General features: G+C 41.5%; 1 long non-coding RNA gene across 1 annotated transcript; it reads left to right on the top strand.

Moving 5' to 3' along the window:
• Positions 1–13999: 13999 nt before the first annotated feature.
• On the top strand, positions 14000–45531 carry LOC125019145. The gene is made up of 3 exons (XR_007114034.1): positions 14000–14316; positions 28593–28714; positions 45175–45531. It is a non-coding gene; the product is annotated as an uncharacterized LOC125019145 (long non-coding RNA).
• The last annotated feature ends 26558 nt before the right edge of the window (positions 45532–72089 follow it).

Raw genomic sequence — 72089 nt, 5'->3', positions numbered from 1 at the left:
CTACTGAAGGCTGACAGTATTGAATAAGATGCATTCTGCAAAATCAATGTCAATAAAATTAAAACTGTTGCCCTTCATTTAAATAACAACCCTTTTGGTTAAGAGTTGATTGTATTATATCGTTCTTTTAATTTTAGAAACAGCCACACTCACCACAGTAAATACAGATGTGTTAGAGGGGGTCAATTTGTCCCTAATTCAAACCACACTGCACTCCCCCTCTCACAGAGACCCTGAGTATCACAAAACATTCATCAGCTCTGACTCCCTGACCTCTCTGCATCCCCATGCAGGCCCCCCCGTCCAATCAGAATCAAACCAGACAGCGTCTCTCTGTCTGTAGCTTTTGTACATAAAAGCCTTCTTTCCCTTCAAGATTGCTCACACCCCCCACCAAAAAACAAAAAAAACAACAACACTGGCATCGCCCTGCTCCCTAATGACCCCCCAAACACACATACAGCCCTCAGACTGGCCTCTTCCTCCCGCCACCCCCTTATCACAACACCCCATATCCAGGTGATAAATGAGCTCGCCCCAGTGTGTGGTATTAGGTCAAAGGCCGGCCTAACAGTTTTTGTGGGGTTCTGGGAGCAAATGGGAGTCACTGGAATATGGTTTACCAGTCTGGTCAAACCGCTGTATTGGTTCCCAGCATGATCACCACAACTCTACGTCTTTGTTCCAGCAGAGGGAGACAGACGCTCACGTTCTTGTTCCCACAAACTTGCAGACTGTAAAAGACTTGATTATATATCTACTTTAAACAGAAGATTTTTTAACTACTGCATTTGTTATCATAATCCCTACAAACCGAATTGTGACAATTAAAGAGGAAATAAGAGAACGCTTCCCTGCAAAAGTTGACCATGTGACTTTTTTCTTGGTGTTTAGAATTAACTAGAAATTCTAAGTTGCCCGTAGAACGGTCAAGATCGTCGGGACTCTTTCCCAAACTTTCTTGCTCTAGCCCCACCATATCCTCCTAAAGGAAAAGAGAATGTAAGTAATAGACAGATGGACAAATGTACTTTACAGTCTGATTTTTTTAGAGGTTGATTTTTTGCTTGTCTTTATGAGAGCTACTGACTGATTCACTGACTGGCTGATTGACGAGAATATTAATCAGGAACTATTCTGATATCTTATTTTGTAATCACCCAAATGGGGCAGACAACTGGTTGCATTGTTGCCTTTCTTTATCTTGCAAAACTTTATATATCTGCAAATTAAAGGATAAAATGTGTTCTTCAAGAAAATGGAGCGTTTGTGGCAGATTGCTTTGGTTAAAATGAACAGTGAAATGAACAATGAATTTTTTTTATTTATTTATTTTTTTCTGTACCATTAACCATGACATAGTTGGTTTATCCTAACCAAGTTGGGAAGTTGGGAGTGTGTGCATGTGAGTGTGTGTGTGTGTGTGTCTAAGGTCAGCAGTGGGGTCATCAGTGTTTAGTCTGTGGGTTTCTCTGGAGTGGCGACTTCAGCTTTCTGTTCATGTTGCGGATTTACAGCTATACCTTCTCAGCGTTGGACTTTGGCAGTGATGCATGTAAGCGTCAACACACGGTCAATATTACTGACACCATTATGTTTAAAATATACAAAAGCTTTAAACACAGACGTATTCATTTTTGATTAATTTTCTTGCTCAGTGAGATTAGGGCAGGATGTAGGACATTTTATATAAGGCTGAGACAGAAAAATGCAAAGCTTATAAAAAAATTATTTGATTTTATGGATTCAAAAAACTGTTGTGTCATCATGCAGCAATAGCTTTAACAAACTGATAGCTTGGATTTTATGGAATAAAAAAATAACCTCATCACCCAATCACCCAAAGTGTGCCACGCTTAGCTCTCCAAAAAAATGCAGCAATAAGAAACACGCACACTCAGACACACAGCTTGGCCTCCACGGCTCCAGCAGGCACGGTGATGGTTCTGGGAGCCAGACTCCGTTTCCAGACTCCGGCACCAGCCCCTGTGTGTGTGTGTGTGTGTGTGTGTGTGTGTGTGTGTCTGTGTGTGTGTGTGTGTGTGTGTGTGTGTGTGTGACAGCAATTTCCTTAAGAATCCCCTGCAAGCGCAACACTTTTTATTTTCACAAAAACACCACTGAACCCCCACCACACACACATACACACACAGAATCGCAGAGCAGTCACTGGCAATTACAACTCATCCGCTAGTATGATATACAGTCCTGTCATATAGCTAGCAGGCCTACGGGGGAAACAGTGGGTCATGTTTTTTTTTTTTCTAACACTCTCAGTCTGTCTGTCTCAGACGTCTTTTAGGCCTGTTGTTCTAAATCAGCACCTTCGGAGACCTGTAAGTTCATTTTCTCCTCTGCATCTGTCAGAGTAGTCATATTAAAAGATTGGACTGTCTAAATAGTATTAAAATCATTTTCAGAAATGATAAACAATTGGTGATTGCTTATCTATGTTTATGGAAAGCCCCATCGCAAGCAGGATATCGTGTTACACACATCAGAAGGCCCAAACATTTGCAATTATTCATGACAGACCTGACATAAACAGCTTATCATCTCTGTCTAAAGCCAGCTGTAAACAAATCCACTGGTGATCAGCCAACCTAACTTAATCTCCCACTTAGATTTCCAAACAGCCCTTGTGCCGCTTGCAGACCTGCTCATAGACGACACAACGCTTCACAGATCTCGGGTCTGTCACCAGAGAACAAGCAGCAGTTTATGAGATTAGACATTTGGCATCAGCTATCAAAGCGAGCAACAACAGAGACACTGTTCCTTAAAAGGGATCTGTGTGTTTCTCAGTATGTGTGTGTGTTGTGTGTCAAAAGGTTAGTTTGTGTGTGTGGCCGCAAATGAAAAAAAAAAAAAAAAAAAAGCCAACTGCCCCTTTGTTGGCAAGTTGCGCTGGGAGAGCGTGTTGATGGAACAGCATCGATGTTCGGATTAGGGCACGCCTCCGTGATCAAGTGCTCAAACACTAGATAAGAGTGTCAGAAACACCCTTTAATCCTGGCTAACCCTTCACTAAATAGGATAGGTTCACTGGAGGGGAGGGGTTTAACTTCGCTCTGGTGTGGATACAACTGCAATGATTTATCCTGAATAGCAGAAAGACGTCTGAGTACATAAATAAATTGAATTGCAGATCGAGTGTTTGTAAACTCTTATCTGGACTGGATCCATACAGTGTTCTTATAATGGTAGTACAAGCTATGTATGTTCTCATTTCATAAGCATAAGGGTTTCTGATTGTCTGCGTAATTTGTTGTTCTGCCAAGGAGCAAATAAACTTACAATGAACTGAAAATGAATTAATGTGTCACTCCCAACATGTGTAATACAGAAATGAAGCGAGGAGAAATTTGTCAAAGACTCCAGACTGACGGCTGTCAGATGATGAGCTGAAAAATGCTGGTGGAGATGATGCTTTTGACTGCTATCAAAGGCCGACCAAAGATGTTGCGAGAATCAGACTAATAAACTACATGCAAAAATGTGGAGCTTGCACATTACACACAAGATAAATGGCGCCTAGTGCGGAATGGTTTTTGAAGTGTGTTTTTTTTTTCTCTCACTAAGAGTTATGTGAGATGATTGACACCATTTTCATTTCTGTGGAAACATTTTACTCTGTCCTGTTCTTCTGCAAATGTGAGGTTGTATGATGGATTAAATATTGACACTGAACTGTAGAGGTGCTGGTACGCAGATTTCATTGACTCTCGACTGTGACATAAAAATAAAATAGAACAAAAAAAAAAGAAATATAATATATATATGTTTTTTTACTATCACAGGTCTCTACAATCATACGAGCAGTCAGGCTTCGTGGTTCTGCCGGTGTGTCTGTTCATCAGAGAACACCGGAAGATGAGATTTTAACCACAGTTGTATGCTAGCTACCTCAAAACTAGAATGTTTATGGTTATTTCAAGCTTAATTTACAGTCCTCTGTCAGAAGTGCATTTCCTTTACATGTCTCAGCAGCCGGACATGAGCAGAAAGTCCTCTCTTGCTCAGACTCCATCTTACTTAGATGTCTTCTATTTTCTGCAGTGATTTCAGTGATGGACGCCATGACACCTCCTCAAGTGAAGCCAAAGCATGTGGCACTCCCCCTAGTGGCTGACTGCAGTATAGGTCATAAGCCATTTTCTTAGTCCACATTCATTAGTTTCAACTCCTGCATGAGGACCAAGTGAATTTCAACACAGTTGACCAGTTGCTGCCGAAAAATTTAGTGGCATAATGGAAGCTTAATGCTGTTGCATATGCTACCACATATGTATAAATGCTTTCACCTGTGTAGCAACCTGTGGTGTAGGCTCCATGTGGATTGGTTGCAGGAGTATGAATCGTGCTTTAGTCTGAACCCAGCATAAGTAAATCAGTGTTTAATGTAGGAGAATATACTCCTGAATGCAAGGTGATGTTGAGGAGGGGCTTTACGTAGCATCAGGAACAAGTGAGATGATATGACGCTCCTGTTGAATGAACAAATAACTGCATTAAAGGCTTAATCCGATTCCTGAACAGTGCAAGTGTTTGTAACACAGAAATACAGACTTGACAGCAACTCGAGGCATTTTAAAGGTATCAGTGAGTTTTTACTTCATACGGACAACAACGAGAGAAAAACCTCCATTCTCAAGTTAAGACCCCTCTTTGTCTCTCTCTGTCTTTTCATTTTCACCCCTAGTTTTGCACAACTGTGCCACAAAACTGTTGAAATCGGATGTTAAAATACCTTTGCTTTAGCAACCTGTCATCTTCGGGCTGACGTGTGAAAAGGTAATACAAGCTAGGCTTTTACGCTCACTGAGAAACACCCCCCGATTCCCCATCAGCACCCACTGCTACAATAACCGCACCGCATTCACACTATCTTTCTCCAAACCATCTGAAACCAAGGAAGACCGCAACCCAAGTGTTTTAACACTTCATTAGAAAAGAAAAAAAAAATCCCCAGCAATTTTCATTGATGGCACTCAAGTAATGTGATTCTGGTTCCCCTATCTGCAGAACAGGGACTGAAAAATATTAAATGTGATAAATTTATTTCCCACTAGCATCACGTCTGCTGACAGGAATCTGCTGGGACAAAATAACACCTACAACGTTACTCAGTGAAATAACCCTGTAATAAATGTTTAAGGCTGTTGGTTGGTGAAGCTAGTAATTTGCAACCATTATGATAATAGATAATGATGGTGGAAATTGGCATGACGGTGAATGTAAAGTTTAAGTTAACCCACCCACCTGACCTCAGCTCGAGTGGCCGTCAGATCAGATTTGCATGTGAAAGGGATTCCATAAATGCTGTCTAACAATGCACAGTTTAAAAATATTATGTCTTTATTAACATGTTTTGGCAAAATCTTGAGGCGAACTTCTTATCTTACCTGTAACTGTGCTGGAAACTGCTCGAATGTAACATTTTTTTCCCTGCTAAACTCATCGACTAGAAATACTTAATTAGGATGACGTGAGCGTCTGATAAGAAAAACGACAAGCCATTACATGGCAGACAGCAACCCCTGAGTGCCGTCACAAACAAAGATTGTTAATTCCTGTGTCTAGATTAAAAACACCTGTTGGTAAACAAGACAATTATTCTGCTCAGTCCAATGGGGATCAGTGCGTTAATCATACATGCATCCTCCCGTGTTAAAAGGCAACCTGATATTCCCCCACTGAATTCTCACTGATTAACTTGATACTCCTGACTGTTTAAAATTCATCCCACCAATGAACAAGAAACCGATCTCGGTGTGTGTGTGTGTGTGTGTGCGTATGTGTGTGTGTGTGTGTGTGTATACACAATTGTGCTATTTCCCCTAGATCCTGGAAAGTGTATGCATAAAATATCTCGGTCCCTGGCGTCAGCACAATTAGCTGTTAAATAAAATGCCTACTCCTTGATGCTTTTGCAACATTTTAATTAGACAAACCAGCTGAAGTGAGGGCCCGTTTTAGTAAAATAAACAGCCCTGTTTGCCAAGAAAAGGCTCCCTGGAGGGAAAGGCACTAAGTGAGGTTGCTCTGGGCAGGAAATGGAAAGATAGCAGCAGTTTACCCAAGAAATTTAAAGTGGCAATCCTTAGGATATAAATGAATGGCTGTTAAGTCAATGTTGGTTGCTGAAAGAGGTAACACAATGTTGACTATGCCTATGGCCCACTGACTAAAGTATTACAATGTTTATGTATTTTCATTATGATTACCTGTCTTTAAGTTTCTGCTAATATAGCCTCTATAAACATACTACCGTTGCAGCTTCCAGTTAAAAACATTTCACTTCTCAAAACACAAGTTGACTTGAATCATCACAACTTAGTGCTATTTTTCATCAAAAACGCATCTACAAAACAACGCTCATTTTCATTAATCTTTTAGTGAGCAACAGAACAAAAAGGGGCAGCCGCAGTGAGCTGTTAGATGAAGCGCTACACACCTCTAACTCCTCACTGAGGAAACTTTCACTTCAGTTTAAATTTGTCTCAGAGAGACAGAAAAAGGCCAGTTATTGCACGTTCTCCTTATTATAACACCACAAAGTTTCTTTTGCCTTTTTCTTTCTTTCACCACAAACAACTACAGGTGTCACCAGATCAACCGGGAACTAGATGTCCTGGATAATTTGTAATTTGAGATATAAAAATATTTGTTTGTTCGAAAATTTAAACCATGTTCTTAGGTCTCCTGTGTTTTGTTTGGTTAAGATCTCATTACAGGGTTGTGAGGAATAATACAGTTTCACTGCTAACGAATTTTTTTCACTAAGTGGTGAAACCTGTGTTGTGTGTTTAACGCTTTGATCAGTACTGGCTTGGAAGAATTAATTTTTTTTCTCCTTTCTTAGAGAAGGGGTGTTGCTACATGAACCGATAATTGCATTTAATTTCCGTGTCTTCGCTGTGTTTACACAGATTTTCTTCTCTTGACACTAAATTAAATTTGATGGTTTAATTGCTCAAGTTACTCTGAAATGTTGATACGCCTGAGCTTCAAGAGCAGAAATGGAGAGTAGTTCCTTATATCACTGTAGTGAAGTAGCTTTTTCATGTAAATGACGATTGTTTACTGTAGCACACTTTAAAAGCCTTTATTTTTGCTTTAACTGGAGTAGTTCATAACTATGTATCCTGAGCTTTACGACAGTTTGAGTTAGGATTAAGTGCAGGGTTAGACAGTAGGTGACCCTGTATTGAGATTACAGGGTGTTAAATAACACTCCAAAATCACAAAATGCTGATAGCGCCAACTTGACTTGGCTTGTTGCTGACATGCTGTTAGATGATACAGGGATGAACCTCCACTTGAGGAGTTACGGTTCAGATTTTTAAGCTGATGTCAACATTTTTATGCTGTTGTTTACAGACAAAATGCCAAATTGTCTGACTTCGCAATGTAATTAAAACATGTGTGCTCATGATAGGTAAAGTTAAAAAAAAAAATCTTATTTTGAGGTGGAGCCTTCAGTCCCTGTCACCGCCTGCACTCAACAGAACGCTGTGGTGTTAATGTAACTGATTGTAAAATGTCAAATGTCTGGGGTGGAGCAGCTCAGGTTGATGCTCTCCACCAGGAGTCATGTTCCTCTTCAGGTTACATTTCTCCTTTGTCAAAATCAACTAATTCCTCCTGAGCACAGATGGTACGAAGGCGAAAGAGAAAAGTAACACTAAACGCTTCAACCATTAATCTTTCATCATTTCTTTCATTCTTCAGTTCAGATAGATTTAAAATACTGGTAGAAGGGCAGAATAAGTAGAATAAGTTTCTCTTCATCATCTATCCTCCACAACTCTTGCACTTGCCATGTAAAGCATTTCACATCTCTGTTCTCCTTCTCTGTTCAACTATTCTCACACCTCTGCTCCACGGAGAGGGTCTTGTGTTTCTCTTTCTCTCTCTTGCATTCCTTTCTCTCCCTTATCCTTGAAGTGACAGCTGCCATGCTGTCATATATATAATCACACTGTCAGGCCATTTTCAAACATTGTCAATCGCTAAGTTCCATAGAGGCTTTAAGGTGGGAAATCTGTTGGAGCTCAAAGAATCCAACGAGAGTAATGTCAACACATATGTAAAAGAAAAACTTGCAGCGTTGTGGGGTATTTGTTTTGGACTGAAGTGTGATACAGAAATGCAGTTTATCTGTTTAAATATTTGTTTGTTTCTGTTTTGCTGTTGTAATTTCTTGACATCCAGGCACTGGCTTTGGGTTCCTTCAGACATCCACAGTGTATTTATATATGACTGTTGCTTGTTTATATGCAAAAATAGTTAATAGGAAACATGCAATTACTGCATTTTCATTTATAGCTTCAGTTTCACTCGAACTTCAGACTAAAAATTATCTAAACTTATGCATGTGGACGCCTCTGCAGAAGTTTTGGTTTGCATCCTGTCCACTGGGGGGCAGTGTAGCCTTAGCAGTCAGCCACTATTGAGCCAAAAAGAGCTCCTGTGAATATCCTTAGGTTCAGTGCTGCCCTCTGAGGGACAAAAAAGAGGGGAAAGCCACTTATACCCAACCCTGAACAATACATAGTCCAATAACTAATTGTTTTCTAAACTAATCAATAAGCAAAGAATTAAACTTGAAAGTTTTATTAATTCTGCAAGATAAAAATGTTTATTTAATGAAAGTTATTACAGCCATCCAGTTCAAAATCTAGCCTGCGTCTACTTCACTGTTAGTTAGATTAAATCCTTTTTTATGGCTCGTATGACATTTTTATAACAAGAAAGATGTGAGTTACTTATTATAAAGCATATTCACATAGAAGATCAGACTTGCTGTGCTACAAAGATGCAGCACTGATATACCATTAAAAGTTAATGCTTTTTTCTGTTCGTTGCAAAAAATGAATAATCTATTTTGCTTGTTGATTTTCATATCCTTTTATGCAATACATTTCTCTATTTTGACCCTTTCCTACTGTCTTAGCTCTTACCTAGTGTGCCTTCAGTCTTTGCCGCAGCTATTTACAGTCACATAATACTAGCTAGATAAACTCTTTTGATGTGCCGCAATCTCAGATCTCTTCTCTCTGTCTTTGATGGGAATAGGTTTAGACATGGCAATCAAGACGTATTCACGTGAAGGGCAGTGATTGATTCTTAGATTATCTTTCAATGCAAAGTTTGGATTTCTTTCTTTTAAAAGGGTTTGTTTTCAACATGGTTGCAATCAGCCAAAATAGTTTCCGTGATGGGAATTAGCTACACAGATGGAGCTCAGACGAAAGTGAGTTAGGAGCTGCCCAAAGAAGGTTTTATGGCTTTTTTGGCCCTTTTAAAATGTCGTAAGAAGATTTGGTTTGTGTGTTTTTTTACTTCTCTTTTATTCAAAGTAATCATGTTGGAGAGATTTAGTGACCAAGAAGATTAATTGTACATTTGGTGACAGCGATGCATAGGCAGTGCACAGACCACACTCATCCATACTATATTGATGAACCAGGACTATGCATAGAGGCCAGGACAATACAATAGACATATCATGCTGCAAGTGAGGGTTCAGCATCCAGTGACAGATATTGTTTTTCAATACTGTGTTCTTGTGAGAGTGAGAGCGGGAGAGATAGGGGTGTGTGATAGTTCGTCAGTCCAAACAGAGTCATAAAGTGCTGCATGGTTAAGCCTGATGAATTAATAACAGGGAGGCAGATGGGTCCCAGGGGCACTGTGGGAGCAGAGCAGCATGGAGAGCAGAGAGTACGCACGTTGATATCACACATGCACACACACACTTTTCTATGTCTGCATGCATCCACATAAACAGCCGGATACTCATTTGCATTCACATAAAGTGTAGGACAGAGAGACACACATATGCATGGACAGAATACAGACACGTGAAGGTTAAAGTGAATCAAACGTTTTCTTCATGTCTCTCCTTTGTAGGTCTGACCCTCTCCTTTGTTTAATATAAGTAACGGCTTTCAAAGTGTTGATCCCTGCATCTTATCTGCTAATGCCTCAGACCTAATGGAGGGCGGCGGAGGTCAAATTATTGAATAAACCCATCGAAGAGCATCAAGGTAGCAGGTTTATTTTTCACACTAATTGTTTTGTGTTTTGCGTCAAGCTCAGCGTTTCAGTTTTCTATATGAGAGTACTTATACGCTTTATTACCGAACTTGCAAAGCCCTTCATATTGGAGAATGAGCGTGTGTAGCTGGTACTTCAGCGTAATGATCAGCATCTGAATCTCTTTAATTGCCGAGTCCAATTAGAGCTGCTTGGGGTTACAATTTATTGCTGTTAAGATGCACCCGTCTTATCGGACTGAACTATAAAAGTGGGGCTCCTGTTACGCTCTTGTTTTCTCATTATTTTCGCTTTTCCTTTGTGACCTGGAAGCTGTCGTTTGAATTCCTGAGAGCAATAGTTTTTTTCTGTCTTCCAAAACTGTGGATACGTACGTTCACATAGATTGCATGGTGTACGTGGTGTAAAACGTACAGTGGTCTGTATTTTGTTGTAATTCAGCAAGGTGCTGATGGGAGTGGGTGTGAGCTGATAACAAACCAGAATGAGGTGTCAGTGGAGGCTGTGTGGAAATTTACAGTGGGCAGAAAGGTCAAGGTTACCGTGTAGTCGTCCCTCTGATTGAGAGTATTAAGTGTGCATGTGTTGTAAGAGGGTCCTAGTACATACAGTGGTGTGACAAAGCACTGGCCCCTTCCTGATTTCTTTTTTTTTTTTGCATGTTTGTGGCACTTACATTTCTTAGATCATCAAACAAATTTGAGCAGTAATCAAAGATAACACAAGTAAACATAAAATGCAGTGTTAAATTCATTATTAAGGGAAAATGAAATCCAAACCTACATGGCCCTGTGTGAAAAAGTGATTGCCCCCTAAAACTGATAACTGGTTGGGCCACCCTTAGCAACAGCAACTGCAATCAAGCATTTGCAATAAGTCTTTTCCACCCCTGTGGAGGAAGTGTGACCCACTCATCTTTGCAGAATTCAGCCACATTGGAGGGTTTTCCAGCATGAACCGCCCTTTTAAGGTCATGCCACAGCATCTCAATAGGATTCAGGTCAGGACTAGTTTAACTAGTCCATTCCAAAGTCTTCATTTAGTTTTTCTTCAGCCATTCGGAGGTGGACTTGCTGGTGTGTTTTGGATCATTGTCCTGGTGCAGAACCCAAGTTCTCTTCAGCTTGAGGTCATGAACAGATGGCTGGACAACAGAATGCATGGTTCCATTCATCACAGCAAGTCTTCCAGGTCCTGAATCAGCAAAACAGCCCCAGACCATCACACTGCCACTGTTGGTATGATGTTATTTTTCTGAAATGCAGTGTTACTTTTACACCAGATGGAATGGGGCACATACCTTCCAAAAAGTTCAACTTTTGTATTTTCCAAAAGTCTTGGGGATCATCAAGATGTTTTCTGTCAAAATGAGTGAGACGAGTTTTTATGTTCCTTTTGCTCAGCAGTGGTTTTTGTCTTTGAACTCTCCCATGTAGGCCATTCTAGCCCAGTCTCCTTCTTATGGCGGAGTTGTGAACGCTGACATTAACTGAGGAAAGTGAGGCCTGAAGTTCTTTGAATGTTATTGTGGGCTCTTTCGTGACCTCTTGGATGAGTCGCAGCTCTTCTCTTGGGGTAATCTTGATTGGCCAGCCACCATTTGTAAATAATGGCTCTGACTGTAGTTTTCACAGAGCTTTAGAAATGGCTTTAGGTAGATCTCAGTTTCTTTCTTTGTCATCTGTTCCTGAATTTCTTTGGATCTCAGCATGATGTCTAGTAGGGCTGCACGATTCTGAATGACATAACACGCATACACTTCTTGGTCGGCTAGAACGGTGATATAGATGTGCACTTATTTGCGTTTTTGACGAAACTTACAAGAGGAGACAGCAAATGGCTAGCTTAACATTAGCATAGCATAGCTTAGCAACAGTCATGGCTGAAAAGGAAGAAAAGTTTTGTCCACAGGTAAAAAAACAAACAAAAACACCTTCACTTCTTCGGCTTAGTAATTAAAAAAATAATAATTTCTGCAATAAAGCCAAAGTGTAAACATGACAGGTAGTGGTTTTACAGATGTATTTACACTAACATAAGTTAAGTGGCTCTTGTTTGTATCATTATATATGGCAGACAGACATCTATGTCTCAGCAAGAACATGGAAATTTATCCTTTCAGAAAAGGACCAACATTGCTTTCTAGATTAATGAGGTTCATTATGTCTTATTTTAAATATATTATGGTTTTCTTATCTTCAGACATAATTATGAGGAGATGTTCGTGTTACCTGTTTGACAGTTTCAACTGTGACTCCAGTCTTCCTCAGAAGCGTCATCCGATGTATTGCTGATGTGTCATTTATCAGCTGGCCAGCCCACCAGACCTGTCAGAGTCTGTTGGGCCGGCCACTCACACGGACCAGTACCTCCTCTGGATATCAGAACATCCCACAGCACGCAAACTCTCATTCATCAGAACTCTCTATCAACAGGCCAGCATCATCATGGAAGATAAAGACAGACAGGAGGAGGAAAGATATATAGAACACGCACTCACACTTTGCCAATATCCGAAATGGGCCATAAACAAAGGAAAACAACAAGTCAAAAACAAAGACAATAAACAAAAAGAGAGAAGAAAGAAGCACAGTCAAAAAACAGAGGACCAATACAGAGACACCATATGCATACCATACATCCATGGGATAACTGAAACAATACAACACATCATGAGAAAACATCACATCAACACGGCAATAAAACCACACACGAAACTCCGTCAGCTCATAGTACACCCGAAAGTCAAAATAGAACCGGACAAAAAATGCAATGTCATCTATGAAATACCGTGCAAAACATGGCAAAAAACATACATCGGGGAAACAGGAAGATTATTCTACACACGGGAGACAGCGGGGAAATTCACAAGGACTCAAAAAGAAAAAGCAGAACAGGAAATTTAAAATCAGCAATCACAGATCATTAGAGAAGAAATAATCACATTGTGGACTGGGACAAGAGCAAAATCATCACATCAGAAACCAATAAATTCAAACGTTAGATAAAAGAGGCCATTGAGATAAGGAAGCAGGCAAGCAAGACCATCAACCGGGACGAGGTGGCATACACCCTTTCGCACACCTGGAATTCCCTTGGCTCCTGCTATAATGACTACGAGTGGGAGGTGATCATTAACTGTCGGGAACAAAGTCGAAATGGAAGTTCACATCCAGCTATTATTACTGGTTTGTAGAAGTAGTCGTCTGGTTACCTTTTTGTGAAGATTTTCACTGGTGTCTTTTTGTTTTAGCCCCATGATGGACTGGAGACCTGTCCACGGTGTACCCCTGTAGCCCAATGAGAAGGGGTGCCCAATATGTTGCATACATCACGTTTGACTAGTAGATTTCGAAGGTAGTGTGGGTGGATCGTGTTAAATTTTTATTGCAACATGCCCACACTTTAGTGGCATACATCCACAGTCATGCACAACATCAGCAACTCGACTATTATCGTCCTTAAAGGGACAGTGCTACTTTTCTAATGGTGCAGTCCATTTCTCTTCTTAGAATATTAAAAACAAAGATGGATAGAGCTTTAGACACTGTAGCAACAATGAATATGACTTAAGGTAGGGTATATAAAGTAGAATTATCAGGTAATGAAAAAAAAAGAGTTTCGAAGCAAGGTTATTATCGTTAGCGAAAACGAACGAAATAACGAAAACTAAAATTGAAAAAAACAATTTCGTTAACTAAAATTAATAAAAACAAAAATTAAAAGAATAACTAGATAACGAACTAAAACTGTTGCATAGATATAATTCCCTTCGTTTTCGTCTCTGTCAATTTCATTATAAGCTTCAATTGGCTGGATTCATATGATCGATTTATTCCGCTCTGGCAGTTTTACGCCAGCTCCAGTTGTCAACAGCAGAAACACCTTACTGCACCTCACGCTCCGTGACGTCACCAGGCAGCCCCATGGCGGTTGCAGCAAAAGTTGGGAGAAAGCGGCAAAGTCGGGACTTTTTTGAATATGACGAGGAGACAGATAAAAGCAAGTGTGTTGTAGTGGAAACAGACTGTGACAAAATATGTGGTTTGCTTCGCAAGGGGAGAAACCCCACGAACCTCAAAGTCCATTTAAGAAGCTCACACCAGGCGGCTAATGTCGAGTAGCTACCAAAACAAGCTAGCTCCTGAGAGGCCGCCGCCCCCCGAAAGAGAAGCGACATCCCGCCCAGGGTAGCACGGTGAAGGAGACAACTATAATGGACCGCTTTCACCGACGAGCGAATAACTGCTGGTTAGTAAATACGCAGGAACACTTGTTAACTTGTTTATTGAGGCTGTTATGCCGACACGACTGTGTGACTCGATTGTCTTCAAAAGGTTCAACACTTTACTCGAACCGTAATTCAAATCCCCCAGTGCTGCAAGAGTGAATAACCTTATCGGAGCTAAGATGGAAAAAGCAAAGCACAAATTAAAAGAGATCTTAATCCTTATCCTTTTGTAATATATGCACATTGTAGGTATTCATTAAAGGAATAGTTCACCCAAAAATAAAAATTCAGTCATTATTAACTCACCCTCATTTTTGAAACGTATCTTTTGTTGAATTTTCTAACCTTTTTGAATCCTGCACCTGACAATAACCCAAAGTGTGAAAAAACTAAAACTAATAAAAACTAAACATAAACTATATATACTATATTTTCAAACTATATTTGAAAATATAAAAACTAGCAAACCCACACTAAAAACTAGTTAAAACTAACTGGATTTGAGGGAAAAAAAAAGTCAAAATGAAATAAAACTAAACTAAAATGAAAAATACAAAACTATTATAACCTTGTTTCGAAGTAAGTAAGCTGTCCCTATGGCTGAAATGAAAGGACTGCCATATTTTACGTTTATGTTGACTAGTATATTTTTCTGATTCAAATTTCTGAAAATCAGCACAGTGGTGGGAGCAGCATGTTGATGGGAAGCTTGTTAGCAACAAGCCCTATATGGCTAAGAGTAAAACTGCTTTATTTTACCCCTTTTAAAAAAAAGTAATTATATTATTTTAAAATAATTCATAGTATTATGTGGAGATCTGTTCAGGACATTTTATTTATGTAATTATTGATTTCATAGACAGTGTAGATGGGTAGATCTCAGGATAGAATGGACTGAAGTCCTCCCAGCACTGATGATGTCACATTCTTTTAGAGACTCTCTGATGTCACAGTCCTATGGTACCTCAGCATTCCGAAGGTTAAACAAAAGCCCACAGATTCATTACTTTCAGGAGGACACTCCTCCGACTACAGTGGACACAATTCACCCCGTCATGGATTCTTTCTTCAGATGGATTGAACCCAGGCAGTGGGCACGTTTGCTCTCAGGAAACCCTGACGACGAAAGCAGGTACATGCTGGCGGAGCTCCTAACAGACATCATGGTGCTCTTTACAAAATCAACACTAGCAGAAGTCTCAAGGAGAGGAGTCAAGCCTTGGGATGGCCTGTTGTCCAGTTTGGAGGACGCACTACCTCAAGCTTTTTCTCAAGCTCTGGACGTTCCAGACGAGGTTTGCCGGGAGACCTCGAACTCTTTAAGGAGCACCATGTACAGAGAAATAGGAGCAATGTGTGTCAACTCCATTTACCGTAGCATTTATCCTGTGACTCCATATAGACCCACAGCCATCCTAACATTGAATGAAATGGTTGCTTGCACCATTAAAATGCTACAAAAGTGCACCGTGAAGAAGAATCTGATGCGCAGACATCAACCGCTGCAGCTGGAACTCAGCCTGGACAAAGACACAAGACACACTGAAGAAGACCAAGAAGAGTCTATCAAAAGTGATGTCTCAGACACTTTGGAAGAGAAAGCTGCTCCAGTAACATTATCTCTGACAAGCAGGACTAAGAGCTTCTTCAAGAAGCCACTTCGCACAGTGTCACCTCCTGCACCAGAACAGACGCCCTACGTTACAGAGGTTACTCCTGTGAGCATCTTTGTGCGTCTGGACACAACATTGGAAGAAATATTTGTGAGCAGCGTTGCAGAGAACCTGATTTCCTGGGCCCTTAAAAAGTCCAAGAGGACCTGCGCTGCAGATACCCTAGATACCATGCACCAGAGGCTGTTCAACAAACTCAGGGGTGAAGTCGAGAACCAAGGTTTTAACATTAACTTGGACAAGCTGAAGGCTATTTTGAAAGACATCTGCAAAAAGTTGCACTGCCCCTATTCAGCTTTGTGGACTCCTATGATCCATCCAGGTGTTGCATGTAAACTGGGACAAGACCACCTTCCAAAAGTTGAATTTTGAGCATAGCTTGATTAAGTTGTGCATGTAAACCCACTGACTGGTCCACAGTCCTTGAATCAGGTCTGATATTTCATTATATAAAAGGGCTCAGTCGATCTATCTATTGTGTTGTTTGCTAGTATGTAATCTTACCAAACATCACAAGCCTAGGCTTAGGCTTTTCAACCACACTGAACTTGTTTCAGATGTAACACAGATATAAATGCTGCTTTAGCAGGTGTTCAAGCTGAGTAGGAAACGTGGAAAAAACTATGAGCTTTCTCAAAAAAACAAACAGAGAAATTACATTATATTTACCAAAAAAGATATGATTGGCAGCATTGTGCTCAAATTAAAAGGTCATGGTACAACTGTAAACCTTCCTGGACTTGTAAAGAAGAATTCTTAGTAAGAAATGACTTAATGTCCAGAAACATGTCTGGCATTATACCCTTTCCATATGAGTCATTGTGGTGGGTGTGTCCTGTTGTAGTGTTTTGTATCTGCAGGAACTTGATCCCGTTACTAGCAGCATGGATTTATTGGATGTGTCCCCTCGGTGTGTAAATTGAATTTTATCATTCACTGTAATTTTGGGGGTTGAAGGAATCATTTCGCTTATAGGCCTTTTTTGAGGAAAATGTAATGTTCCTTTGGACTGTGAGTGCAACATTATGTTCTCAAAAATCACTCAAATATGCATTATTAAGCTCTCTGTTTACCAAAGCTTCAATAGAAAGTCTTCTGGGGTTTTAATAAGTTTGATTACACCTCTGCTGTTATTATGATGCGAGAGCGGATATAATGTCACTCAGAAGCCTCACAATTGGTATTTTATAAAACCTATAATGAATCCTCGCTCAGCCTGACTTAAAGAGTCACCACTGCACCTAAATTAAATTTAATTAGTTGAATTTTACTGGAGAACTTTAGTGTCCCATAATGAAATAATGGCATTTTCGAGGCTTCATAAAAATCTGATGAATCTGGCCGCAAAATGTCTACTCTTGTAATTAAATTTTACATGCCATGAGAATTTGGCTTGGAAAAGGTCAAATAAAAGGATCAAATGTGTTCTCCAGAAATATTGGTGTAACAAACCTTTATCAATCAAACTCAAGTGCTCTGTGTATTTTGTGAGTTTGAGTGTTCATCAGATAACATCTAGAGGTTTGCTGCCTTAGTCCCTCACTCACTAACCTCGATCTCTTGTTGTTGTTTAACATGAGTAGATCTCTGCCTTTGCAGATGCAACAACGTGGAAATGACAAATGAATCCTCTTGCAAACAAACCGTCTATATTTCATTAGGCAGTGGTAGGGGTCGTTTAGCATTGTCACAACAAGTTACATTTTAAAAGGTGTTGGCTCTGTCTTTGGCTTCTAAAACCGCCAAGTTGAATAATTGAAAATATTTTCAGTGACACTCAGGCCAGGCGATGTGGAGCCCAGGCACCAGATCTGAGAGTCTCTCAGCTTCTTGTCTCTTGTTTTGTTAAGCTCCGTCATGGCTCTGCTGCATGCCTCTGCGTCGGTGTGTGGGTGATTTCTCAGATGGGTTATACATGGCATGCGTGTGGGAATGTACTGAGGCTGCCGGGCTTTGGCTTAGCCAGCCAAATGTCTCCACACAGCCCTGGATAAATATGGGTAGGCAAATGAAAAGCATACAGATTAATAGTATGAAGCGGGCAAAGCAGGAAATGTAGTCTGGCACAGAGCAGTTGGATGTATAGAACAGCCTGTCACATGCACACACACACAAAACCTGCGTGTTTGTGAGTTATGTGATTGGGCTTTCATGCTGATGTCAATCATGCATGTATACATGTGTGTGTTGTTTACATACATGTGCCAGTTTCTCTGTGTGTGTTTGCATATGCGCGTGTGTGTGTGTGTGTGTTGGCTACCAAATGAAGAGAGCAGGAAGAGGAAGAGGCTAGATGGTTGGAGGGGGTGTTTATTTATTCATTACCCAGTGGCCTTGGCGGTTTCAGGGGGACATGGCAACACTTGTCCCGGGCTCTTTAGCACTGGTCTGTTTGTGGCCTGCTCTGGCCTTGCCAGATGCTTCCTCTCTGCCGTCCTCTGCTCTCCGTTCGCCTCTATTCCTTCTGTTTTTATTCTTTGTTCTTTGGATACCCATTTTTTCACTTTTGTTCTTTTTCTTTCAGCACTTTCATAACCTTAATAAAACAGTATTGGGCTGTTGTTATGTTTTGCTTTTTAACAAGACGTAGCATATGAATTCATGAGCCTTACCGATTATCGTTGGTCCAGTTCTGATGCTTAGTTAATGTAACTGGCTGCATGAGAGCGAGATCCATTTGTGAACTCAATTCATTATTTGTCTGATGGGGGGCTTGCATAATGGCTATTCCATAGGATGTGACAAATATAAACTGAGGAGTCAAATACAAATATTCTACTAAAGAGCAGCAATTACACGGGACTCCCAGCACACACTCTTTAAATCTAAATCTAGCGCTAAAAAGTTGCTTGATACGCGATAGTGTGGGTGTACCTGCTGCGTTTGTCCATTGCATTCCACTAATAATTCAATGAATTGTCTAATGAGAACAGAAATGCCTCATGTAACAACCTCAATCTCCACAGACTGGCCAGTTTTCCATGAGAGACAGAAACGGCGAGTTAAAGTTTTAAGGTCATGATGCACAGGGCGACGGTTTGTTGTTTGCCACTGTCAGCACATTGGTGAGTGTCTGTGCACGATGCAGCATGATTCAGGAAAGGCTCTGTAGGATTGTTTGTAGCTCTTCCTTGCTGCCTACCCTCCCAGCTAACATGATGACACTGCTCTCTGATGTCAGTTTGGTGCGTTCATACATGAGGACTGTTAGACATCCTGATGGTAGAAAGGCTTGAAACGACAACTCGAACAAGTGTTGAACTGAAAACTTTAAAATGTAGGTCCATCTCGGTCATCTTCCTCGAATTAATTGCTTCCCCAGTTCCTCCTGCAAATAATTGATCAGCAGTTACCCAAAGTGTTTATGTTATTGCTGCACAAGAGGTCAAATCAGATACCGAAAACAAGGCTTCACATACTTTTGCACTTCACAAATACAATATGTACCATATGTATAAATTTTCTTGAATAAATAAATGCAAATATAATATTTATTTTACATTTTGTTTTATCAGGACTTGTTTGTGTGAAAATCAGCAGATGTCATTTTTAAGTAGAAATATAGAAAATTCAGAAGGGTGCAAAAAATCTAAAGTAGCACTCTATATCAGATGGTTTTGTTGTATACTGTCAGAATGAGTTCTGTCAGATTGAAGAAATATTACATAATCTCTGACTATGATTTCTGAGTTTCCAAATTAATTTTTTCTTCTCCCATTTGAAGCATTAACACATAACTTATGTTCTGATGCCAACCAGGAAAAGCGATTTTAAACACGTTGCTGTATTTGGACAGACTAGATCATTATTGGAGAGATACCTTCAAATTAGACATCATGCTGTATCATGCTTCTTGGCTTCCCTGTAACCGTTATATTATGTGTGTTGTTAAATGTATGAACTTGTAGTTTAAGTTTAATGGCACAGATATGGGTTTCATTTTGCCTCAGGAAAAAGGCGTTTCAGTCTTCTGATACTATCAACTTCCAGTAAAGACATTAAAGAGACAGAGTTGAGGAAGTGCATGCCAACAATTTATTTCCATAGCATTCACAAGAACAAAAATAAGATGAAGCAAAATAAGGAAGGACGTGCCCAGGAACACAGACTGAAGTGCAGACACAGTATTCGAACATTCATGCTATAACGTAAGATCACGCTGTGCTCCTCACATGACCTGATTGGGCTAATCTCCCCCATGGTGGGAGACCATCGATTCCCATAACAAAAGAACTGAGCAGGCGCACATCTTGCTTCTGACCCTTCTGTGTGTGCTCGGCCTCGGCGCGTGTTCAAACCCAACCCGATCAATGTCTATACTGACGGATCAATTTCTCAGGCTTTGGGGTGTCAGATGGGATATGGCATCACTTTGGCTGGGTGGCGTAAAAGAAGCCCACCTGTGACGCTTCAAAGCTTTTCATCAGCCGAACCATTCAAATCGAGATTCAGATTGGTGCAAGATGTTGAGGAAGAGGGGTTAATCCATCTGCCTGCCCTCTTTTGTTTCAGAAGCTTGATTGATTGGTGCAGTCATCTTTGATTTATGATCAGTTGTTGCTTATAGAGTTTGTTATGGACATGCTTTGTTTTGTCTCCATCTTTGTTTTGGAGCTGGGGCCGTCTCTAAACTTTCACTTGTCGGTATGGGCGGTTTTGTGATGTTCTCCTGTCTGGATTCTTTGTGATAGTGTTTGAGTCTCTGTACATAAATGTGTCTATTTAGCTATAGAGGCTTTAAATACAAATATGACATTTTTGCTTCTGCACAAAAACAGAATGAAAGACTGTTTGCACAGAGGCCATCATATGATATAAAGTCAGATCCATAAATATTGGGACATCAACACAGTTCTAATCTTTTTGGCTCTATACACCACCACAATGGATTAAAAAGGAAACAACCAAGATGTGCTTTAACTGCAGACTTTCAGCTTTAATTTGAGGGTATTTACATCCAAATCAGGTGAACGGTGTAGGAATTACAACAGTTTGTATATGTGCCTCCCACTTTTTAAGGGACCAAAAGTATTGGGACAATTGGCTGCTCAGCTGTTCCATGGCCAGATGTGTGTTATTCCCTTATTATCCCATTTAGAAGGAGCAGATAAAAGGTCTAGAGTTCATTTCAAGTGTGCACAGCATTTGGAATCCGTTGCTGTCAACTGTCAATGTGAGATCCAAAGAGCTGTCACTATCAGTGAAGCAAGCCATCATTAGGCTGAGAAATCAAAACAAACCCATCAGAGAGACAGCAAAAACATTAGGTGAGGCCAAATCAACTATTTGGAACATTCTTAAAAAGAAAGAACGCACTGGTGAGCTCAGCAACACCAAAAGACCCAGAAGACCAAGGAAAACAACTGTGGTGGATGAATTCTGGTGGAAAAAAAAAACCTTCACAACAGTTGGCCAGATCAAGAACATTCTCCAGGAGGCAGGTGTATGTGTGTCAAAGTCAACAATCAAGAGAAGACTTCACCAGAGTGAATCCAGAGGGTTAGAGGGTTCACTACAAGGTGTAAACCATTGGTGAGCCTCAGAAATGGGAAGGCCAGATTAGAGTTTGCCAAAAAACATCTAAAAAAACCTTCACAGTTCTGGAACAACATCCTATGGACAGATGAGACAAAGATCAACTTGTACCAGAGTGATGGGAAGAGAAGAGTGTGGAGAAGGAAAGGAACTGCTCATGATCCAAAGCATAGCACCTCAGTGAAGCATGGTGGTGGTAGTGTCATGGCGTGGGCATGTATGGCTGCCAGTGGAACTGGTTCCCTTGTATTTGTTGATGATATGAATGCTGACAAAAGCAGCAGGATGAATTCTGAAGTGTTTCAGGCAATATTATCTGCTCATATTCAGCCAAATGCTTCAGAACTCATTGGACGGCGCTTCACAGTGCAGATGGACAATGACCCGAAGCAACCAAAGAGTTTTTTAAGGCAAAGAAATGGAATGTTATGCAATGGCCAAGTCAATCAAACTGACCTGAATCCGATTGAGCATGTATTTCACTTGCTAAAGACGAAACTGAAGGGAAAATGCCCCAAGAACAAGCAGGAACTGAAGACATTTGCAGTAGAGGAGGTGATATCTATGTGTTTCAGACTTCGGGCTGTAATTGACGGGAAAGGATTTACAACCAAGTATTAAAAAGTGAAAGTTTGATTCATCATATTTTAATTTGTCCCATTACTTTTGGTCCCTTAAAAAGTGGGAGGCACATATACAAACTGTTGTAATTCCTACACCGTTCACCTGATTTGAATGTAAATTCCCTCAAATTAAAGCTGAAAGTCTGCAGTTAAAGCACACATTTGTTTCATTTCAAATCCAGTGTGGTGGTATATAGAGCCAAAAAGATTAGAATTGTGTTGATGTCCCAATATTTATGGACCTGACTGTATGCTAAAAAAACGAATGAATGATGAACTGTGTTCAGATACCGACTTTAGGAGAAAACAAATAAGTCTTATGGTTTGTTCAGACAACAGATGAAAAAGCAACAGGCTGTGAGTTGTCATTTTCAATGGAACCTGGCAGTATGTTCACAAAAAGCATACAGCTTGGCAGAGGGTGGCAGGTATTGTGGGTTTACTGGGTATCGAAGAAATGCTTTTTAAAAATCTATGTCGACACTTCAACTGTGAGTATAGTTGCCGTTTTATTAATTGGTTGCTTGTTTAGTGAACCATAGGCATTCATCCTCAGGGGGACATGAATGTCAGATTTTGCTGAAACGTTGTACTAAAGACCACAAATGTTGGCTTTATAAAGCTTCATTTGCAACTAAATTAATGTTAATTCTTGTTATTGTCAATATCTATACATCTGGACCACAGTGGGTCAGGGAGGGATGAAGAGACTGACTTTGTCAGATGTAAAGGTTTGCTGCTGCAGTGCCTAAAAATACCTTTGAAAGAAAGAAAATGCAAACTCATCAGCTTCTCCATTATGATACTTTTAACTTTTTTTTGTGAAAAAATATGATTGTATAGTGGACTATAGATGTTATACACAGGTTCACAAATGAGGGTATACAGTAGGCCTGACCAGGATGACCTCAGTCACATTTACTCCACATACATTATGTCTAAGGAGGCTTTAGGATAGGTCAACAAAGTAAGTCCAGGGCAGAGTTTTCTAATGGATTGATAACATTCACAAACCACAATGAAGGCTCATTGATGTTCTTCTAATGCTTTGCTTTGTTCACGAGAGAGCAGCGAATGTAAAGACATTCTTAAAAAGAAACAAGATGAACAGCAAAAATGAACTGAGGACTCTTACCTAAAATGTGCATGCTGTACACTGTCTGTTTGCTGCACCGTGCCCTCGCCATTCTGTGACACCATCTATTGAAGCGTTAAAATGCTTTTCAGGGTGTTAAGTTATTAATAAATTATGAAAGTTTTATTCAACATGACCATTTGGACTTCAGTGTGACATAGTGTGAGGTGTGAAGAATCTTTGGGATCTGCATGTCTTACTTCAATTAGTATAGTGTAGGATTTAAATCCTAGTCATGCATCATACTTGTGAGCTCATAATAAAGGCCTTGGACTAACTAGAGTTGTAGATAAATATAGTTAAAATCCATTTAATAATGTAGGAAATGTGTTTAGAGTCACTCCAATAACTAAAAGTATCAAAGTGTCTCTTTGATAAATGGAATAACTGTAATGAGGAGAGTACGTTTCAGACTGTTGTACAGCTTCCATTAGACTTTCCAGTAATCTTTCTAAAACGTCTAAAATGTAACTTTCACAACAAAATATGATTCAACCCAATCTTTAAAGTTTGTGCTGATGAATCGTTTCATACTTGTCTTCTTTTGGAAGTTAAACCAAGGTTTCAATCCGAGACCAAGACAAAGCATTTCTTTGAGACAAAGAGAGCCGAGACAAGAAAAACGACACATATGAGGGAAAATAGCAGCCTTTAAAAGAAGAAATGGAGGGAAAAAAAACACAAAAGTATAAAAATTTAATTGAAAAATAAAAACGATGTTTTCACATAAAAACATTCCAAATGGGCTCGGTAGGGCTGTGTATGGCGGGAAGCCGCACAATGTACCCAAGGCAATGCAAAGTGTTAACATGAAAAACACATCAGAGGAGAGGGGGGAGGGAGGGAGGGAGGGAGGGTAGGCGGCTTGTGGGGGGTGTGCACACATGGAAATGCAGACATGTGGCCGATACGTCCCACTTTGCAATTAGTGTGCATGATATCACTGCCTGTTCAAATGTGTGTGTGGGTCACAGTATTGCATTTACGGTATGGATTTGTTCTCAAGAGCCAGATCAGTTCAGGGAGTAATTATACATCTGGTAACAAATCATAATTAGAATTACATTTGCATCCACTGTACGTGTTTATTCTTCTGTACACATCGCCTCACTTTGTTACGTTGTAGTTCTAAGCTTCATGTGGAGTAGTGGAGGTGAGGTGTCGTTAAGGAAAATAAATTATGTTTATATGAATACGTCTGCCTGAAGGGGTAACCCAGAAAGGAAAAAAGTGATGTGGTGACAACTGACCAGACCCCAGTCATTCTATTAAAAAAAAAAAAACAGCCTTGATGGTATTTTGTACACAAATTGAAAGTGGTGAAGAAGAGCTAGCTTATGGTGAGCCATAATTTACATTTTTGATCTAAACAACTGTGCTAGCCTTATCTCTCAAGAAAAGTGGATGAATTGTAGCCTAATTCCGTCCATACACAATTATTGGGAGGAGAGTTACCGAGGCAACCAGAGTATGGAACGTCCACCATCAACCGACCTCTCAGCTATGAAGTGCTGGGTCACAAGCTCTATTCTGAATCTGGCCTTCTATTTTTGCTTTTGAAATTGCTCCAAATCATATAGACGGTATAATCATATTATAGTGTGAAATAGGTTCGAGCACCAGTGCCAGACAAACGAAGCCAGTGAGTTATAAGTCATATAAAGAGATTCTTGACAGTAGACAGTGATGATACATGTTAGGACGAGCAACACCTTACTCATTTGTCACCTAAGACTTTAACAAATTATCCAAACTTGATTTGTGTTTGGAAGGCTGTAAATCAGAGCGGTATTGCACCATTTAAAATTTCTAGATAGATTTAGATGAAAACATAGATGTGCCAAACAGCAGTTTATGTTTTCCCCTTTTCGGTTTAGTTGGAAGACAACAGTTTCAGATACAATTTTTAATTTCCTGCCCGGTGGAGCGAACAAAGTTGAGACTTGTCAGGCCCTCGACAAGTCTAATTAGAGAAATGAAACGCCTCGAGCAAAGTTTTAAACATAAAGGTGTGTTTATGGGGTGGAGGAACGTGTGTGTGTGTGTGTGTGTGTCTTCTTGTCTCTACCGCACTTGCAGTTTATTTTCCGACGATGAAAGAAAAGGGCATGTTTATTTTGCATATGCCGGATTCCCAGATTCTTCCGCCACAGTGGAACGGCTGCGGCAAAGTAGGGAAAGAAGAGCAAAGAGAAAGGAAAAAACGTGGAGGAATTAGTCAGTTAAATATCTCAGGGACTTTTCCATCTTTGTCTCCTCCGAGTGTTTACATCAAACCAGCTAAGCATTAAAGTGCGCAGGAAGCCACAAAGGACCTGCAATCATACAGCAGCGCTGACAGGAATGCCCTAAAACTATTAGCTTTTCTTTCTCACACTATCACACTTGCACACAAATACGCACACACTTTCTCGCTCTGTGTCTTTCCCTCTTCCATCTGTATCTCACACATAAATTTGAAAACGACACCCACAGTATATTTTAATGTAGGTGCACACAGACTTTTAAAAGGAAATGTCATAACGTGTGCATGCTGTGGTCTGGAGTAACTAGTGGGTTGTTCCACCACAGTCAATACATCCATTTTAAGTAAAACATGTCAAACCAATATGAACTCCCGTGACCTCTTGTTAAAAGCTCTGACCGCAGCTGTTTGGTCATCACTGAGGTCATATGAACCTTTAACCCTGCATCTGAGCTCACATTACACCTCATCTCATTTAACCCACCGCTGTTATAGGACTAAATAATATCTGAGGATCTAATCCGCAACCTGTAGCTAACGGCCACCTCGGCGGCTCGAAACGGAATGAACAGAGCTGTGGACTTGCTGCCTCTCTGGCCAGAGGCTGTAATCAATTTTCCCTTGTGAGGGCCCGGGCCATGGAGTTCACTGTTTGCAGGGTTAGATAAGAGGAAGCTGAGCAGAGACCTTTAGTTTGGCCTAATGTCAGGTTCACCATCAGATAAACAAGGTCGATTTGATCTTGATGCTGCAGGGAGAAGTGGACTGCTGCTCCACGCAAGATGGAATTCTTGCTTTTAATTTGTGTGTGAAAAAATGTGTAATACTCCCGAAAAATATTCTATGGCCGTGACTCGCTCAGCCATCCGTGGCCCTGGGATTTGCTTCCACACCACTGACACAAGTTGAACTAGTTGCTCTCTGTGAGATCTCTTTTTGACTGTTTGGCTTAGAGCAGGGGTGTCAAACATAAGGCCCGGGGGCAAAAACCGGCCCGCCAGAGGGTCCAATCCGGCCCGTGGGATGAATTCGCAAAAATTACACTGAAGATATTAGCTGAAACTTTTTGACAAAATAAGAAATTTCACAGTTGTTCATTACATGTAGCTGTACTTTCTTGCACTAAAGCAAAGGGAAACATTTGGAGTTGTCGTTATTTACCAGGTAATAAGCTATTGGGTAACAGGCCCGGCCCCCTTGAGGTCGAATTGGGCTGTATGTGGCCCCTGAACTAAAATGAGTTTGAAACCCCTGGCTTAGAGCATGGGTCTTCAACAGGGGCACCGCAACCCCTAGAGGATCTGCAGAGGTACTGCAGGGGGGTGGGGGTTTGCAAAATCTTTGGTTGAATAAACTTTTTTTTTCTTTTTCCTATTTTTTTTTTTTTTTAAATTTTCCCCCTCAAATTTAAATTTCTTTAAATACACGTTAACATGAATCCATTATATTTTAGTAAAGGGATAAATGGAGGCAGAAAAGATTTCAGTCAGTGCTTAACTCATTCAGCGATACAGGACTGCACTGTTTCACACAGAGTGCTACACCAGCCCAGACCTGTCAATGTACCATAGGCCCCGCCCCTATCGCTGCTGAGCCAATCACAAGGCCGCATATTACACGCTGACTCTGTCAGGTTCCCTCAGTTGACCGACATCCTACTCAGCTCCCAGCTGAAATCTCAAACACATAGTAGGTAGGAGGTCCCTACTTAATGTCTCCTCAGTTTGGGGTCCTTAACCTGAGAAATGTTGAAGACCCCTGACTTAGAGAACCAGAGCATGAAAAGAGAAACTGAATGATGAAAGTATCCGAAATGTTGAATTTCAAATGGCACACTGTCGGTTTTATGTCTTTATCTAATCTCAACATTCAAAACCACAGATATGTCCACACTGCATTCTCACAAACAGCCCAACTCTGGCAGCATTAAAACTGAGCCTGGTGTGTCAGTGCCTTCAAAATAGTGCTGGAACAAATAGTTGATTGTTGTTCAAGCATCAGCGACATAAAATTGCCGATCCGGGCTTCTCAAAGTCTTTCCCTGATTTATATTATTGTAAGTTTGAGGCATCTGGTTGACCAAACTAACTGTTTGACTACAATTACAAACATGTCTACAAAAGTTTAGGAAATCATTTGACTCCCTGATGAAGTCTGCTGTTTTCAGTTTTGATCAACAAACGTTCACAAACTGGTGTCACAAGCCCTTTACATCCTAACTCTTTATGCTCATTTAGTTAGGTCTTTCTTTTGTGTTTACACATTTATCATTGTCTTGTGTGTTTACTGTATTTTTTCCCTAACAGTCTTCTATTTCTTCCACTGTCTGCTGTTGCCAGAATGCTTGAAAAACTGTCTGACCTTGTGATATAAAATATATAAATTAATTTATGAAAATTACAAACATCCATCATTGTTGCTATAAAATACTTGAAATTTATGTCAATTCAGGTCACACATGCAGTTAGGAGAAAATAGGGACTCTGTCTAAAAATGATTGTAATTCCTACACATTTCTTCCAATTTGTGCGTGAATACCCTCAAATGAAAGCTACGAGTCTGCACTTTGAACACATTATCTAACTGTAACTCCAGTTTGTTTTGGTAAAGGGCAAAAAATAACAAAAATTGGGGTCGGCTTCCAAACATCTGTAAGCTGTTTCAAGCGAGAGTTTCATGTTTATAATCCGAAAGCCTTGACCTGAGTTCATCCTTCCGTAAGTGTTTCTTATTCTGAAGCTTTTACAGTTGTGCCGTGAACATCAACAAGTGTGGGTCATGTAAACTGTTAGTCTTTTCTCTAATGTCCCCATCCATCTATCCCACCATCACTTTCTCCTTTTAATTGCCCGAAACGCTTCAACCACTAAACCCTCAACCTGTTCACATTAGATGAGCTCTGTTTGTGCTCGGATAACTTCTCTCAGGCGGCTTCTTAACAGGAAGGCTGATGAGAGGGTATATTAAGGCTGTTAAACAGTTGAGGAGGGCTGGGGGCTTCTGGGAGCCCAAAGAGACAAGAACCTTTATTGGAAATGTAATTTTTGTTTGTCTCCAATTACCTCCCTGCTCATTTGTTTTACAGACGCTGTTGTTATAGTGAGGAGCGAGTGCGCTGGATTCTCCCTAGGATTGCTCTTCTGAGAGGCTGCAGTTTATTACAAATGGGAAAGCTTTCATTGCAGATTGCCCCAGCGCTGCGTAGAGGTACGTGACCCATCTCAGGCACACTGGACTTGCCTTTATAGGGTTGAATTTTCTCACAAAGTGTAGACAAGATGTTGACAGTGTCTGTGGGTTTGTGGACACACATGTACTGTACGTATGTGTAGTGTATTTATGAATGAGTAACTATAGAGAACGAATGCGGGTTAGCTGGCATGTAATTAATGTACGAAAGTGTGTTTGTACAGAACGCCATGAAAAATGTTTATGTGCATCCACATCCATTACAGTGAACTGTTGTTTTCAGTGTGCTGGTTTGCATTAAGCATGCTCGAATTTCCATTTGATATAAATAAGGTATTTTCATTTTAGCCAAGATATTTACTATTGCACATTAGTGACACATGCTGCATGTTACAAAAGGTAGGAGCGTAACTGAAGGTCTTGATTTCCAAATGTTAAACATCCTGTTTGGAAAATATGGCGCCTGAAGTCTACTGCAAGATGTTAAAAAACATAGTTCATCATAACATAGAGCATGATACTGTTTTAGAGATGACTGAGGAGGGCTTCTAATGGGGTTTGTTCATCTTTATACATATCAGTCATTAAGCCAAAGCAGGCAACTATTTTTAAGAAAAAAAAAAAACAGCTCAGTATTTGCATTATCAGCATCAACAGTAGAGTGGAGCCAAATAGCCAGATATTTCTCTGGGTTAGTGGTTGAGATCAACTGATATGGATTTGTTAGGGCCGATACCAATACCATTTTTTTTCTGATATTTGGAGCCGATTCTGCTTTTTCTGCCTCAGTTTACATGATAAACATGACACAATGATAGTATAAACATAAACATTTATTGAACTCAAAGAATATTTAATGGTCTTATGAAATAAACAAGTAAAAAGAGATAGAGCACAAGCATTTTCCAGCTGCATGAGCTCTGCTAGTGGGGGACGGGCAGAGTAAGGACAGCACAGGTCCACAGCATTGACTCTGTATACCAGGGACAAACCCATCAGGACGCCACCCATTGCATTCTGAACCTTGATAATGAAGCCCGAAGTGGTCGGAGACGGCAGTCGCCATGTTGGATGAACTTTACTCCGCCCACTCTCAGATAGGCCTACTCCAAATATGGACATGGGGATTGTGTTTGGGTGGAGCTAAAGCAGCCTGGACGTTGAGACCCGCCCACCCAACTCTCCGCTAGCTGTTAGCTCAGGCTACCGCCTGTCACTCAAAGCAGGAACTCCCTTAATTATGCAGTATTTTAAACCTTAAACCTTTTAAACCTGTGTCTCTTTTGGAGCCAGCCTGAAATATTGTATTAAATAAACATCACAGTAGTGATATCTAAAACTAGTATTGCTACTATTTAGTAATCATAGTTATGCTTACATTGGTGTTTAACCAGTTGCAGTCATGAATCGTTGTGTTTGTGTTATCTTAGAATGAACCTCAAATGTGTCATGTACAGTGACACGGTGTCCTCTCCATGTCACGGCGCCATGTTTCTACAATAATCCAGAGCGCACAAAGCAAACTGTGACCCTAGAGATGGCCTTTCACATTTTTACATGCAGTTGTTCTTTTCTTGTACACACACACTATGCACCTGTCCTTCTAATGCACAAAGAAAAAACGTGGAGGAATTAGTCAGTTAAATATCTCAGGGACTTTTCCATCTTTGTCTCCTCCGAGACAGTACAAATGTTTTGGTCTTCAGAAATGTTGTAAATTGTTGTAAATTATTATTAACCTGCAGTGGCATATCTGCAAACAGTTATTAAACAGTGAGGGTGAGGCATATCCTCACCCTCACTGTTTACTAATACATGTTTGCATAATAAATTTTCTATTGTGATAATATGCTAATGTTGCATTTGCAGCAACACTAAATAATTAGTGAAGCATTAATGTTATAGATATTCTATACTGCCCACCTAGAATAAAGGCACAATTAATAAAATGTGCCAAACATTTTCTGTGGTTCTGTTGTCTCACTCTGTGCCATGACATGTTATTCAGCTAGTAACGGCTAATCCCTTTCTTATGAGTGGATATTCTTTAATAAGGTCGCCGCCCTCTGACCTGCGCACTTAAAAAGAATGAACCAGTTGTAGCTGCTTGCCTGCCCCACAGTGGGAAGCACCCTTATTGCTCGTACAGGATGACGATGGGTTGGGGGGAGCTGGGGAGGTGCGGGTGGGGCCTGGGGAATATGTAATTTGATTGGTGCAAAATTAGGGACTCCTCTGCTAAGGCATTATGGGAGAGTTCCTGGTGGGTCATTTTAGCTTCGTGTCCTCCATATTTCTCAGCTTGATTAAAAATTGATCGGCAACGGCAATGTGAATATATTATTGGGGCCATTATTCACCCCTGACAGATAATTGGATGGTACACACAACTCTATTTTCTTTGGGGGCAATGCCATCGCTTGTGTGGCTCTGGTCAGTGTGTGAGTGTGTATGCAAGAGAAAGAGAGACAGAAAAGAAGACGGAAGGAAAGAGTGAATACTGGGTGGGTAGATGGTTTAACTGAGGCCTTTTTTTCTTCTTTATTGTAAGTCAATAAATCACTCCCTCTTCTCTTCTATCAAGCCATCCCTCCATCCCATTCAGCTGTCACCGTCTGTGGCCATATGTGATGGATATGTTATTGAAACATCATGCAAAGCATATAATCATTTTTCTGGTAATCATTCATAGCCTATTCTCATAAAAGTTTGGAGCGTGGCCATGAAATACAATGTTAGATAAGACCAACATGGATTTGGATTTGCTTTTTAGTTTGCGCTTATGCTCCATCTCAAATTCACTTATTACCAAAGATTGAATTTTGCTCTAAAAAGCACTAGAAGCTGTGGAAAATGTCTGTGAATAAGCCAGTCCGATAGCACTTAGCTAACATAGCCGCGGGCACAGATGGATATTGGAATGAGCAAAATGCAATGTCTGCTCGGTGGCTAATGCTATTTGCTATTTGCCCAAGGCTTAGCTTGCTGCCATTTTCACGCCTTCTTAATGTCTTAAACTGCATGAAGAAAGAGATGGTTTGCACAACATGGTATGGAACCATGCACAGTTTTCTGCTGTTTTGCAAATACTGTAAGCAATGTTGTCAGCAGGGTGTCGCCTTTAAGGACTATTTGAACATTTTTTGCATAGTTCGTATATATTTCAAAACAGATTTAGTTGTGAAAGGAAAAGTTTAGTGAATGTTTTCTGTCATCATATTTGTAGTCCTTTATGCCGTGTATGCAGATAGTTAAACTATTTATCCATTGTCCTTTTTTAAGCAATGTTCTCCATAACACCGTACAATAAATAATACTAATGGAAGTTAATTTCTCTTTGGTATACACCATTAAAGCTTTATTAACGCAGATCTGGGAGTCGTTTTAGAAGCGTGGTAGTAAGGACCTGAGAAAAATAATAGCACAGCAATCTAGAGGAAGACTAGAACAAAGATTCTTCTTGACAGTTTTTATCGTTCTGTGTATCTGACCTCGTAGTCAAAGTCATGACTGGCAGCTTTAGCCATTTACCCTCAGTAAATCTTTTTCTACAGAGGCAGTTGCACAACCCCCTTCTCTTGTACAAATCAAATTAGTAGCTATGATCTCACTGATGGAAAGGCCTCTCAGGAAATGACATGTGTCTGTGACATTATTTGCAGCCTTGCTTGCTCCCACATCATCCGTCCAGCCCAGTGCTCTTCAGTTAACTTCACATTTTCTTTCTGTTCTCTCGCTCGAGCTCCCTCTTCATCTGAGTTTCCCTCTCGTCTTCTGCATGGCTCATTCATTTCTCCTCCCCTCTTCTCTCATAACTTTAATGTAATGGCACTTCTTCAGCATCACTCCCTAATTCTCCTCCTCTCTGCATCTTTTCCGCTCTCTCTTTCTCCCTCCTTGTGGGGGGGAAAACATTGCTCTCCCCTAACAAAGACGCTTCTCCTGAGTGGAAATTACTGGCGGAGATTAATAACGACATTAGGCAGTAATGATGCTGCACCGAATGAAATATTTATTAAAGATCCCTCTGCTAGCAATTAGCATGGCATGTAATCGTTCAGCACAAGAAATCAAGATGATTGTGCTGCAGTCCCCCATCCCCTTATCGCCCTCTTCTCAGACAGCCCCCTGTGCAGCCTGTACTGTTGCAAAACCCCCACACCCGTCCCCTGCTGCCATCACTGCAAACGTTTGCAGTCCCCTATCCCCTGACATCTTCTCTCCATGACAACAGTGGCTTTGGGGAGGTTGGTGTTGAGGAGTGGATGTGGTCCTGGGCATCCAAATCTTAATTACAGGCGCTCTGCCTTAAGCTGGGGAGAACACTCCACGAGGCAATTACATTGTCAACGAGTCAGGAATCGCTGTTGATCAGCTCAGGAGGACGTCAGCCTGCAGGCTCTTCAAAGAGCGGCGGCTTTTCGTCTTGGTCCCAAATTCCTGCCAAGTAAAACCTTATTATTGTAGGCTTGTCTTGCGTCTTAGAGTTCGCTTACTTCCAGCGCTTAAAGGGACAGGTTATCACAACTTGTGAGAAGTTTTTTGTCCCAGAGCTTTGACTTGCATAAGTTTTTGATAAACTTTTTTATTTCTATGTAGCATTTGATATACAAATTATAGCTGCTACACCTTAGTTGCTGTTTAGGATATTTGCAAGATAACTATTTAATTCATTATTTTGGGGGCTTGGGGAAGGGCTCAAACCTTTCAGCTGTTATTGGGTGACAGTTGGACTATACTCTGAGTGCTATGAAAACACAAACAATACAATGATTTCCAATCACCAATTAACATAACTAGCATATTTGAACTGTGAGAGGAAGAAATCATGTACTCTGTACTCTGCACAGAAAGGGCCTAACCGGTCAGAAAGGTTTGTACCTAGAACCTGCTGCTAATGCATCATATAATGATGAACATTAAAATAAAATAGTTCCTTTTGGATTTTGTAGATCCCAAAGGTGATAAAATCGTACGGCGGAACATTTCAAGGATGGTCTGCCCTTGAGGATACACGCCCTTGTTTGTGTTCAAACAAGCGTGACCTCATTTTCAAGTTGTCACCTGAGAAGGACAATGGAGAGAAGGAGGCGTGAAGGAGACGCCGAGGAGGAGGTGGTAAGGCGGGAGGTTGGGCAGAGGAGTTATTGTTACAGAAGAGGTCGGAGGTCAGATAATCAAAAGTGTCCGTTTATTGGCTACATCATCAGACCTCAAGGAGCTCATCAGTGCAGTCAGTCAGGCGTGTGGCTCTGCTAATCAGCTCTCAAACCAGTGTTTAGCCATGCCGATGCCGTCTTCAAAATGACAAGAAAGAGGCAGAATGAGCGAAAAGACTTGACGGGGGGGGGCGGGGGGGCGTGCTGGTGTACGAATCGGAGAATGGGCTAATGTAATAGTAGTTCACTTCAGAAACCCTGACAAAGGGTGGCGGGGAGAGACCGATCAATTTGCAATATCGTGCTCTGCGGACCTCGCAACAAAGACAGGACATGAAAGCAAGCACATTAAGTGGTGCTCTTGTATGAACTTTGGCAATCAATAAACATCAGGGGCAGAGGGGGAAGCGGACTGTGTGTGCGAAGGGAAGAGAGGGAAGAAAAAGAAAACACAAGGTACGGACGATGACGGAAAATGAGTGAAAGAGGGATGATAGAGGGGGAACAATAGACGGACAGAGAAAAGGAGTGATGGTTGGAGATAACGCTGATATCTAAAGAAAGAGTTCTTTGTTTGACAAACTTTGTCGCTCTTCCTCGCTCATATTGTTAATTAGATAGTTATCTTTAGCCCTTTCATAGATGAGATAAGCTGTTAATTAATCTTTGAATCTAATTAACTGTCTTACTATTAATAGGTTTGGCCACATTATTGTACCTTTGACTGTCAAAGCACTGATATGAGGACTCGTATCCACACTTTAGACTTTTTGACTCTTGGTTGTTTTGGCTGCTGACAGTTTGAGAAAGTTTTAAAAGTAGTCGTCATGAATCAACATTTTAAAAACTTACCTGAAACAAGCACATACATGTAATGATTATTTACTGATGCTGCATAGTTTGCTCTTAACATGTCGTTTTGTATAATGTTGAAGTGACTTGTGCTCATTGCATATGTGGGTTTCTGTACGTAGTATCTATCATCACAGGGTGAGAGTACGGTCTCTCTTCTCTCAGCATAATTTACTACATCGTTTCAACTCAGTGCACATCTCTGTCTGGAAAGAGCCCTTGTGTGTGTATTTCCTTTGTTCCTTGTATTGACTTTAGCTCGGAAGGTTTATATATTTCTTGTTGCCATGTGGAGACAGTGTTTCCTATAACCTTCCCACAAAAGTAATTTCCCTTTGGGACAATAAAATTTACCTTGACCTTGGTCTTAAGAATGTGGATGATAAGTGGGGCACTGGAGGAAAACAAGACCAGTTAGTCAGTTGCAGAGTTAAGTGAGGAAGAAAAAAAGGAAGGAGTTTTGCTCTTTAAAAGGTCCTCAGTTTTTATCAAGATGAATTGTCCTAAGATCAAATGTCATGTAGAAGGGTAGAAGGGGCACCTTGAAAGCTTAACTGATAGAGAGCGATCCTGTCTAAATCAGAGCGTCGCTGTAAAGTATCATTAAAAATGCTGTCTTATTAGGAGGGAGACGACTGTAGCTTGGTGTACTTACACTTCCAGCTTTGGAATTACCCCCCCCCCCCCCCTTAGTGACTGAGGTTCTGGGTTCTGTAAAGCATCTTGAGACAATTTGGGCTGTTTTTAATGCAAATATAAATAACATTTAATTGAACTGAATTTCATTTTTCAGTACAGGAACATTTAGGACAGAATTGTCTTAAGCATTTGGGTGGTCTGTTGGTTGTCTAACAAAATCATAATGTTATTGATATGAGTTATCAAAACAGTGCTGATAGATGACTTTAGGGTTTTAAACAGAATCTTAGATGCATGTAGGACATACTTAATATGTGAATATGTACATATTATTTAATAAAAACACTGAGATTACTTGAGCAAGGAAGATTACAGACCTGCATGGGAAAAAAAATGAGGAAAAAACTTCACTGGACTTTAAAATAAGTTTAAGGCCTCTACTCTGCCTCTGAAATTTATTGCCATCTATTTTTATTTTGCTTTAATAGAAAAAATTCGACCAGAACATTTGTAGAGGAGTTTAAGGAACAGGGGAAAAAGGAGTCACTGGCATTTCCCCACTTCACCTGCAACGTGGTGTCATATCTCAGTCTACTCCAATGGACCTTTGTGTGTGTGTGTGTTTGTGTGTGTGTGTGTAACTGGACCTGGTCCTGAGCTTTTGTGCGAGTGTGACAGAAGCTTTTGCCCACTCTTTGATGCCCCCTCCAGAGCTTTCCAGCATCCTCTGTGAAGGAACTGGCTATTCCAACACACACACACACACACACACACACACACACACACACACACACACACACACACACACACACACACGCACGCACTCAGAGTATCTCCCTGCTGGGACCAGGGAACATTTGCATTATGATGGCAGGCAGATTAAGTACATTCCACTGCACACTAAAGGGACCCAGAACAACACACAAACAGTACACACACACACACACACATGCACACACTTGTCTTTGGGCCAGTAAGGCAGGTTTCAAACAAAACTTGTGCCCAGTGCAGGGTACCAATCCCATTACTTGCCCCGTCCACTGTTGTCCCCTCCATCTCAAGAGAACAAAGGACATCGGCTGGATCTAAACCTCGGTGAATCTGGGTGGGAGGAGGAAGAGGAGAGCTGAGAGATGGGAGGAGAGAGGAGAAAGATGAAAAGAAGGGAGGGTGTCGGGGTGGGGCTGGCGTTGGAGAGGGAGAAATAACTGACAGGCAGCTAGAGGGACTAAGCTCATTTAGATAAATTGACATCCCCGACTGAGATAAAACCGATGATGATTTGTACTGTATCTTCAGGGGATAAAAGCCATTCTATTGGATTTCATAGGGCCCCGGCATCCTGGGATTTCACGGGCCCCGACGTAGAGCGATTGTTTAGGCCTCAGCATGGAGGGACAGGCTGCTGCAGAGGGGATGAAGGGTGACTCCTGCTTGGAGAGGGAAGAAAATTCCCATCATTGCTGAAATGTCAAACAGAACACATGATGAGGTGGAGGAGGGACTGTGAGAGCTGATGCCAGGGTCTCTCTTTCTTTCACTGTATTGTACCTCCCGTCTGTCGGGGCAAGAAAACGCAGAGTGAGTAATCTTCCATAGAAGTGACACTGAAAGCTTAACACTCATGTTCATGACCCAGGTAGAAACCTTGTGGAAACTTTGTGGAAACGGTATTTAGTTAAGGAAAGTAGCCTTGTAATCGCGGTAATTGTGAACTTTAAGATAGTAACAAGGTTATCGTACTTCCCCCTAAAATGCCTAAAGTCTTTGTAGTTTACATAAATCAGAGGGGTTATTTGAGTAACAAATGGCTGCCAGCTGCTGGAAAATTACAATGCTTTTAAACCTGGTATCTTATTCCTACTGTATGAGTGCGTCCCTTCTCATTATGGATAACATGAAGTTTGTGTAGAAATTCAGAGAACATGACAAACAAAACACGTGCAAAGAGTGAGGTCAGCCATAGACCTAAAACTCAAATTTATAACAAAATAAGCAACAGTTACAAGTAACAATTGTTGTCTGTAGCTGTAATGTCTGTATTTTTTAAAAGAATCCGCTTCATCTTTGATAAAAGAAAAACCACTTACGATCTTCTCCCAAATTAGTATTGTCCACTTAATAATATCATTAAAAGTCCAATAGAATTAGATAATATTAACTTATTAACAATACTGAAGTATTAAAGTATTATGAACACATTAATAACATAATTGATACGCTGGTTCTGATGTGGGACTTACTTAGTCCCATAAAAATACTCAATAGAGGGAATAGGCAATTGGGAAATTTCAATATAAATTAGATGTCATCCGGAAATCATCGCCTTCATCATGGAAATAGTTTGTCATAAAATGACCAATCAAAGATGGGCAGGTAGAATTAGCCTAATTTCACAAATGTTGCCATCAACTGAAAAATAAACATAAACAGGATAACATAGTTAAAATAAATTAGCTTCTGAAACTGAAATAAAGGTATGTTGTAAGAAATCTATGATACAGTTCCTAACACATCATAGGTAATAATCAGACCCCCCCTCCCCCCTCCCCCTCCCCTTCATTCAAAGTCATGATACACCCTTTACTCTGAAATGTTCCTCTGGGTCTATTTGCTTTTGATGGCAGCAGTGCTTTACTCATTAATAATGAAGACAGTGCAATACTCCTCTACATTAAAAACTTCTACATTTAGATTTAGATCTTCCTCCTTGCCATTCGTAGCCTCAGGTAAAGAGCCCCCGGTCTGAAAAATTAAAGAGTCTGTGAAACCTCCCCTACAAATTAAAAAGTAATTAATGTCTCTAACTTGAATGCACAGGTCCCGCCTCACTCATCCTCTCTGAAAATATGGGTGCACTGTAAAGTGGTCCCTTCACAATCCTGCATTTTAGTAGAGGTCTGGAAACCCTCATACTCCGCCTTGCTAAAAAAAAAAAAAAAAAAAAAAAAAATCAACTCCATTGCATTAGTGCAATTAGACCATCTTGGCCTAAATAATAAACTTAAAACCCCACAGTCTGTGTTCAATATTTCATCTTTTATTCAGGTACTGGGAGTGCTTCTATAGTGAATACGCTTTCTGCACAGCAAGGCTGTGTAATGCAGGTATTTTTCTTGGGAGGCTTTTAGGGGGTAGTTAGGTAAAAGCCATTGGATAGGCCTTTCCCTGCCCACTCCTGGAGCTGCATAATGAATCTTTTACCTGCGTCCTCCTCCGTGAATGTTTCTTAAGCATATCTGGCTGGCCAAATGACAAAGAGAGGTAACATTAACAATCATTTTTTGCATAGAAAACATCAGCTGTGCTGTGTGTAAACTAATATTCCTTTTTCTCATTTATACAGAATGATTTGCTTATGTTGGAAACTGACTCAAACATGTTAAATCATGGTGTCTTTGTGTGCAAAACAATACATATGTATATGTAGATTTTTCTTGTAAGAAAATGCCTTGAACTTAGAAGTAAATCTTTTTCTGCATCATACTGATAGAGATGCATTGCACAATAATAAGCAACATTGTTGACCATGCGCATTGTTTCTTCTGATTGTTTTCTAGTTTTTTAAAATAAGCTTGTGAAAGAGTACTTGATATTATTATAGACCTACAAGCCAATAATCCCCAAGGTGCTTGCAGTGAGTGTTGTAGCAGATTATGATATTTTGATTTTCTAAAGATTCTAGATTGCGGAGACCACTGCAATAACATAACTTTAATTTTGCAAATGGAGATGGGGGGTTTCAAGAATAAAATCAAACCGTAAGGTGTTCTGTTGAAGTGGGATGAAGTTTTGAAAACTAGGTATGAAAATGCAATAAGTTTTAATCAGAGTGAAGAGTTTTCACTTTGGATAAACGACAAACTAAATCAACCAGCAATCTAAAAGGTGAAGGAAAACTGATTAAACCAGACAACATTTCACAGGGACAGTGACCAAACTAACAGGAAGCAGTAACCAGGGTTAGCAGTAATTAGCACTGGTGGGTGCCCCGTTAAATTGAATTTAACGACAACACAGCAGTCTTACTGAGTGCGAACTAATCCTGGACTCTGGAGCATTATGGTTAATGGGCCTGAAAGAAAATGATGGCCTTTCAGAAGCAAAACCAATTAACACAGAGTGGAGATGTCTAGTGCTGAGCTTTCCAAATCTCATAAGAACTTCTGCCCTCATATTATATAACTGGATTTCTGTTCATTTTGAATAATGAAGGAGGAAGGGAAGCATGACATAATATAGCTATCATAACTCTGAGTCCAATGAAAGAAAAGTGGAATATGTTTCACAAGGCAGCAGCAGCAGAAGGCAGATAGTAATGTTTTACGCCTGCAGACTTGCTGCTGCTTCACTTAAATCTCAGTATTTATGAAGAAAACTATTTAAGAAGTATCCGCACTGCTTCAAGATTTCACTTAAAACCACTTTTGGCAGTGGGCAGTTTCTTTACACTTTTCTTTACACTGGGGAATAAGTAAGTAAGGGGCACACATGTTACCTTTATGTAATACTTGGAGTACAAACTATTGAGCTTTGCAAGATGTCTACAAGATATTATTTCCTGTTAGTGTATGACTCTAAATTGTAATGTTTTTATTCTGAAACCCCCTCAAAGACCTTTTCAGATCGTTCTCAGTTGGGGAATTCATTTTGAAGTAAACTCATGAATAATAATGAAACACAATAGTCCTTTTTTTCAATTCTGTTGACACCCAGTCATCCTGACTTGGCTTTAATTCTCGATCTGTCATGAGAGTCGCTCTCCTACCTGCTGTGCAGAGAAGCATGATGGGATTGAAGGCACTAGTATCCACACTCTCAGTGGAGAATTTAATAGTCTAAATACTGTTTCAGACGTGTTTTCACCCTGACAAAAAGGAAGCCTGGTACAAAATACTTGTGCTTCTGTAACACTTAAATCTGCCAAAAGTGTAAATTTAATAGTGGCACAACATGTTAGCTGTCAACAGTTTCAGTAAAAAAAAAAAAAATTGTCTTGTGAGTGTGTTTCTGAGACTTAACTACACTACGGAAATGTATGTGACAGAGAGTAGGAGGCTGAGGTCCGGTAAGACTTGGTGAATTTCCGTGGTATCGGAGCTCGCCCCGGCCATATATCAACGTAATTAAAGGCTGGTGTAATGACGCAGGGCCTCGGCAGCATGATTTCTGTCTGATCGCCACGCTGCTTCATTAAGACCACTCAAGCTAACGAGCTGTGGCTGTAATAAAGTCCTCCCCCCGGTCTGCCGCAGTGATGAAGGAGCTACCCAAAGTGAGCTGAGCCAAAGCCCTAGATAGAATTAGTACTGGAAAGGCTTCAGCAAAACTTACTTTGTGACTGCTGGTGGCCTGCTAATGGGGTCAAGGTGATTTTCTGTTTGGTTTTTACTTCATGGCAGAAGTGAACGGAGCCACACCCAAAAATCGGCTCGAGTGGAAAGCCTTTTAACTGCTTTATACACCTGGGCATGATGAAAGTGTACTACCAAGGCATCTAAGCACATTTGGCTGTGACCTACTTTGCAGGGGTGCCGGCAGGATCATTTGGCGTGTCTGTCTATTGCTGTCTAAAGTAACCACAGGGGCATCACATAAAAACAATGGAGTTAATCATTGATGTAATCTGAATTTTTTAAATCATGCCTTAGCCTCATTTCTCAGACTAACTGGAATGTGTGTGCATCGCCATTGACTGTCTTGTTTATGCGTGTTGTTTATTTTGACACACACATGATCCTATAAAGTTAACTCGGCACTGAATTATGAATGTCCTTTATTACTCGGGTGAAGGGGTATTCTCATCCTTATTGTGGAACACCTTTGGGTATATTATAAATAAGGCAGCCCTCATGTTCCTCCGCTTAAAGGTTTGTCCACCCATTGATCCATATTTCTGTGCTTGCCTGGTGCAGTTTGCAGTGGCAGCGCACAAAGCAGAGTATCTCCTGGTCTCCATTTTCCGAGCCACGTCCAGCAGCTCCTGGGGGATCCCGAGGCGTTCCCACACTGGCCAGAATATGTCAACCCCTTCAGCATGTTCTTTGTTTGCCCTGGGGTGCCCTACCTGTTGGACTTTCCCTGACTAACTTCCTAGTCTGACAAACATCTACTGGCATCTACCCTTTTTTTCAGTGTACACTACTGGATAAGATCTAATATGAAATGAAGACCTTTTTAAACAGAGACTCGAGTTTGGTACAGCACTGAATCGAGGGAAGCTTTACATGTTCAGGGAACCTGTTACAAGCTTTTATTTCAGTAACTGGACTAGAGGCTGACTTTATGCAGCCAGAAAAGGTACATCCAGTTCAGTGATAGTGGGACATCAGGATGCACATGCAGGAAGAGACCATGGGATTGTAATGAATTTCTTTTTCAATTGTGGCAAAGGTTTGTTAACACAAAGCAGGCGGGGACCAAGTTGGGTTTTCCACCACCATGTTCGCCATACCGATAGCTTGTAGCGTCCCTACCTGAATCCCGATGGATCGACAGCATCGGCAGCACTCATTCTTGTCCAGCTTTCATCCAAAAGTTCAAGTGTACCAGACTCATCTGTGAATTGAAAGAAAAGTGGATTAATTGTCACTGTTCAAGTGGTGGGAAATACACAAGAGGGTAACCTGGCAACCAGAGCCTGGAGCATGAAGTGATGACCACCTGTCAGCTACAAGGAGATTTGAGACGAGTGAATCTCTTGACATTTTTAGATTTTAAGTAAAAGAGAGGCCTGGATTTAGATATCCATATCTGGATCTCATTAGTTTTATTTACGTAATTATTAATCACAATCCAGAATTAAGATGTGGGTATTCCAGTGGGCCTCAGTCATCCTGACCCCTTACTGTATTGATCATAATGTATAATTCTGTGTTTACTGTATTTCTGCTCATTCCAAAGATGCTGCAGTAACACTAAAGACTGAACTATATTGTAAACTAAGATATAAGTTAATAGTTATTTTTTTTGTTTGTAAGCCTTAGTTTTTAATCATTGTACTGTTTGTATGTATGTATTTAAGTGAACGTGAACTTGGATGTGCACATGAATCCATTCTGTGGTTTCTCGTACTTTCCACCATTCCCCAGCGGCCACTAGAACAGTAAAAAACAGAGTTTTTCTGCAACTTTCCTCTTTCAAGTTCTATTTGGCATTGAATTCCCTGTGAACATCAAAAGACATTATTTTTTTTTACTCACCACAGTGTATTCTCATCAGGAATGACTACACACAGCATTTGCAATTTGTTGCAGCAGCCTCTGATTTCCCCGGTTTTCTACTGGTTCATCGGAACGGTTGGCTGTGATTAGTCACACAATACGACATTAACCTGTAAATTAAAATTCCTCCATGCAATTTGATGGGTGATTTAATTCCAGCATCGTGCCCCCCCCCCCCCCCCCCCCCCCCTCCTCCCTGCATCCTCCCCTCCACCCTCCCTCCACACATTTCTCCCTGTCCTCATCCTGCAGACATCTACCCCCACACTCTCTTGTCTTTCTCTCTTTCTCTATTCGCCGTGGGCTAATCCCATTATGAATTCTTTATATAGCCTTTTCCCTTAATGATCAGTGGGGCCTGCTCCAATCCTGATTACTATTGTACACTTAGCACTACATAAAGCAGGGGATTAATATGCCCCGCTAGGATCGTTGCTATGGATCCACTCGTTGCCTTCCGAGAGATGTTGCTGCTGCTTCAATTGGCCATAAATCGCTCTCCCCAGTGGCTTCCCACGTACCAGACAGGGCATGGAAGAATAGGGGGTGAATCTCTCTCTCTTGTGGTCTCCCTCTCTTTTCCTGGACCCAGACGAAAGTGATCTTCTCTATAATTCATGACCCAGCGTTTTCTCTTTCTTCTCCTCTCAAATTTTTTCTCCCTTTCCCAAAGACGCTGTAGTAACCCTCCCGCTCCGTAGCCTTTGCCCAGTAGAGAGTTACAGGGTGGGCATCGCACATGAACACAAATTGTGAAAGAGGGGTTTTGAGGATGTGATGTGTGATCTCAGACGTGGAGGTTATCGGTGAGCTCAGCTGTGTTCCTTGGTTTCAGTCAGGAATTCTGCGAGCGCCCGAAAGTCTGGCTGAAGCGACTGCAGGAAATCAGACAAAAATAACTTCTTCCCATTAAGAAATTTCCAAATGGCTTCAATTTGCGCGTAGGGTTATATAGGTTAGATGGACAGAGACTTCAGACAAGTAATTCTAAAAAGCTGCTCTAACCCTGTCGATGTGACTCTTGCCTCAGACTCCTTAGAGTTTCTGTTTCATGTTGGCAGTTACAGTATTTTGTAAAGCTATTTTTACCTCTCTCAGATGGAGAAAGAGTCATCCCGGAGTTAAGCTCTTGTTAGGGGAGGAAATGGAGAAAATGGTGGAAAGAGGAATACAAATGGGGAAAACTGAGAAGACTCCTCGAGCTTTTATGGTGTCCTGTTGGCTCCTGTAGCGGTCGAGGAAGATTTCTCTCTTTTTATTTGGCACTAACACATCCCTCCACTTTCTTCTTTGGTTTAAAGTGAGCGCTGAAACAAGTCAAACAGTGTAGTTTGAGGCAAGGCTCGGCGTGCTCTGGGGACACCTGCCGAGAAACGGCTAGAAACACCTCTTTTTGATTCTTGTTTCTTTGTAGTTGCAGTCTACCCTTGCAGTGTCTTCATCGCAAACCAACAGCATCCCCCTATGTTCTCCTTTATCTGTTCTTCCCTCCGAACCTGAGTGGTAACAATTTGGAAATACCCTATTGCAGTACACGGATCTATTTTATTGTTCCGTGAGAAAGGGTTGCAGTTGCATAATCTTTTTCTATTGTAAGCCCAAATTCATTATGTACTTCCTCTGTCTGCTTATATGATGCAGTGAGAAAACAATGTCATAAAGGAATTGCAGAATGCCTACAGTAGTAGGCATTTAAAAATTAAAACCGAGGAAAAAAACGAATAATCAACCTTGATGCCTGATCTTTACCTATACTCTCTTGTGTTTTACCATATCCTGATAATATAATGTGAATATAGATCTATACTTAATAATTCAAACAATGATATCCATAACATTCGATGGGTTCCCATTTGCTGTAACTCTTCTCACATCCTTCTACCCTTGTTCTCCTTCTCCGATTGTGGAGACTGGCTTTCATGCTGTAGTGGAATCACCCAAGGTGCATTAGTTTTTGAGCAATAACCAAAGCAGCAGCTGTGTGCGACCGTCTGCCTGCCTCTCCCTGACATGCCAGGGCACATGTTTGAGCAAGATGGATGTCTAAGATACAGCGAATGAGCGTGAATATTGCTTAAACTATATGACAATATTAAATCATGCAACACATATTCTGACAGCTTTAATGCTTTGCGCTCAAGACTTTTTTTTTTCTTAACGGCGTTTCACAGACTCAGCCTGTCAGTCAAGCTGTGTGGGTAGCACTCTGGTATGCTATATTTTCCTCGTCTCCTCAGTCTTGCGTGAACTGACCATTTCTTGGCTTCGTTTGAAACTTTTGAAATTCTTTGAAATGCAAGATGTAAATGTGTTGCAGATACCTGGAAATAGCATTAGAAAAAGTGGAAAAGCTGCAGTGAATAGAATATAGGCTGGATTTCTATTAAACCCTGAACAACAGTGGCCAGATTCACACTATAGAATAGAACGTGGATAAAATCCTCTTGGCAACCCTCCACTGTGATGTATGGATAAGTGCAAACATGCCAAAAATATACATTAAAAAAAGATATTTCCTGCCGTACAGCGAAGGTCAACATCCAGCCCTGTCCCTCCACCTTTGCTTGTTTCCTCTCATCCTTGTCTCCTCCTTTCACCCCCACAGCATCCCCATACCTCAGACTCCAACAATGGCAGTGTGTATGACACAGTGGAGTGACTCCAGGGTTAGACTGCTGCACCCCAGAGTTATGCTTATAACACACCAAATCACACACTCTCACACACGCACTTCTATTCCGGGCCAGGTCCACCACCTGTCCTGGCCTGGGCTGCCTTTCCCCCAGCCAAGGAAGCTCATGCCTGGGCACTCTGGGCAGCAGCCCAGCCTTTCACATCCAGGTCCAGGGCCAAGAGACAGGGGCCAACAGCTGGCGGTGTGCAGAAGGAGCCTGGAGGCTTCCACAGCAGATGAATCACCACGGATTAATATTTAACTCTAGACTCCTGCTTCCCTCAAGCATCTCTGCTTCCCCCCCCCCCTCGCTTTACCTTCCTTCTCCCTCTACCCATCCGTCCATCCCGCAGTCCTCCAGGTAACTTGGCGTATGCTCAACAGACCTATGCTATAAATATGTGATGGGGATGCTCCTTTTTTTTTTTTTTTGAAATAAAAAAGCATTTTGTTCCAGAATTTTTCCACCCTGGTTGTCTTGTTTTGAAATTTTTACAAAAAAAAAAAAAAAAATCACAGGTAACACTGGATCTTTTAACAACACAGTACAGTAGGCACAATAGGACAGAAGTCTTGAGGAATTACTTAAATGAGACCAACATGACATTTGAATAAAAAATAAATGAATCAACAATCTATTCTTTTTCTGTTTTGAAAACCTAAATTAAAAGTATAGCACTGGTTCATAACAACTGGGGAAACTGGTGCAATGTTGTTTAACTGTAACTATAATGGGTTTGAAGGCGTTTGGTGTATGTGAAGTAATGCAAGTGCAGTGTAAACTTAGCTCTTATTTTTCTAGAATAAAAATGTTTGAAGTCTTGAGCTAAAGGAAAGATGTATTCAGCCGGCAGTTTTATTTGCAGCAAAACACCATCCTAACCCGGGAATCACATGAATGCTCTGGTATTAAGCGGGCACAGTTTTTCAGGAGGTACTAAAGGCAGGTCATGGCTGAAGTAGAGCGTTTCAGTGCTGGTGCTGTAAGCCCAGTAGCCAGAGCCAGAGCCAGAGCCAGGCCTGTAATAGCATTCTCAGATGGGATCCGTTATGACTGCATGCCTGCCTCGCTCCTTCAGCTCTGATTTTGTGATTGCAGCACCAGACGACTTTTCTTCCTTCCAGTTTTTTTTTTTTTTTTTTTTTTACTCCAGACTGTCTTTCTCCCTCTGTCTCTTCCTCTTTCCATCATAACCTTTTCATCCCCTTCTTTTCTATCTCTGCATCTCGCCTTTACCGTATTGCTTATCTCCTTGTCTCTCTTTATTCCCGTCTTTATATCTTTTCCTTTTTCTTCCATCCTCTCGCTCTCTATGTGCATATATGTTTGTAAAGATATATTGGTCCCCTGTGGTTCCCCCTCATTCACATGCATGTTCTGTGAGCCTCAGCCATTCGAGTGTACATAAAACCCGCTCTTTATGGCCAGACATAAAAGAGAAAGGAGGGAAAGAGAAAAGAGATAGATTTTCTTCTGTTCCTTAAAGAAGGGACGCTCTGATCTCACTTGTAACGGATTAACCTTTGAAGCACCCGCTTTTCATTTAGCTTTTTGTTTCTCTTTTGCTCATGTAACTTCAGACACAAAGGCAATTTTGTCCTGACTAAAAAGGGCAATCTACTGTTATCTGGGTCATGTTGTGACGGTGAATGAAATATTATTTTTTTTCCATCTCTGTCTGTCTCACTCTTTGCCTCCCTCTTGTGCCTTTATGACTGGGTTCAAGGGGAGCACGGTGGTGCTTCGCTGAATAAGTAACCAGCCAACGGGCCAGTGGAATTGTGGGAATTCATGGGAATCGCCATAGGGACGAGGGTTCTCGTAGGACGACTTCCTGTCTGTCCGATTCAGGGACGCTCAGGGGTGCTTGAGCTTCCCTCCATGCCATCCCTGACTAGGCCTCAGCGGAAAATTTGTGTCTTTGTATGGGACGGAGCTGAATACACCCAGAGGGGCCAGCAAACTTCACAGTCCCTATTGTCTTTCACACCGACCAGTGTCCAAATATAAATATGCATATTCATAAGAAAGAGTTCAGTTTTCTTGGTCCCCGAACCTCCTCCCCACTCCTTTTTATTCATCTTTTTATAATGTCCTTCTGTCTCATTTAAAGTCGAAATGAGGCGTTCAGCATGTGAAAGGTTATTGTGTCACACCCCTAAAGATTTTACAATGGTAGAAAAAGGGGAAAAAAAATATAATTACATCCTTTGCCATGTGATTCTGTGATTAGTATTGGATGATTATTTCTGGAGATTGAACATGTGTGGGTTGATACCATGAAGTGGGTCTCTGTGGGCTTTGGAGAGACAAAAGTACTTAACTGCTCAGTTTTTCTTGAGGTCAATATGATATTATTTCCTCTGAACTCGTCTCTGTAGTTAAATTATGAGAGACCAAATCCCACGCTGTCTGGCACAGGGAGCCCTTACTTCTTTTTTGTCAGCACTGATATTCAGTGCAATCACGAAGCCCCCTAATGCATCCCGATCTCTCCAACTGAATGTGAAATGTACCGTTTGGAAAAAAAAAAAAATCTCTTTAATATCTCTGACATGTTTTAGTTGAGCGCAAAGGATTGGAGCAAGCGCCGGCTCCTCCGTGAAAATCAATGTCGCTTTTACTAATCGGAGTTAGCATCTTCTCCACCGAGTGATGAGAAGTAGCAAGAGAGGTCCTCCTTGGTGGATGGGATACAGTTACATGTGAAGACAAGAGACGTCAAACTTACACACGGCCGACGAACATGAGGAGTTAATGGGCGTTTTCAACGTAGCAGGGCAAATATGTGAGCACGAGGCAACACCTCAACACTCACACTCACTCTAGAGCACTGCCTCGATGCCATATTTAACATTTTCAGTGATATTTCCTTTGCCATCCTCTATCCCAACAGTGACAAAAAAAAGTTATGTTGTAGGTATTTTTGTGGGTCATTTCATGGAAATCTCTTTAAAATGTTAAGAACTTTAATGTCATTGCACACAAGAAGACTCTTCCTGCATTAGGGAGGCCTGTGCTGACTTTACATCCAATGAAACGCTTTCTTAAATGTTCGTGTTTGTCCCGCCCCACGTCTCTCCGTCACCAGCAGCACAGCTGGCTTCAGCTCTGGTCTCATGTACGGCTGGGACCTGCACAGGCCATTGGAGCAGACCAGTCAGATCAGACTTGGCATTTTATGGAGCGTTGCCACCTCTCCAGCTCTTTTTTTTTTCTACAGGAAACATCTAAATATGCAGAATCAAGTAGCTCCTGTTTAGGATTTTCTCCTTTTGAAGCTCCTTCAAACATAATAGTTACTAGACAGCTAGTAACTAGTATTCTGAGCATTTGTCTTTCTCTTGTAATGTACTTGGACACAACCATCATTTTGATATTTAATAAAAATAGATAAAACAAAATTAAGATTGCCTTATGGATTGTTTGAAATTTTAGTTCAGAATCACTGGATACTGAAAGGTCAGAGGTCGTGTTTGGATCACAGTAGGAATGATTTTATGCCTGTGTGGTTGGAGACAGTATTTTTGGGGGTTTTCCTTCCATCTGTTTCTCCATCCGGCCCCTTGGTGCAAATGTAATATCTCAGGGACGTAATTATTAAAATAAAATCTGGCACGAACATTTACTTGAACTTAACTGATGTGAACTGAATTTGCTTGTCAAACGACAAGGTCAGAGGGATATCACATCAAATCCATTGTTATGAATTTCTCAGGAAAGCCTTGAGAAAACGTCTTCAGATTTGGTACAAATGCCCGCTTGCCAATTTGATTTTGTGTGTCAAGGTCACTGTAGCTTCACAAAACACATTTCTGATTATAAACCAACCCATGAACACACTGTGTTCCCTTTGGTTTCAACAAGTTTTTATTTATTTATTTATTTATTTATTTATTTATTTATTTATTTATTTTTATAGGTCAAAGGTGGTGATAACACATCAAAACCTGTATGAATTATGAAACAAATCTAACAAATGTCTAATCTATGTCCAGAAAGGGAAAACTTCAATATGACATTATATTCTGGAAACTTTGGATACTTTTAGTGTCCAAAGTAAGGCATCTGTTTACTTGCTGTAGTTTTACTTGATGTTGATAACTATATCTTTTTCTACATTTTTCGGCCACAAATGGAAGCAGATAAAATTTAACAGTAACAAAGGTTTCCTGATGTAAATAATTACTGTCAGGGAGGATTCTCTTTGTATCTGAAGTAGATGATATTTGTTTGGTATATGATAAAAAGACAAAATCAACACTGTTTTTTAGTCTAATGCAAACTACAAAGTGGCCCATCATCATTTTTTGCCCTGCTACCCCAGTATTCAATGAGAATGGGATGAGTGTGTGAGGTCCTAGCCTGCCTTGTTGTGTTTGATCCACACAAAGTGACAACAACCTGCCTTAGTGGGTGGGGTCTGACATCAGAGTGTGACACTGGAAATCTGGACGTGATCATTACCAAAGCCCGGAGTCAAGGCCATTAGCTTAATTCCCCCTCAAGTGAATTATGGCTCGTCTGTCATGGGGGCCCAGTGTCCGAGACCTGTCATTGTGAAAGATGAAGGGGTCTTTGCACTCTCCAATGAGCCGTCCGTGGAGATGCCCGCAACAAACGACCCATGAGCAGAGACACACCTTTCATCAGTGAGAGCGATGAGAGCAATGGGACGCCCGTGTGTGTGTGTGTGTGTGTGTGTGTGTGTGTGTGTGTGTGTGTGTGTGTGTGTGTGTGTGCAGGCGGCGTGTACGTTTTTGACCTGACCCTTTAAATACCCTTCCCCCTTCCGCTGCAATCCATATTTCCCCTTTTTCCATGCCTCAGGAAGACGTTGGGATTGCTCAGAATACTTTCTTGCTCCCTTCTGACAAAAATGTAATCAGGCACCTCTGTCTAGTTTAAGAGTGCAGTATAAGTGATTCATAGAGCATGAGTACTCGTTAACTCGCTTCTCTGCTGTAGAACAGAGGAATAAGAATGATGCTGATAATTAACTGTGCTTTTTTTGGGACACGCTTGACTGTATGCGCAAAGAATGCTGAATAAGTACAAATGGTATCGACACAATGTGGATGTATTGCAGTCCCAGCCCATCTCGAGGACTCAACTTCATATTTGACAATTAAACACGTGGCGATCTACTTGTAGTTCCCTTTTCCAGTTGTCACTGGTATTGATGTGTAGTGACGTGGTCGTAGACTGTATTATCTCAGTCTTGCATTAAAGCTAGGGCGCTGGAATATTCAGTATAAATGAACGTCTGCCAGATTCTTGCCGAGCAATTTCAACCAATGCTGAAAAATCATTCAACTATCTGAGAAAAGTTTTAAATTCGCAGTCAGTTCAGAGGAAGGATAAAAAGAAAGAATCGTATTGAGGGCAAACACTGGTGTGGCTTCTCCACATTCAGCACGTGCAGAAAACAAAGGTGAACCATTTAAGAGGAAACTTGCCTTATTGCTCTTGGACAGGTTAGTATTTGTAAAATATTTTTAAGTTGGATGTGCACCTATTGCATTTACTCATAATGGGTTTCCATCATGAAACTGTATGTTTCATGGAAACAAACCTGAGAGTTTACACATCGAGAAAGCACACGGCACATTAAAAGTACTGTTTATGTCAACAGTGTTTGTGTAATTACGTTCACTGCCAATAGGGGGCAAAAAGCTCCCCACTGCACCTTTAAGAAACATTAAATTTCCAATACTTATTATGTTGTTTTTGTTTGTTTGTTTTGTTTAGTTTTTTGTCATCCTGAGCTTTGCTTTTGCTGAAGAGCGGTTGATACCAGTGTTTTCTGGGGTATGTTGTCCATCCCCTATATAGTTATATTGGGAATGTGATTGTGAATTTTTCCTCCTGAATAGGTGCGATACTGTAAATATTTCATCTATACCCTCCACTTTTTTATCCTTGATCTACATGGTTTTACTACTGGCTTAATAATGACAAATCCTACATTTACTTAGTATATTTACTACATACGATATATATTTTATTACCCGGGTAGTGAAAATGTGCTGCTTGCCTGGTACCCAATTAGTACTCAACAAACAAATGATCATTGAAATGTAGGAGCGTGATTCAGGAATTTATTTTGTGCCAACTCGGCACACACGCGGTAATTATACCTTGAGTCTAAGCAAGCAAAATGTACTGCACACGTACCCCCTGATGGGCTTCACCGCACATGAATCACCAGGGCGTCTGAATATAAGAACGCTCATATTATTTACCAACACATAGAATATTTAGATGTCTATAAATAAACATGCACTTTATTATTTTCTGTCTTAATGCATGTTCTGAAGTAATCAGTAACAGCCATGTACGTGCTCACGGGGGTCATGTGATGTCATTATTTATTTACATATTGCAGGTATCATTTTTCATCCTGTCAGTGGGAGCAGAGTAAAAATATTCCCTGGTGTGGTTTGGGGCTCCTCAACATATGCAGCAGGAACTCCTTGCAAGAGGAAGTCTCACTAACTAATGCGCTTATTTGGAAAAGAGCAGCCCCCCCCCCTCTCTTGTTTGGCAGGAGACTCCGCTGTTGCACTGGTTTCTATTAGCTTTCACAGACTCTCTCTGAACTGGTTCCTGTTCTCTTTTCTATCTCCCTTCCCAGCTGTATTTCCTTCCCTCTCACATCCCTCCCTTTCTTGTACTTTCTGTCATTATCTCATCTGCTTTAATTGCCCCCCCAAAAACTGAGACTATCAGTTCTCCCTCCCTCTTTGTCCTTTCCCTTTCCATCTCTCTTTCCAGTTTCTTGCCAATCTCTCCATCCGCCCTCACCCTTCCAGTCTTAATCTAACCCACCTCCACTCTCCGCTCGTTCTTCATCCGCCCCTCCTGCGCCTCCTCTCCCTCCCCTGTAGTAGTAGTGTGTATTCGGTGCTGCAGTACGCTCGGGGCAGAAAAGTAGGCCAGGATTACTCTTGCTGGCTTGTCCCCAGTGAAGCGTGTGCTGCACGTGTGTGTCTCTGTGTGTACTTGTGTGTGTTTAGGCCTCGGAGAGAGTGGGCATACGGGCTGGTCAGCCAGCAGTCAGGGTAGAGCTGGGCATATGGAGCCTCAGTATTGGGCCAGCAGGTATTTTTCAACGTCTGCTCCCTCCTTCTTTGTTTAATATTTCCATGCTTCTTGGCGTCCCAGCCGCAAAATCCAGCCTGTGCTGCCAGCCCAGAACTACAGTACGGTATAGGCTCAGATGGAATATCGTTTCTGTCAGATGAGTTTTAAATGTGCTCGCAACTTCCATGTTTTTTTCAGGATTTTTATATAGAAGGAACCATCTTTTCTGCGTTGATTAACAATAAATTTGGATTAAAGGACTTTTAAGTTTGCTAAACTTGAAGTCATTCACTCAAAACATTTCAGTTTGACACAGGAACGGAAAATAGGAAAAGTCAGTCAGGTCCTAAATATTCTGTAGATTTTGCTGTAATTTCAGACTCTGAATGTGTCAACTAATCTCCGTAAGATGTCTCAAATTTGATTTAACCTGTGGTTAGTGTAAAACCTTTTGACAAGATAATTCAAAGTGCTTCAAGTAAATTTAAGAAAATATAAAGTGAGGATGGTGTAAAAATACAAACAAAAAAAACATTCACACTATGATATGAAGGAGTATAATGAGATATGAATCAGTGCTGTTGTCCCAAATTTAATGTAACAAACAGGGAAGTTTTAAGCCTTGATTATTAAAGACCTGACAGTTCCAGCAATACCTCAGCTCCACGGTAATGAGAGAACTGCCTCATGTTTTGGCAACAACGTTTACTCTTTACCAGCTCGCTATATGATCGCACACTCACACAGTCACACACAGCGGCCCTCATTTTCAATCCTCACCGCCTCAAACTTAATTGTTCTCTTAATTAGGTTGCAGAGCAGTGCTTATGGCTTCAGGGAACATGCGTATGTACAGCGAGTGTGTGAGTGTGCGTATGCATAGATGCGGCGTGTGGATCCCTGTATGCAGGCGCGCACGCATACATGGATACGTGTGTATAGGTTTGTGTTCATGTATTTCTCTCACCTCTGTGTATTGCATGGTGTGCCTGGAGGAAGCGGAGCTCTGATCTGTGAGCACTGGTAGCTCCACAGAGAGGGATTCATGCCAAAACCCAAATTCCCCTGTATAGTCTGACACTCATCACCTTCCCCTCTCCTGAATATCATCTCTGTTGTACATAGTATCCTGCTACAGTCCCTTTTAGTTTATATCCGCTGTCTGGTATAACACAATGCTTTGTAATTTAAGTACTGTAAAGTAAAGTTTTTGATGTGATTTCTAGATATATCATTTAATTAGCTTACTTTGATCTAAATATTAATTATTCACTTCTATAATAATAATAGTAATATAGTAATAATGATAACTGTGTACCAGTGTCTGTCCATCCCTCTGTCTGTAGAAACCCAAAGACTGCAGCTTGCTGAAACCTAATCTGGAGCTTGATCAGTAATATGCAAATGTGTGAGCAGTGGCAACAGTAAAAGTACATGAGCCACAACAGAAGAAGTCAGGAGTAAAGCAGTATTCATGGTTCTGTATGAGATCTACATATGTACCCCATATCTCCATTTCCTGCACCGTGGCTTGATGTGCACCTCCCCCGAAAAGTAACTATAGATCATCCAAACACAGACTACAAGTGGCCTTGGCTCAAAATGCGTTTCCTTGTTAAAGTTTGAGCGGTCAGACAAACAGATACTTCTACAAACCATCAGCTCAGATGTCTTCCCTCAGTTCAGTTTCAGTCACCATTGTTTAAAGTACACAGAGAAACTCAACGCAGCTGACTGTCCTCAGACTTGCATTTTGGTGTAATTATAGAACAATACAAGTATAAATGCTTACACCAGCGTAGGCCACTATGACGTGTGCTCTGTGTGGATCTATTGTGGGAGCGTAAGCCAAGTTTAAGACAACATCAAAACTGAATGAGTGCTTTGTCTAATCGAGTCCCTGATGAGCTGTTAAAATGCCTCTGTGGAGCTGTGTATGTGGGAAAAGAGAAGATCACCTAAGCAACCTGAGAAATTAGCCGAGCCTGGGAGTTGAGTTTGAGATGTTGAGTAGACACGTTGTTTGGGTCTTTACGCTCGGATCTCTACATCTTTCGAGTGTGGAAAAAGCCAACGCAGGCAGAGGTTGTTAGGTCCACATTTATAAACAGCAGCAGGCCTCAGACTGCTACTTATGCACTGTCTTTTGTATGAGAAAAGGGAAGCGGGAAGCTCTGTGAAGGAGGAGGACGTTAGAGAGATGGACATCAAGGCTACCTCGTTTAGCATATGGCCAACATGACCCAGAGTCAGATAAGAAGCAGTGTAACCTCTCAGGAATGATTGACAGGTTGAGAAGGAGAGAGAGAGGGCAAAGAAAGAAGCCCTTGGGTAATGATGAAGAATTTGTAACCCTACATTCTTGCATCCAGTGTTGCTGGAAATGGTGTAAATTAGCTATTACGGTGTAATGAAGCATGTGCAAGTCAGTATTTGGCATAAAGAGACGGATCATGTGACGGTCTTTCCTTCCTATAGCGGCTCAGTCTAATGACCAAGTTTCTATGGAAGGGATTTACATTTTCCACAGTGGTGTAATCTCCATATTAAGGTGACAGTATTTACCGTTGGCACAATTCCTACATTTCCTAAGTTTAGATGTATTGTGCTTCTGCTGTACATGTGAATGAATGCTAGAATGCTAGAGAATAAATTACACTTTTGCTTGTTTTGAGGCTTTATCACTAAACCACAGCCTCCACTTGTATGTATATGTATTTTCATATTCTCACCAAGGCATAAACTCTCTTAATTTTTTATTTATTTTTTTGCTTAATTATTGTCCTGCAGGAAATGTTGTTTCAGTGCTAAGCTTGTGATCGCCTAAAAGGTTTATTGCTACAGACGGTCATGTTTGCCGCTCTGCTCATGGACGGTGCTTTGATAGAATATTTGGAAATAGATGCATGGGTGAGGTATCCATTCAAACACCAAATCTGCCTTACCACTTGCAACACTTTTCAAGCTGCATAAGAATTGTTGCTTTATTCCATGTGGGAGAAAAAAAAAAATGACCCCAAAGTATTAAAACGGATTAATGAACCAGTGGCTAGAGTGTGTTGCTCTTTCAGAACCTGTCTTTCATTCTGCCATTCTAAGTCCAGTACAAAGTCATGTCTGCTCCGTAATCTAGCTCCCTGGTGGAAATATGATTAAAACCTGAAAACGTGGCTCCGTCCAGGTGAAAGTGTTTAATGTTGGGTAACATAGCGGCGCAGGTGAAAGTGTTTAGTGCTGGGTAATGCAGCCTCTTTTGGCCCCCCGCTTTACCAGCTGCGCATGATTATAGTTTCTCTCTTTCTCCCTCTCCCTGTGATTGCTTCCCCATGCACGTGCAGATTAGCCAGGAAAAGGACGTTACAAGGAATGAAGTACAATGTGCTCTATTAATCCCTTCACTAACTTTGCTGCAGCCATTGCTGTATTATTGTAATAGCTAATCAAAGTATATCTATTATTATATATCATTAGAATGTATATATATGGTTCATTGCAAACCTTTATGACAGTAGTGTTATTCTCATGTGGTACTTGTTCCACTTGGACATAAGTGTAGAAGATAAACTCCCATGTGTCCTGAAAATTCACTGTTAACAAATGACATAATTTCCCCCTTTTCACTTATGTGTGGTAAAATAACTTCCTCATTGGTTTCTGTGTATGTTGTGTGTGTTTTTATCTGTATAACAGAGGGTGGAAAGTTAAGAGGGGGCTGGATACATCATGGTGCAGACCGTGGCTCTCTGCTGGCTAATTAACCATCATTTTACTCTGGGCCTGAGCTGCACTGATGGGGGATAAGCTTCCCTCTGACGGGGTAAGGCAAGCGTGGTGGTTCCTAATGAAGGGGCTTGCAAGTGGGGCGGGAAACACCTGTTCTGGGTACAGGTGTACACCCCAGCACATGGCTGCACTCTTTAGCCTCATCTCCCCCCACCCCCCATCCCCGGCTCTATCACTCCTCATCTCTTTTTACGTGACTGTAGACTCACATCCCTGCTCTGTGTTTGACTCACAGAACAACGTTTTCTTCCCCGTGCCTGAAACAACCCAGTTATTGGTGGATAAGAGAGGAATGATGCTTCCCAAACAGTCGGAACACTGTTATTAAACAGAGATCGAGGCAGCAGGGTCTGGATTTCAGTACAGACTAGGGAAATCAGTTACTTCCAGTAACTACAGCTGACTTCCCCATCATGTGCCTGTTGGTTACATTTCTCTGCTTACCATTAGTGTGGATGTGTTTGACTGAAAGCAAGAACTTCACTTAGGACTGCTGAAGTCATGGAAATGTAGGAACTAACTGAAGTACAAATCAGGAAACGATGACTCAAAAATATTAAATATTAACCCCCAAATTAACTTTGTGTTGAATTAATTAAATTAAGTGCCCTTTCCATCTACAATTATGTTTTCAGGGAGTGAAAATAATCATTCTTACTTTAATAGCAAAGCAAAACAAAATTTAAATCTCAACCTGTTGTCCTAACCTCCCTTTTACTTATAGTTTAAACATCAACATTGAGAATGTGGTTTTTAGCATTGCAGGGGGGTTTAGGACCCCTTAAAATAAGTCAGTCTGTTTATGAACCATCTTTCGTTGATTGAAACAAAGAGGGATTTTTCTTCTTTCTTTTTTTTTAAAAAAAAGTAAAACAAATTGTTAAAAAAAATTGAATAATCTGAATGAATAATTTCTCAGACCAACATTTAAAACTGTCTGTTGTAGATTGCTGATATGTCAGTGTCTACACACTAATCAGGCATAACATTATGACCACCTTTATGATATTGTGTAGGTCTCCCTTGTGCCTCCAGAAGAATTGTGACTCATCAGAGAATGGACATGGGTCTTCTGAGGGTGTCCTGTGGAGTCTGGTAACAGGATGTCGTTAGTGGGGGTCTTTGAGTCCTGTGGGTTGAGGGGAGGGGCCTCTGTGGATCGTCTCACAGATATTTGATCAATTTGACATCTAGTGAATTTGGAGGCCAGCTCAACACCTTATGATGTTTTGAGGTGGGGTGGGTGTGCCTGGTTGGAACATGTCTAAGTAACATCTGTATGAATGCCAGGTCCAGAAGTTCCCAGCAGAACATTGAACTGTCACAAGATGGTCAATGTTATTTACTTCCTCTGTCAGTGGTCCCAATGCTGTACCTGATTGGCCTGTATTGCAAGAAATAAATAGCAAATTGCAGAATCATAATTTAATGGTTAGCAGAGCTAAAAAGATCTTGTTCTTATGCAGAGCAGGTCACGCTGAGTAACAATGACTAACAATAATCTTACTATCCTAAATAATAACAAGACATATTTAAATAGCATTTATCTAAATGTGCAGATTTCCCTCTGGAAGCAAAATACAACCAATGCAAATAAAAAACATCAAAACGTGTAAAGTAATATATCAGCAAATTTATGCGTTGGCCAAGGTGTAATGACCAGTCAAAGCAATAAAATAAAGTAGAGATAAACTTCTCCATCCTGTATATCTACAGGATCTGCAGCCGTTTTGGCAATTTTGAACTGGTAGCAGTGATGTCACTGATATTTTCATCGTCCTGATGACAAGACGTTCGTATTCCCTGAGAAGGTGCGTATTTGCACATCTGCACAATCTTTTCCATCCTGAATATTCTTCCGTCTTCTTTTGTCTTCATTGGAAACAGTCTGCATCTTGCTTTTCACTGAAGGAAGCAGTGCATGGATAATATGGTTACGCCGTTACTGATGCATAAAGCTGCGTGTCTGGTTCTTGTCAAGACCTTGCCACCAAAGTCAATTTGCCCGTGCCCTGGCAGAATGTAATATTTCTTTAATCAGATCAACACGGAAATTACGTCGGTAGACTGTATTGATACGAGAGGAAATAATTAAACTCGGGGCTCCAGGAATAATTTCACCCTCTAAGCATTACTGTAAACCCCATAAAAAATACTCTGCTCTCTCCTCCTTCCTCTGCAGGATGAGATAAAGAGGAAACCAGGAACGCAGATAGACAGATGAGATCTCATAGACTCGGCCTCTGTTTTCCCTCCAGCCTTTCAGCAGGTTCCTCTCACCCAATTGTCCCCTACTGCATCACCATCATTCAGCGTGATGACCGAAACAGAGCGTCCAAGAGGTGCAATTTGAGGTAGCGCTAATGCACACTGAATACACTTACGTTACTGAAACTATGAATTTGGGCATTCTTTTCTGTGCCAGAGGACACAGAAGTTGTAGCTATGAAATGAATGCAGGAACCTGTTGCTCTGTGGTTCTCATAGATTTATTGCTCCTTGTACAATGTCCAATCCTGCGTAAGGTTGTTAACTGTGGCGTGCAAATGAACCAGACCAGACCTCTCTAATGGCTTATATTGGATCTTGCTGGGAGGGAAGATTGGCTGAGAGAAGACACCTGGGTTACCACCACAGCAACCCTGGCCCATCATGCCATCCTCCCTGGAGTGACACTGACACAAAACCCTCCTCATGCCTTCCCCAAGGTCATTTATATAGAGAAATACTGAATAAATAAAAATAAGGCTTATTGTTCTCAGCGGTGAAAGGTGAGGCTGGCCAGCACCAACCTACATTTGCCTTAGTTTGTGGCATTGTCATGTTGAGATTGAAGTAATTTAAAATGCATTGTACTTGGAAGGTGACAGTTATTTTCGTCAGTCTGAGATCATTCATTGCCCCTTCTTAAATCTGAATGTGAAGGCACATATCAGACTGGACTATTCTTCCGTTGTTGTTTGCAGTATGAATTCTTGCAGACATCCAGCTGTACAAAAATAGCTTGTTTGGTTTTTCAGTTGACCGCCTCACGTGCATCTGACAGGACACACGTTCCGTCTAATCTGATACTAATCTAGTTGTACTTTTGTTGTATTTCGGGATTGACTTACACATTTTTCTTGTCACAGTCAAAGAGCTTCATCTTCAGGCCACGTCAACATCTTAAACACCGTCATTCTGACACTTCTAATACGCGGCTCTCGCTCGGCAAGCTCTCAATTCTACCACAACTTCCATCCCTCGCATGGTGCAGTCACTGACTATCGAGAACAAAAAACAGGCTCTACAACCACAGCAACTAACAGAACGTAGCAGAACTGACAGTGAGGTCGACTAATTGACTGGTCCTTTACAACCCCAGTGATCTACACCTCAGTACTATTGTTGTGGCTGGAGGTCTGCTCCTCCAATGTGCTGTTTATGCTACATCCTTTGCGTAGACACAGGGTTATATAACAGTTAATGTTAACACCACTTCACTTAATTGTTGCAAGCATTTTGTCCCTTCCAGGGCCAGTGATATGTGCATCAGTGATTAACGATTAAACCATTAAAAGGTAGCTTAAATCCTTGACAGAGTGGTGTTACTCTTTAAGGTTACAGTTTAGAACTCTTGATCATGCAGATCTGTTTTGGTCATCCTTACACACCCATACGCACTGGCTGTTATGTCTTATTTTATATTTGGCCTTATTCAAAGGGTTCTTTATAAAAAAAAAAAAAAAAAAGCGGAAAGCATTATTCATCCAATCTCCCCGCAGCACCTAATCGGTTTGGTTACGACCTGTTTGCGCTGTGTCAAGGTGACTGCGGCTACACTGACACTCAGCTGCATTCGATACAGCTTGTTAGTAAATGAAGATTAAGTGTTAGCGGGAATAAAACACAATACACCTTGATCAGCTCTCAAATGGTAGATTAATTCACCGTTCTCTTGAATGAGCAATCCTCGCGGCCCATAATTATTTAAGTTCCATTTTGGGTTAATTATGGTCATTAGCATTACGTGTTCTAAGCGAGGGGCTAATTTTGAAAGAAGTGGCTTGAGACTAAAGGAAAAAAAAAAAAAAAAACTCCACACGAGCCTCTGAGATGAGCAGATCATTCGGTTTTGAGGGGTGGAAATTGATAGAAAACAGCAGGGAAACAGCTGAGGAGGGAACAATTATTCTAATGATGTGACAAACGCAGATGCTGCAAATTAGATTTAGTTTAGCTTAGGTGTTCCCCTACTGGTTACCGCTGGGAGGCTGAAATTGGTTGCGGCGGCGTGTGCATGTCTATATGAGCGCACCTGTAATGAACACGATTCAAGATGGCCTCAAAATTAAGATGAATATGAGATTATTAGATCAAGTATAATTAACCCGTGGTCTGATTATAATCCAAAACTCGGGGGCTAGCATCCTCTGCTCGGTGAGGAGCAGTTAGGGGTTACTTGACATGAAAAAGTTTGGGAATCCTTGTGCAAACAGAAGATGAACTAGAGCACTGAAAGAAAGGTTGCAAGGGACACGATGATGAAAGTTTCTTTGGCTCTCCTCTTTTCTCCTCAGTAGAGCAGCCCAGCGTGAGGAAAAGCTTGTTAAAACCCTAATAGTAGCTATCAAAGGCTATTGATTATCTTTCCCGCCCTGTTTGGGTGACAAAGTGAGCATTAGCTGGAGCCACAGAGAGCTTCTTAAGACACGTTTCCTCAGGGGCCGCCCAGTCCCCTGGGCCGTCCACTGCTGAGCTCTCATGCGCGTTCAGACAAATGCGCACACACACACACACACACACACACACACACACACACACACACACACACACACACAGCCTCGCTCTCTTTTTTCAAAGCTAACACACTGCTATCCGTTCACCCTCCTGCCACCAGATAATCCATTTTACAGCCTGGGATCAAACACTGAGCCCTCTGGCTGTGTGCTGCAGTGACTACTGTAACGCACACACACGCGCACACACACATTAATTCACCCTTGCGTGTACAGTAGTTGTCATGAATCTTGGTTAGGAAGTTTCTCGCAGTGCAGTGCATTAGCCGTGTTTAGTGGGTTATCTTTTCTTCCCGTTTTGGCTGCGATGCATAAAAAAAGCGTTGTCCTCAGAGAACCCAAAGTGAACATTCTACTAATACAGAGAACAATGTAGGTCCTGACCAGCGATGTACCGAACCCAGCTGCATAGCCAATGAACTCCCATTCTTTCTATTTAAGTGCATTTCTTCTCCAGTGGTTTCAGACTACTCAGAGAAATGCAGTAAAGTGTGGTATGAACACGAGATGAGGTCATGTGAGGCAAGTTATACATAAGGCATTATAACAACCAAATTAATGGATGTCTGTTGAAATATTCACGCGATTAACCCACAGATATAGGGCGGACTACATGCAAACTCAGAAACTGAAAAATGGTGTGTTTGTGTCTTTTTCGCTCGGGTGCCCGGCGTATAGTTTGCGGAGACAGAAATGTCAGGTTGCTCCGAAAACACTTCCTGCACTCAGCTTTGTGTATCATTGCTGTAGCAATACAGGAGAACTGGAGTGGGTTAAACTGGGCTTAAGTTTGGGTCTCTGTTTTAACCTTATATATCATTATGTATTTCTTTATATTATATATAAAATTCACCAGGAACTACAACTTATTGCCACAGGTTCCACCAAGGAAAACCAACCAGATCTTAGAGACTTTTAGTCACTTCAGTTCCTACTTCTAAATTCTTATACTTGGTAAAACAAAATCAACAAAATTGTCTTTTTCCAAACAATGATGCCAAGGTGTCCTGAGGTCCAACTATAAGCAGAAGACGTTACTCTCTTTTATTACTCTCTTGTATTAGGCAGACCTGACCTGACTCTTGGATTTTGTGACCTACTCTGCTAAATTTACTTTAAAAACCTGCATTTCCCATAAAGTCAGAGCATCTTGGTAACATGACCCAAATGTCTATATCCTTACTGTACATATGTGTTGGTAGGAATCAACGATCTGTACACAACAGGCATCAACCGAGCCACTCTAGCGTGACACTGCAGATGTATTTAGTAGCCTGGCAAGAGGACATTCAATTTATTCATGATGCAAACCACAGGGTTGATGGTGTAGAAGTCTCTGTGAACGTGTGCAAGCGCCTAGAGAATGTCGAGTGAACCATGAAATGAAAACACCCTATAACCATTTCACTGCATCTCTCAATTAGGACATCATCTATGCAGAGGGAGCATCCATGAGTGGCTTCTGCTTCTTTATTTACAATTACACAGTGCGGTGCAGACAAATGGGGTGCTGAAGGGGCAAAAGCTCGTGCTGTCCGCTCCGCGAGAGATCCAGGGAATACACAAACACACGTGTTGGGTATAACTTGCTGCAATATCATCGGCAGCTTGCGACTCGGCGTGCTTAATAGTTAATATCAGCTGCCAGGATTCTGGACAACAAATCCCCACAAAGACAGACCCTCTGAAAGTTTGTCAGCTGTGTGGGATTCATGTCTTATTGAACACTTGGCTTCTTATGCCCAGCATCCATGTTTAACTGACAATTGTCTGTAAACTTCTCAATGTAAGGAAACCCCAAGAAAAGAATGTAACTTATAACTTTTTTATTATTATTATTTATTTATTTCTCTTCTATTCACCACTGAGCCATTGGTGACCATAATTAATGAAGACTGGTTCTACTGTACTACTGCTCCAGTTTGGAACATTATTGGTTATAAAGTACGTGCATTACATGCAGATGTTTTTGAAGTGGACAGCCTCTCAAAAGACAGCTTTAAACTCAGAACTGTCCAGGGATCAACAAAAGGACTGCCCCACGCCGGGCCCTCGGTCATCCATTAGTGGATGTGGGAGTGGCGCTGTAAACTTCGCCAAGTCCAGGTGTTGACGTGCTCATAAATTCCAGCTGAGAATGTAGCAGTCCATTCAGGCCTCTTTGGAAATGCAGGGCCACTCTATCCCTCTGATCATTTATACATGAAGCGGGCCATTTACAGTCTGATGAGCAAGTCTGGCTTATTAATGATATGGCCGTGCTCTTAGGGTGCCGGGCGCCAACCAAATACTCATGTAAAATTAAACACGAGTTTGTTTACATAGCCGTGCAAATCAGGCCACTCTGGGGCTTTGTTCCGAAGCCCCGATGAGGCCGGCGAGCGGCAGTTTCAATTAGTCGCGAGACACTTCGCGAAGCTCACGCGCGCTTTAAGAAAATGGCAGCGTTTAAAAACATTCAAATGTTCTAGAAATGTGATACCTCTTTGACTATTTTCGGGCTCACACATCTGCTAAAGGATATTCGGCTTGCATGATGTCATGAGGCGAGCAAAGTCAAGACACAACTGGAAGGCTGAATTATTTAATGACGGCTCCACTTTTGTGGAATTATTTTAAGTATTATAATTGCAGCTGGGTTCGCCTTGGCCTGCCGGAGGAGAGAGAGTGGGGCCCTGTGGGGAGCGATCAGCATCAGTCGGTGGTGTCAGGTTACCACGGGCGCACCAAAATACTGCCTTAATGATGGCCAAATTGAAGGAAAAGCATTGACCTGAGCCAGGACCAAGCATAAGACCGCGTTTCTTTACATGGTGAAGCCTGTCGATGGTCCTCACATGGCCTTGCAAACTACAGACATACAAAAATACAAAGCCAGACACCTTTGTTCTGACGCTTTTCTTCCTAATTGTGTTTATTCTGTTAACTTTAATGTGTTAAATTACACGAGAGTGGTCATGAACGCACATGCCTTTAATTGTTTCGTATTTGATCTTTTGACAGTTGATCAGTAGGTAGTTATGTGACGACTGTGATTGCGTATTTCTGCGTTCTTTCATTTTGACACATTGAGAGGACACACGGATGTTTTCACTGAAAGTTGTAAATAGCACAGTAGGTTTATTTTCACATCTGTTGTGGGTCCAGCAAAGTGTCAGAGCGTGACAACCTGCTGCATTATGTTTCCGCCAGGGATGAACTTGACAAGAGATTATTTTGTCATCGTGCGCAATAAAGAGCGTCGGGCCGGTGTGAGCTCAAGAGCCCGACGTCACAGCTGCATTCCCATCTCATGCAGCTACATGTGAATTAAACAAAACAAAACAAAGCAAGACGGTTGAGTCGGGCCAAGAAAAGATCTCAAATGTCACTGGAGTCCCGACTTGACTAACCGAACCTGGAAGTGAATCAAGAGGAAAACATTCAGTGTTGTTGAAACCGGGGCTGAAACCACCATGTTTACTCTGAAGAAGTCATTAAGTTCCCCCCTTCACTGCCCTGATGAGAAAGCCTTATTTTTTCCAGCAGTCAAACTTCATTAGAGACATGAAGAGGTGAATATTTTTGATCCCTTGGAGACAAAAGAGACGGGCTAGATTAAAAAAAACAACAAGCCTGTTTCTGGGCATGTCTCAGAGTTTGATTCCTTAGTTGGCTGTAACTATTATACTCTGAGCAAAAGTTTGAAATCTGCCCGTGTTTGGGATTGTGTGTTTCTCCCCCTTCACTCCCAGAGACGGCGTGTTATAGTAAGACGCTGGGTTACAAAGGGGTTAAATATAGATTCTTCAAGATTCTGTAGCAAAACCTACTTGGTTAAAGTGCTTATTTCTCAAACTTCTGTGATGAGTTTGTCATCTTACTCAAGGATAATTATGCAGTCTGGGGAAATTATGCCTACATTGTGCTCCTGAGGAGATAATTGCAGCTCTGAAGCCTATGTATCACATGAGGATCGAGCCTCGTTCCACAAATTAAATGCATGAATGTCACTAACAACCTATGTATATTTTCCGTACAGCATGTATTACGCTATGTAAGTTCCAGCGTTATGGCATATTTCCCCTGATGATAACAAATGAAAAACAAAATTATTGTGTTAATTGAGCTGTTGTCAAGAGATGAATAATCACGCACGTCAAGTTCCTTATGGGAAAACAACAGTCAAAATTAACTTTAAAGCAAATGTAATTTTTTTGATTTTACTTTTTCGCCCTCTTCACTATACCGCACGCTTCAATAATTTTACAACCTAAGAGTTACCAGAATAGACTTGTTAAACTGATGCTCAACATTAATGAATTCCTCAAGTATGAAATCACACTCCCATCGCAGGTGTGAAAGCAGGTTGTGATTTAGGTTGATGGACGACTAATCAGGAAATCAATTACGCCTTGACCCAGAAACGGAGACAAAAGGGGAGAATTATTTTCTTCATTTCTTTCCTCTGGCTCTTGGACCCTCTGGTGTCTTTGATTGGACAAAGAAAATCCTGTGGGCTTTCTGAGGCTTAGCTTAACAGAGAGCACAGGAAATGAATGGTTCTTCTGTTTTACAGGTATAAACTGATCTATTTATTGAACGGGATCACTAGCGAGAAGAAAAGCATAGTCTATTCAGTTTGCCACTTGATTAACATGTGAGTAACATAGTTTCTTATTTCCTTAGCTTCATCATTCCCCCTGTGCAGACTGTTAACTAAAACTATTCATGCAGCATGAAAGAAAAGCATGAAGCGGTTGATGGGTCGGTTGAGGAGCCCAGCCTTGAACAATATTATCTTTGGATTTGAGATGTTTTCTACTTCCTTCACATGTCACAATTCATTCATTCAAAGTATTATTATAATATGTATTGCTATTATAATTGACAAAGCAGTTGATACCTAAATGATGGGATTTTCCTGGGTTGTCTGTCCAAGCAGACAACAAGATGAACAGCCACGTCTCCGCCAGCTACCTCAGGCTGTGCAAAAACAGCTGGCCGGGCTGCAGCGATGGAAACACTCCACACGCACCCACTCACACGCGCACATCCACTCGCATCGGTGTGACCTCTCAGGGTCAGACATAAAGGCTCGCCTTTTCAGCAGCGTCCACTTAGCGCGGAGAGGGAAGACGGACGTATTATCCGTGTACCTTTGTCCATCGCGTTCACTTCGTATTGACTGAGTTGAACAGAACAACTGCGTCTTTATGCCGTCCGACTCAAAAGTCTTGCTGTGGTTTCTCTGAAGGCGGATACGACAGAGGAGAGGGGACGGGAGGGTGCAACTCAGTGTAAACAATGATTTGTTTCAGAGAGACAACGGACAGTTTGAGCCGCGTCTTAAAGCGTTGAAGCTGATGCCGACATATTTTTGAAATGTAAAAATCATCCCATAGGTGTGTTGCTATGTTATTTAGACATCTGATTTTCTGTAGCAGAAGCATCAGTGCACTGTTATTTTTGTTGTCACTTGCTTTTGCCGAGAGTGATGGAGTTTGTCTGTTGTTCAGGACATTTTGTGTTGATGACCTATAGCCCATGAACATGTAAGATACATGAGAGGAAAGATTACATATGCAAAACATTTTGTTGTTGTGTTGTATTATTTTTATTAAATTTTTACAACTTGGATTTTTTGATGGATTAATCATAGTAAAGAGTCTCGTTGGCGGTCACCCGTGTAATGTGTGTAAATGATATTTCAGAGCCACAGAGTTGTGTAATTTGATCAGCGCGACAGCGTGCTGAGATATGCTGGTGGTGTGATGGCAGCGCAAGTCCTCGGATAAAATGAGGGAAGCGTCGCGGTCCGGGCAAAAAGAAACGGCCACGAACGGCGATGTCTGCCAGTCAAAAATCACACGGTTGTGCCCACATTTCTTCAAGTGGAAAAGATGACAGTATGCAGATGTGTCAGTTGGTCACGCTCACTTTAGAGGTGTTGGGTTGTGTCTTTTCCAAACTCCGCCTGAGGGAATTGGCAGGAAACGCGTTTCCACTGGTGGATTCTACAGCTGCGGATGCGTGTCATGTGCCCACTGAGATGTTACGTGTCAGACGGGTCTTTGATTTTGTAGACACCTCATGCCAACGGCATTTTAATATCCAAAATGAAAATGATGGCTCAGTGGGATAAGGTGTGTCCAGTGTAAATACAGACTGCTCATAATCTTCTGTCTCCCTCTACTTTGAAACTGTGCCAGGAACTTGTTGTTTGCCATCAGTGGATTTCACGTCTGGGGAAAAAAGAGACATTTAATCTCCTCACCTGGAATAATTAACTTTTTTCCCCCTTTGGTGCATTATTATCTCTAAAGAATAAACTATGTAAAGTGCTAAATAGAGTTCAAAGTAGGTCAAAGTAATGACTAAGCATAATCTTTTTATTTATTTTTTTTTTAATACAGAAATGACACTTTTGTGTTTGTTAAAATAGAATTGAATGCACGGAGCCTGTCATCAACACTCACTCAGGGGGGAAAACTGAACACTTTTACACACACGCACACACACACACACACACACACAAAGTGTATTTTATTAGACTTCTCAAAACATGTTGCGCTGTTGAAGGGTGAGTTTGGCTTACTCCCGGAAAACAACACATTCATCACACACTGTATTTTGTCAGAGACACTTCAGATATATTATCACTCCCGAACGAGAATTCCCCCGGTCCCTGTAAGTAAACCTTCCAAATCCCCAGCTCTCATCCCTATTTTCCTCCCAAAAAACGAGCATTAGAAGGATTGCCCCGCTATTGTTGCTCCCCTTGGGAGCAAATCTATTTCTGCAGAGATGGAAATTGTCGGTCCCCACAAAGCTGCTGACACACTCTCAATGGAGGTGTCAATTCTCGAGGCCTCGCCATTGTGGACTGGATAATTTAATTGGAGAGGCACGACGGTGTGTCCCCGGTCGGGGCATTCAAATGTTGTATCACTCCCTGTCCCAGTGCTGGCTCCTCTCCTGCTGTGGAGATTCAAGATTCAGCCCCCCCCCCTCCTCCTCCAGATCCATGCCTCTCCTCCCGATGCAGGTGGGAGGGAGGGAGGGAGGGAGGGAGGGGAGGGGGGCAGGTCCCTGAGAGAACCCTTTGTTGGGGAGAGACACAGCCTTGTGGCCTCAAAGTCTCAGAGCGGCTGGTCTGGAGATGTGCAGAGGAGGAGGAGGAGGAGGAGGAGGAGGAGGAGGAGGAGGGAGAACCTGCACAGCGATTACCTGGGAGTCGTCTTGGGGGCAGGGACAAAATTAGTCAGCAGATAATGAAGCTGTCTTTGATTGCAGGAGAGAGTGAAGGGGCTGGAGGGGGTTGGACCGGGGGTCTCCCCCGTACAGGGGGCCTCCGCAGGGCATGAGAAGCATGTCTTTGGAGGAGCGCCTGCTGTCAACGGATGCTCTGTTTCTCTGAGATCCTGGCATAGTTAAGGGTTGAAAGATGCACAGGGTTTGGACAGCAGTGCACGCAAGCACATTCCTTTGCACAGCAGCTCCAGATAAATGGGCTTCAGAGACAGACATAGGTAGACATGCACACATAAAGTCTGCGTCAATACGTCCTTTGTGCTTCTTTGCTTTGTTTTTTTCTATTTTAGGAATACACGGCTTTAAAAATCTGAATACTCGAGGTTGAATCACTGCTTTTCTCAACACTTTGGCAGCAAATCACGCAACATTTACTTTCTTTTTGTTGAAATCGCTGCATGAGTTGTGCCGACCAATCGTCTTCATCATTTTTCTACATCTATCTGCGTGTGTCCGCTTGTCGCCCCGCGCAGTTGTCACGACAACCTGCGCGCCCGGCTCATGGCTGCCCTCCAGGCGCAGACAAAGCTGTCGTCGAACGAACCAGGCGTGTGTCCACCGGACCTGAGGGGTGCCGCCACCGCTAACAAAACACACAAAGACCCTCGCCCCTGGCACTGGCCCTCACCCCGTCTACCCGCCATCCCGCCCCTCCCGCACGCTGCAGGCTGCTGCTTTGTGCCCGCTCCAAGCAGAGGAAGTTCCTCTCATCTCCTTTTCAAGGTAGCCCCTGCCACCCATGCCCCTCTTTCACACAGGCACAGCCGAACGGGGCGCACAAAAGGACACACTCTTCAAGGTATCACAGGGCAGACGTTTGTGCAAACTTATGCGGACTTGTCCTTACTTCAGATTAAGTCTTTAACTTAAAAATGATGGTCAAATTGGTAGCTATGTAAGCCTACTAGATAATATAACTTTTCTTTTCCCACATCAACTTTCTCCTCGTTCGTATCTTTTTGATTCTAGTTTGCAGCACAAGTTAACACGAGGTAACAGAACTGGGTTTATGCACGCGGTCACAGGTTGAGCATGAGTAAACTGATCCCGGTGTGTAAAATCGGAGGAGTCTCTGTTTAATTTTAAGCTGCCGCAGATTCCCCACTCACGTCAATGAGACTTGCTAGTGAGGAAACTGTTCCACATCCACGGACACATTAGGTCTGTCAGGTCAGCCGCATTTAAAATGTAAAGAGTGTAGACAGGCTGTGTCAAGTGGCGAGTATATGTTCTTTGGCGTGTCAGTCACTCTATAGTATGAGATGTGACACTGAGCTCACGCATTTGTCACAACAGCGCCATGTCAACTCATAAGCATACCTGCATTTAACTCACAATGACAGATTATTCAGGACTCTGCGTTGACCCAGCTCCTCTTGTGAGCACTCAGGCAAAGCGAAACCAAAGAAACGTGTTAAATCTAAAGCTAAATTTTCTTGTTTAGAACACATTGCGCCTCACTCCTCTTTTTTTATTTATTTATTTTATATATATTCGCTTTCTGGGTCAATGAAATATCCTGGATGTACATGTGGTCTAAGATCTAAATATTAACTAATTAAAAAATCTGTTTTGATTCTGAAATGAAACGTTCAGATGGAGTTTTTCTTGTACAACTTTCAGGCCAGGCATACAGTTTTATAATGTCATTTGGCCTGCCTTTATTTTTAATTTGATTGTTGGGCAATAGCTATTTTAATTGGGCCGATGAGGGACTGTGAGGTTTGAAGACACTGAAGTGTTTAGACCTGGGGCGTATGTTTCAGAGTTATTATCATCTGGTGAGGATTTGGAAATAAATCCAAATAAATGATTGATTTGCGATGAATCGGTCTGTGTGGAAAAATATGTGGTGGCTGCAGTGCAGTCTGGTCTCACTGAGGCAGCCGTAGGTGGATGAATGTTTCACGCTTTCTCCTCGATAATGGATTTCTTCCCACGTAATATTTGATTAGGAAAAATGTCAGTTTTGATTCTGAAGGAATGACACCAAACCCTGGCTTTTGTTTTATTTGTTTTATATAGCTGAATAATTTTGATCACAGCGCATCACAGTGAGATGGGTGAGCTATTAAAATACGGGTCTAAATATTGCTATCCTACACGAGCAAACGATTCCAAAGTTGAAACCATTTTTTGTTGTTTCATATGAAGGATTTCTCTTCTTCCATTCACCGGCCAGGATTTAGCAGTCGCTGCTTGTGTGCCATTGTTGTCCTGTTGAAACCGATTACCTGTGTTTTTTGAGAATCACAAAAAGAAAATGGAAAATTAAGCACAAATTTCTTTTCTTTTTATGGTTTTCGGTTTTGTCGAAAATATTCAGCCATTGGTAATAACACTTAAAGGATTAAAGGTGATCTAATAGCAGGAATTCCATTTCGCATAAATTTTGTCTTCATGGAATTAACACTGTCTGTAGGGAAGGACTTTTGCTCTTTACTGTGCAGCTGAGAGGTCAGGCAGGGGTATTCTTTTAGTCGCAATCTGCAACATCACCATTGGATGCCACTAAATTTTACACTCCGGACCATTAAAAGTTGCAGGACATGTCCTTTAAGTCGTCTCACTTTTGTTGGATGAAGACAGACGGCCGCTTTCTGCGTCTCAGTGAAATTTGTTTGCTCCTTCCTGTGAAGCAGAACTTAACTTTAAATAGCATCAGCAGCATAAGACCAAACTTAATCTCATACCAGGATCTATATACTGAAGGTTATCCAGTAATTATTTCACCAGTGATGTCATGAAGGTGAAGGAAAGAGAGTGAAATACAGTTTGGACTCAGAACAGGGCCTCCAACCTCTTAATGAGTATGACCTCCGAGTCCTTCCCACAATTCCCTGGGCTCTCGTTCCCTCTCTTACCCCCCCCCCACAAAAAAAAAAATACAGTGTTTAATGATTCCAAGGACTCTGGGGTGAGCTCCAACTCTAATCAATGAACCCCATCTACGGGGAGCCAGTATCCCTGGTGACGCTGTTGCCAAGACAGTCGTGCTTGGCAGCCCAGGTTCACCATGGTGATGAGTTCCCGTTAGAATACTTTCTCCCCCCCCCCCCCAGACGTGGAGCATCTGGTTACACTGGCAAGACATTATGTAAACTTTTCCCCTTCATTCGTCATTTTGCTCTTTTTCTGGGGGCGAACAACAGCGTTTAAATATAGAACCTGTTTGTTTGGCTGTTTCATACAGTATTTCGTTTGTTGCCGTGACATCGATATTAGCAGCCACGCCGCTGACGTAACGGGCGGAAACTTGAGGGGATAGTGTTGGAGGTGACAAAGAATGAAGCGCTGAGGTGAGGAAGACTTTGAGACGTCTCTCACCCTGTGAGAAGATGTGGCGTTTCTGGATGTCGGGGAAAATGTGCTGCTTGATTCTGCTTTGCTTTTTGTTCTCTAAGTCACACTGGGACGACTTCCTCTCAGCCCCTGATCTGTTAGCTTTGGCACATTAGCTAAATATGTTTTGTGCTGTAAAACGCCTTGATACTTTTGGAAACAGCGTTGCAAGCGTTTGTTTACGAAAAGGCTTTTCAGAAAGAGTTCTGTGTGCTTGCGTACGCGCCCCTTTCAGTGGAGTTCCCTTCCTTTTTGTCATTTTTAAAAGTCTCAGAAATCCCTCTAAGAAAAAAAAAAAATGAGGGAAGAGCATTTTCCGTTGCTCCTCTCATTGATGAAATGTTTCCTCTTCCTCTTCAATTATTCAAGCCGTTTTCATTGGAGAACTCCCAGTGGCACCCAGTGAGATTTGCATCCTGATTTATTTGTCATATATCCTTTATATCTCTAAATTCTTTATACCTCTCCAGTGGCCCCATGCATCTTTCATGTGCTCCTCAGCAGTGTTTGCAGGCCAGATCCAAACACATTTTACACGTCACGCTGCAGCTGCACACTCGCAT

Source organism: Mugil cephalus, chromosome 13 (assembly GCF_022458985.1).
Source record: "Mugil cephalus isolate CIBA_MC_2020 chromosome 13, CIBA_Mcephalus_1.1, whole genome shotgun sequence".
NCBI classification, from domain to species: Eukaryota; Metazoa; Chordata; class Actinopteri; order Mugiliformes; family Mugilidae; genus Mugil; species Mugil cephalus.
Note: the sequence above shows the minus strand (reverse complement) of the source record. Positions and strands in the feature narration are given on the sequence as shown.